General features: G+C 33.9%; 4 protein-coding genes and 1 long non-coding RNA gene across 11 annotated transcripts; 2 read left to right on the forward strand and 3 right to left on the reverse strand.

The window, feature by feature from the left end:
- Window positions 1-22,512: 22,512 nt before the first annotated feature.
- Window positions 22,513-26,041, forward strand: LOC112757974 (uncharacterized). The gene is made up of 8 exons (XM_025806519.3): window positions 22,513-22,833; window positions 23,194-23,279; window positions 23,477-23,672; window positions 24,336-24,490; window positions 24,741-24,884; window positions 24,974-25,077; window positions 25,232-25,385; window positions 25,634-26,041. The coding sequence occupies exons 2-8, from the start codon at window positions 23,205-23,207 to the stop codon at window positions 25,721-25,723; spliced, it is 918 nt and encodes a 305-aa protein (XP_025662304.1). The 5' UTR covers window positions 22,513-22,833; window positions 23,194-23,204; the 3' UTR covers window positions 25,724-26,041.
- Window positions 26,042-27,558: 1,517 nt separating this feature from the next.
- LOC112756734 (uncharacterized) lies at window positions 27,559-30,205 on the reverse strand. Its single transcript, XM_072219877.1, has 4 exons — window positions 29,891-30,205; window positions 28,740-29,331; window positions 28,057-28,658; window positions 27,559-27,978 (listed from the first exon to the last, which is right to left on the reverse strand). Exons 1-4 carry the CDS (start codon window positions 30,200-30,202, stop codon window positions 27,802-27,804), a joined length of 1,683 nt encoding a protein of 560 aa, XP_072075978.1. The 5' UTR covers window positions 30,203-30,205; the 3' UTR covers window positions 27,559-27,801.
- A 2,672-nt stretch (window positions 30,206-32,877) lies between these two features.
- On the reverse strand, window positions 32,878-38,360 carry LOC112757981 (aspartic proteinase). 2 transcript variants are annotated; one of them, XM_025806531.3, is made up of 14 exons: window positions 38,174-38,360; window positions 37,159-37,531; window positions 35,479-35,539; window positions 35,291-35,385; window positions 35,086-35,198; window positions 34,802-34,970; window positions 34,658-34,697; window positions 34,491-34,555; window positions 34,267-34,380; window positions 34,109-34,161; window positions 33,801-33,954; window positions 33,585-33,704; window positions 33,356-33,444; window positions 32,878-33,222 (listed from the first exon to the last, which is right to left on the reverse strand). In XM_025806531.3, the coding sequence occupies exons 2-14, from the start codon at window positions 37,516-37,518 to the stop codon at window positions 33,138-33,140; spliced, it is 1,518 nt and encodes a 505-aa protein (XP_025662316.1). In that variant the 5' UTR covers window positions 37,519-37,531; window positions 38,174-38,360; the 3' UTR covers window positions 32,878-33,137. The 2 variants fall into 2 exon arrangements, with proteins under 2 accessions (XP_025662316.1, XP_025662317.1); XM_025806532.3 differs by having other exon boundaries at window positions 38,048-38,274.
- Window positions 38,361-45,090: 6,730 nt separating this feature from the next.
- LOC140179906 (uncharacterized) lies at window positions 45,091-48,287 on the reverse strand. 2 transcript variants are annotated; one of them, XR_011873924.1, is made up of 6 exons: window positions 48,160-48,287; window positions 47,514-47,612; window positions 47,359-47,418; window positions 46,931-47,052; window positions 45,444-46,273; window positions 45,091-45,307 (listed from the first exon to the last, which is right to left on the reverse strand). It is a non-coding gene; the product is annotated as an uncharacterized lncRNA (long non-coding RNA). The 2 variants fall into 2 exon arrangements; XR_011873925.1 differs by lacking the exon at window positions 45,091-45,307 and having other exon boundaries at window positions 45,528-46,273; window positions 47,359-47,423; window positions 48,160-48,269.
- Window positions 48,288-48,640: 353 nt separating this feature from the next.
- On the forward strand, window positions 48,641-51,491 carry LOC112757983 (uncharacterized). Of its 5 annotated transcripts, none has more exons than XR_011873927.1 (5): window positions 48,641-49,266; window positions 49,355-49,453; window positions 49,544-49,608; window positions 49,915-50,036; window positions 50,693-51,491. XR_011873927.1 is itself a non-coding variant. In XM_072219871.1 (5 exons), the coding sequence occupies exons 2-5, from the start codon at window positions 49,373-49,375 to the stop codon at window positions 50,880-50,882; spliced, it is 453 nt and encodes a 150-aa protein (XP_072075972.1). In that variant the 5' UTR covers window positions 48,641-49,266; window positions 49,355-49,372; the 3' UTR covers window positions 50,883-51,491. The 5 variants fall into 5 exon arrangements, 3 of the variants coding, with proteins under 3 accessions (XP_072075972.1, XP_072075971.1, XP_072075973.1); XR_011873926.1 differs by having other exon boundaries at window positions 48,641-48,997; XM_072219871.1 differs by having other exon boundaries at window positions 49,549-49,608.
- Window positions 51,492-65,504: the final 14,013 nt, after the last annotated feature.

The raw sequence follows: 65,504 nt of genomic DNA on the forward strand, positions 1-65,504 counted from the left end.
GGTGCAATGGGAACATATATCGTACACCCAAATATTCTTAAATGGGAAACATTTGGCTGCTGGCCAAAAGCTAATTGCATAGGAGAGAATTGATGATAACTCGTTGGCCTCAAACGAATAAGTGCTGTAGCATGTAAAATAGCATGCCCCAAACCGAGGTTGGGAGATTTGTTCTCATAAGCAAGGGTCTAGCAATTAATTGGAGGCGCTTAATAAGTGATTCTGCTAACCCATTTTGTGTGTGAACATAAGCTACTGGATGTTCAACACTTATTCCATTAGCCATACAATAAGCATCAAAAGCTTGGGAAGTAAATTCACCAGCATTATCAAGACGAATTGCTTTGATTGGATTTTCTGGAAATTGTGCTTTTAATCGAATAATTTGAGCCAGTAATCTCGCAAACGCCAGGTTGCGAGAAGATAATAAGCACACATGTGACCATCTCGAAGATGCATCTGTTAGGACCATAAAATATCTAAAAGATCCACATGGTGGATGAATAGGTCCACATATATCACCTTGAATTCTTTCTAGAAATTCAGGGGACTCAAATCTAATTTTTACTGATGATGGCCTTAGAATTAACTTCCCTTGAGAACATGCAGCACAACAAAATTCACTAGTTTTAAGAATCTTCTGGTTCTTTAGTGAATGTCCATGAGAGTTTTCAATAATTCTCCTCATCATGGTTGTTCTCGGATGACCCAATCGGTCGTGCCAAGTTATGAATTCATTTGGGCTAATAAACTTCTGGTTTACAGTGGCATGTGATTCAATTGCACTAATCTTGGTATAATACAACCCAGATGAAAGTGAGGGTAATTTTTCTAATATAACTTTCTTATTTGAATCATGAGTTGTGATACATAAATACTCATGATTTTCCTCATTCATAGTCTCAATATGATATCCATTTCGGCGAATATCTTTAAAGCTCTACAAGTTTCTTCGAGACTTGATAGACAACAGTGCATTATTTATTATAAATTTTGTTCCTCCAGGAAACAAAATTATAGCTCTTCCGGAGCCTTCTATCACATTGCCTGAGCCAATAATAGTATTAACATATTCCTCTTTTGGCACAAGATGGGTAAAATATATATCACTTTTGAGAATAGTGTGCGAGTTTGCACTATCCGCAAGGCATACATCTTCATTACATATCCTTGCCATTCTCTTCAAAAACAAATAATAATAAAATGAGTAGTATACACAGTTAAATTGAATACTTGATCAGAATTATTTTTCTAAGAAACACTGTACATAAAATAATGTCACATACTAAAATTTTATTTTAAAATTTGACACATTTAATAATTTCAAAATTCATAAACATTAATATTTCATTATTTATATACATCACATTTGAAACTTAAATACATAGAAAATAAAACCTAACAATAAGTTCTTTACATTATTTATTTACATATATACTGCACAGTCCCACATATTAAACTATTCCATCATTGATCAAATGACCAATATTTCTTTCAGGATCCTCAAAAAAATCAGATACATCATAATGAGTGGTGGAGTTCTCAGCATCATTTGAGACAAAATTTGTTTCCTTTCCTTTGTCGTCCTTTTTCAAAGATGTCTGATAAAGATCGACTAGGTGCCTTGGGGTACGACAGGTACATGACCAATGGCCATTTCCACCACAACAGAAACACTTATCCTCTGTTGATTTATTCTGCCCGATATTCCTTTCTCTATCCCACTTCTGGTGAGATCCTCTCTTTTGAACATAATTCTTTTTCCTTCCATAATTTTTCTTATTATTAAAACCTTGCCATTTACCTCTTCTGGGGTAATTTGCCACATTTACTTCAGAAAATGGGGCAGTGCCAACTGAGCGCGCTTCATGATTTTTCAATAACAACTCATTGTTGCGTTCAGCAACAAGAAGGCAAGAAATTAACTCAGAATATTTTTTAAACACTTTCTCTCGATACTGCTGCTGCAGGAGCACATTCGAGGCATGGAAGGTTGAGAAAGTTTTCTCCAACATATCATGATCAGTTATTTTTTCTCCACACAATTTCATTCGTGAGGTGATTCAAAACATTGTAGAATTATATTCATTTATAGATTTAAAATCTTGTAAACGCAAATGCGTCCATTCATATCGGGCTTGAGGAAGTATCACCGTTTTCTGATGATTATACCTTTCTTCAAGATCTTTCCAAAGATCTGCAGGATCTTTTAATGTAAGATATTCATTTTTCAATCCTTCGTCAAGATGACGACGAAGAAAAATCATTGCTTTAGCTTTATCCTTCTGGGATGCATTATTTTCAGCCTTAATGGTATCTCCAAGATCCATTGAATCAAGATGGATTTCAGCATCTAATATCCATGATAAATAATTGTTTCCAGATATATCAAGAGCATTGAATTCAAGATGAGAGAGTTTTGACATAATGAAAAATTTGTTACCTGAGTCTTCCTAAAAATTTGATCAGAGTCTCGTGCTGATAACGTGTTGTAAAATAAATAAAAGATATATTAAATATAAAATAAAGATGTATTAATATAAGACTCTAGCATTAAAATAATTAGCTCAATAGTGATTTGTATATATATAATAATATTATATGTTGTAATGTGTATATATATATAAAGATAGAAAAGAGTATAAAAAGTAAAGAGCGAGAAAATTGCATAAATATATATATAAAGATAGAAAGAAGTATTAAAAGTAAAAAAGAGAGAGAATTACATTTGTTTATAATAAGAGAAAGAAAGAGAACATTTTTATATTGCTTTAGAGTGTAAGAAAGAAAAGAGAGAGTATTTATTTATTATTGTTGTGTAAAAAGTTTCGTACCATACCCCTATTTATACATGCATGGGGTCTTTATTTTCAGCATGCATTTAATATTTATTCTCTCTTTGAAAATATAAATTTTACATGGAAATGGGCATCTACATTGCTCGTTCTTATCACAACATTAATTGGTTTTTTGATTTTATCAATCGGGCTAGACTTGGTTATACTGTGGTAGTTAGGCAAAGCTTATTAAGACGTTACATGATAACCAATAGTCCAATACTATTCTGCAAGGCCCAACTCAAAGTCCAATAAGAAATTACATCATTTGTGAAGGTCCATACTTCCATTTGATCCACATTCATTTTACCATCTTATTATACACGCGAGCGTAAAACAAAAAAGATGGTCTGACCAAAATAAATTCAGTACAATGTTTTTTTATTAATAATCAGCAAATATTCACTGAAAACAAGTCTTTTGTTTTGGTTTAAAGTTAAGAGGGAATTTAAACTCGCGTATAGAAAGACTATATTATTTAAACTATAGCTCTTTAGCATTGAAAACAAGGTTATTGTTCATAAAAAGTTCTTTTAAACTGAAAAAAAATTAATAAAATTACATTTATATGTTGATTTAAAAGTAATTTAATTTATTTATTTTATCAATTTTTTCACTTTAAATATTTTTAATCTCCTTTGAAAAAAGGGACAGTGTTATTTGTTTGTTAACTATATAATTCTTTTTTTTTAAAAGAGAAGTTCAACACATAAAGTGAAGCATGTTAGAAAATTATTTAATTTCCTAACTTTTAATGGGCAATACATATATTAATTATAATCACAAATTATGCTATTTCAAATTAAATGACTTATATAATGGTGATCTCATTTATTGTTATAAATGCTAAATTGAATAAGTCATTATTACTTTTGATTTGGAATTAAATGAGAATAAAACCGGATATTATCTTTTGTTCCTTAGATAATTATCTTTTTGGATTTTAGATATATTATCTTTTGGGCTTTAGATACTATTTTATTTGGGTTTAAGGGTTTAATGGGTGTCATGCTCAAATATAAATAGACCTTCAGGGTTTCGGTCCCCAATATACCAAAGCCGCCTTCGTTGCTCTTTCCCCATCAAAAGAGTTACAGTACAGCCTCCTAGGAATACAGAAGGCTTTGGTTGAGGAAGATCGAAAGAACCACAAGATCCAAACTCTTCCGATCGTATGATTCATGTTTATGAATTCAGGTACGCTTCCGCATTATGATATATATATTTTTGGTGATTCAATATGAATGATCTGGGATATTGAAAATTAATTTATTCCAACAAGTGGTATCAGAGCCATCCATAATTTGGTCATAAAAAATATTCAGTTTTATTTTTTTTTACTGGATTAATATATATATGTACGTTCTTGTTACATTATGATATTGAGTAACGGAATATACATATATATATGTATCATATACGTGCGACTGGATCCGGTGAATTTATTATTTGTTTTAACGAGCATACAGACTTTATATATATTAATTTATTTGATCATCCAGTAATATATTTCATACATATAAATGTATTGCATTCTTAACACATGATCAAGCTATATATATGTGTATTGTCACTCATCGCCATTCATATAAGTTGTGACTTATAACGCATTTGGTTTTAAAATATATATACATATCGCTGTATCAAAATTTTAATTTGATATATTAATAATTGATTATTCTGAAACATTAATATGGAGTGTTACTATGATTGTTTCAAATTTAATAATGTGTGCCATTAATTTGCTGTAAAGTTAATTAATTATCCTTTTAGGATATAAGGATTAATATGTATATGTTACTTATGCGAATATTAATCGATCTAAAAGGAGATTTTTATTTGGCCAAGTTATGTATGCATATTAATAATATTTGAATAATAGAAAATATTATTTTATTGTTACATAAGGAAATTGGTAATAATTTGGATTAGTATACCCATCTATTTTATAAAGATTTGGTTTTAGAATAAATTGATTGAACATTATGCTGCCAAAGTAGCCTCTTTTGTGAAAATTGATTTATTCAAAACATAAGGAATATGGTGTTATGTAATTCATGCGAATATTGATCGGCCCAAAGGAAGGTCTATATTTGGCCGAATTACATACACATATTGATAGTAAATACATGTTTGGGTAACTAATTAAGAATAAAGTAATGCTTATTATTTATGCGAACAATAATCGGCCCAAAGGAAGTTTATTGTTTGGCCAAATAATAAGCATTGTACACTTTTGTTTATTTTCTATTAATTATGCGATCAATAATCGGCCCAAAGGAAGGTTATTGTTTGGCCAATTAATAGAAAATATATGCGGTAATAAATAGGTTGCGAAGTTTAAGTTTCCATGTGCGCATTAAGTCGGTCCAAAGAAAGGCTTAATGTGTGACAGGAATTTTGACAATATTTGATTACTGCAATGAGAGTATCACTTACAGTTAATTTTTCTATCCAAAGATTGAAAATTAATGTTGTTCTAGATATCTCAATATGGATTTTTTCCCATTATTTAACTAATATTTACTGCATGTTTATTTGTTCTAATCCAGAAACTATGGCTTTAGTTACCAATGTTTCTGCGCAAATTAGCAGTATTCCTATGCTGAATGGTTCAAACTTTAAAGTTTGGAAGGATACCGTGGAGATTGTCCTTGGTTGTATGGATCTAGATATAGCTCTTCGAGAGGAGAAACCCACTTCCACTCCAGAAAACCTCAATGAGGTTAAAATAGAGAAGTGGGAGAGATCCAATCGAATGAGCATTATGATCATGAAACGCTCAATTCCTGAGGCGTTTCGGGGCTCAATTACTGAGGATAAAGATGCCAAACAGTTCCTAAAGGATGTTGAAAAATTCTTTACTAAGAATAAAAAGGCGGAGGCAAGTAGCCTTTTGAGCAAACTTGTCTCCATGAGGTATAAAGGTAAAGGGAACATAAGGGAGTACATTATGAAAATGTCTCATCTTGCTTCAAAATTGAAAGCACTAAAGTTAGAGTTGTCTGAAGATTTACTCGTGCATTTCATTTTGATTTCCCTTCCTGCACACTTTGGGCAATTCAAAGTGAGTTATAACACTCTGAAGGACACTTGGTCCTTAAATGAGCTTATATCTCACTGTGTGCAAGAAGAAGAGAGGCTACAGCAAGATAAGACTGAAAGTGCTCACATGGCTTCATCTTCTCAGTATAAAAGAAAGCGTGATACTACTGCGGATGTGCCTTCTCAGCAGAAAAAGGATAAGAAACAAGATCAAGTTTCAACTTGTTTCTTCTGTAAGAAGGTGGGACACATGAAGAAGGATTGTACCAAATATGCCACATGGCGTGTAAAGAAGGGTATAGTTCTTACTTTCGTTTGTTCTGAGGCTAGTTTAAGTTATGCACCTGTTGATACTTGGTGGGTAGATTCTGTTACTACTACTCATGTAAGTGTTATTATGCAGGGTTGCCTGTGGAGCCGACCGCCAAGTGATGCTGAAAGATACATCTATGTGGCAGACGACAATATAGTTGCAGTCGAAGCTATAGGAACCTTTAGATTATGTTCCACGAGTGTATTTTACTTGAATTTATTAGAGACATTTAATGTACCGTCATTTAGACGAATTTTGGTTTCTGTTTCTCGTTTGGACAAATCAGGTTATTTTGTTCATTCGGAGACAATAAAGTCAGTCTCTTTTACAATTCGAATAATATTTACTCTGGTCATTTGGTGGATAATCTATATAGGCTTAACTTAAATTCCTATAAAAATGAAATACAACAAACGGGTACAAAACGAAAACTAAATGAGAATTCGGCATCATTATGGCACAAACGCCTAGGTCACATCTCTAAACAGAGAATTCAGAGGCTCGTGTCGGATGGAATTCTCGGACCCCTAAATTTGGCGGACTTTGAAGTCTGCATTGAGTGCATAAAGGGGAAAAGGACAAACGAAAGGAAATTAGGTGCCGAGAGAACTAAAGATGTCTTAGAACTAATACATACCGATATATGTGGCCCATTTCCTACTGTCTCTTGGAATGGACAACGGTACTTTATTACGTTCATAGATGATTACTCTCGTTACGAGTATCTATATTTAATTCATGAAAAGTCCCAAGTCTTGGATGTTTTCAAGTCTTTCAAAGCTGAAGTTGAACTTCAACTTGGAAAGAAAATTAAAGCTGTCAAATCTGATCGTGGTGGTGAATACTACGAAAGATATGACGGTTCAGGTGAGCAACGTCCCGGGCCTTTTGCCCTTTTTCTAGAGGAGTGTGGTATTGTTCCGCAATACACCATGCCAGGCAAACCTAGCATGAATGGTGTTGCAGAGTGAAGGAACCGAACTCTTAAAGACATGGTGAGAAGTATGATTAGTCATTCTTTCTTACCTGAATCACTCTGGGGAGAAGCCTTAAAGACCGCAGTGTACATCCTTAATAGGGTGCCAAGCAAAGCAGTTAACAAAACCCCATACGAAATTTGGACTGGAAAAAGGCCCAGTATAAAGCATTTGCATATTTGAGGATGTCCAGCTGAGGCGCGACCTTATAGGCCGCATGAAAGAAAATTGGACTCAAGGACAATCAGTTGCTACTTTGTTGGTTACGCTGAGCGTTCACGGGGGTACAAGTTTTACAATCCTGCATCAAGGTCTATTTTGAGACGGGAAATGCGAGATTTCTTGAGGATGTTGAGTTTGGGGGGAAGGATATATTAGGAATGTTGCTTTTGATGAGGATTCTATAACTGACAATGATCAGGACCTTGTGCCTATTATTGTTCAAGATACAGTTATAGTACAAAAGCACAATGAGAATCCTGTTATAAATCCAGCTACAGTACAAGAGAACAATGAGAATATTGTTGTTGCTCAAGATACTGCTACAGTACAAGAAAATAGTGAGAATCCTCCTCAAACTCAACCCATACAGCAAGCTCAACAACCTCAAGAAGTGTCATTAAGGAGATCCAATAGAAAAAGGAGAAAATCCATCTATGGTATCAAACAAGCTTCCTGTTAATGGTATCACAAGTTTAATTAAGTCATTACCTCATGGTTTTGAGGTAAATTTTATAGATGAATGTGTATACCGCAAGTTCAGTGGGAGTAAATACCTTTTTTGGTCTTACATGTTGATGACATTCTACTTGCCAGCAACGATATAGGCTTGTTGCATGAAACTAAGAAATTTCTATCGAACAAATTCGAAATGAAAGATCTTGATGATGCCTCTTTTGTATTAAGAATCGAGATACTAAGAGATCGTTCTCAAGGTATTCTTGGATTATCACAAAAGAACTATATCGAAAAGATTTTAAGTAGATATGGCATAGAAAGTTGTAGACCAATGGACACACCCGTAGTTAAAGGAGACAAGTTTAGTCTCAAGCAATGCCCCAAAATGATCTTAAAAAGATAACAATGCATGATAAACCTTATGCATCAGCACTAGGGAATTTAATGTATGCTCAAGTCTATATACATCCCGATATATCATTTATAGTGGGAGTATTGAGTATATACTTGAGCAATCCAGGCATGGATCATTGGATAGCTGTTAAACGCGTAATGCGTTATCTAAAGAGAACAAATGATTAGATGCTTATTTATCGGAGATCAGAAAATTTGGAGATCATTAGGAACTCTGATTCCGATTTCGATTTCATGGCATATGGTTGCGAAACTTTGTCACTAAGCTTCATATAGTAGATGACATTGAAAGGCCATTAAAGATATTTTGTGACAATAAGTCAGCAGTACTATACTCCAATAACAATAAGAGCTTGACAAAATCGAAGCATACAGACATCAAGTTCTTAGTTGTCAAGGAGAAAGTTTAAGAAAAAAACATATTTCCATAGGACATATAGGAACAGAGTATATGCTAGCAGACCCATTACCAAGGGATTGACCCCTAAAGTTTTTCATGAGCACACTGCTCGAATGGGTGTCAATATTTGTGATGCTTTGGTTTAGTGGGAGTTTATTTTATGATATATGTCCTATGACAGATATTGAGTTATTTTTCTGCAGAATTAAGTTGATGGTTTATTTCATGTTATGTGAAATGTTCATTTTGCAATATTTGTATTGTGTTTGATCTCAATAAAGTTGGATCAGCTGGAAATAGACATGCATGAGATCATTTGGCATGTAATTTCCATATTACTCATCCAAATTTGATCTATGTCGTTGAGTATATTAGGATGGTGATTGGCGTGGTTTAGTCATGGCATTTAATGTGATAAAAGCTGCGGTAGTTCCATATCTAATGTATGAGACGGACCAGATTGTTAAAGTAATGAGAGAAATAGCATTCAGATGCGCGCATAAAGTTTATAAGATGTGATTATGTCAAGAAAGAATATATGTATAGCCCAAGTGGGAGATTGTTAGAAAATTATTTAATTTCCTAACTTTTAATGGGCAATACATATATTAATTATAATCACAAATTATGCTATTTCAAATTAAATGACTTATATAATGGTGATCTCATTTATTGTTATAAATGCTAAATTGAATAAGTCATTATTACTTTTGATTTGGAATTAAATGAGAATAAAACCGGATATTATCTTTTGTTCCTTAGATAATTATCTTTTTGGATTTTAGATATATTATCTTTTGGGCTTTAGATACTATTTTATTTGGGCTTAAGGGTTTAATGGGTGCCATGCTCAAATATAAATAGACCTTCAGGGTTTCGGTCCCCAATATACCAAAGCCGCCTTCGTTGCTCTTTCCCCATCAAAAGAGTTACAGTACAGCCTCCTAGGAATACAGAAGGCTTTGGTTGAGGAAGATCGAAAGAACCACAAGATCCAAACTTTTCCGATCGTATGATTCATGTTTATGAATTCAGGTACGCTTCCGCATTATGATATATATATTTTTGGTGATTCAATATGGATGATCTGGGATATTGAAATTAATTTATTCTAACAAAGCATAGAGAATACACAATGGTAAGACAACTCAAACAAAGAGACAAACCCTGTAAACATACGGTAATATATATCCCTTTGTTATTTTCGATATTGCCATCAACAACAAAAGGGATCCACACCTAACCATTCCTTGTAACTCATAAAGGACATGTTGATAATCTCCTCAACTCCTTTTCCTTTATTTTGGAAGATTCTCGTGTTCCTTTCCAGCCATAAGTTTCAGGTAATCGCACAAAAGTACACCATCCACTTCTTGTACTCCTAGGGGTGTCCATGGATCAGATCGTATCTGTAGATCCGCGGTAAATATTCGCATCCGATCCGCAGATCCGCACTATAATAATTAAAAAAAAATTAAATATATATATGTTTGATATTATATTTACTTGTTTGTATGTTTTAGTTAGTAATTATTATTCATATATTGTATTATTTTATTTTTTTTATTTAGAGAGAGTTTGATTAAAAATATTTTAAGAATAAATAAGTTTAAAGTATGAAAGAAATATTTTTATCGAATTCTTTTACATAAAAATATGATTAAAAAGAGAAGGTTTAATTATGCGGATATATCCGATCCGATCCGATCCGATCCGCGGACACTCCTATGTACTCCGCCTTCCTTTGTGATATCTCTGTCCAGCTTAAGAAATGCTCCTTCAACGTATCCGGACAAGACCATTGTTTACTATCATATGATATCCATATACACCAAATCTGCCAAGCAAAACTACAGCTAAAAAACAAGTGGTGACCAAGCTCAATACTTTTATTACACAAAACACACAAGGTATCTTGATGGTTAATAGCTCCAAACCAACTCAGTCTCTCCTTTGTACTGATCTTATTAGTCGAAGCAAACCAAACAAACAATTCTACTCGTGACGAGCTAGTCCTTTCTAAATAATTTTAGTAAACTATATAAATTGTCTCGTATATTGCATTTCTTTTTATGCTAGGGTCTTATTCAATAGGTTTTAACTGTTTCTTTTTCTACTTTCCAAATACTTTTAAAATTGATCAAACATTTGAAACTAAAATTATAAACTACTTGCATTAATTACCAATAAGTTTGAATAGGAAACAGAGTATTTTACAGAAAAAAAAAAAAAAAAGAAAAACATCTTCAAGGATGCAAAAACTAAGTTATTAAAGAAGAATATGAGCTAGGTGATAATCGTCAATTGAAGTGAGAAGCATCAGAAGGAACACATGCATTAGTGGTATCTTAGGAAAGTTCACTTTAGAACCTTTACTTATTACCAAAATACTTGGTCGATCACCAATCCATCATTATCAATCATGTATTGCAAAAGTTGTTCATTCAATAACACTATAGATCGAAAATATGTCTTTACCTTTAAGCATGGCATATCACTAACTGATGATTTTGTTTTTTCTGGTTTATGTTACAAGAATCCAGCAATTGGTTCAATAAAGATTAAAGAAAAGGAAGTAGACATGACAAGACCAAACAAGGAAGGAATCTCCAAAATCTCTGGTTAGTACATACGCGTTGTTTGTTTTTTGTTTTCTCTTTTGGGAAATTGCATCGTGTAGTGTTTACTACTTATTGTTATTATTATTATTATCTTTACTTTGTTTACATGAGAGGATACATCAAAGTTGCATAACATGTCGTGCCTTCAATATTTAGAGGCTATGCAAGAAAGAGCTTAAACACCATACACCCAAAGGTGAGGTTGATGGCATAAAGGTAAAGGGGATTCTAAACCTACCAATATCAAGGGACAACTCGTTTAATCAAATTCAATTAGTGTCGCTATGTATTTTCCTTTCCCTTTTTTCTAAATCTCCTTTAACGATAAATTAGTATTTTTTTCTGAGGTATTTACTGGTCTAACAACTTCAAAGATTAATTTGTTGCGAATCTAAATTTTATTTAAAAATTTATTATTGATCGTTAGATTGATACATGTACAAAGTTAGATTTAACCCACCAAACATTTATTTAAGCAGACGAATAAGTTAACAATTCGACCAATTTAAAATAGTTCTGTAAAATTAGTGTTTAACTTTATGACTATGAATAGCAAATGAACCTTAATCCATTGGATCGATCTGTTTAGCCAACCAAAAAAAATAGATTAGATATTAAATTTATGTTGTTTAGAATAGTTTTTAATTATGAGTTATTGAATTTTGTAAAAAAATCACTTTATTTTTTGCAATTCATCTAATTTTTTTAGTTTCGATTTAGGTTAAACTAAAAAAAATCAATTTAAATCCTAAAAAAAAAAAAACTCAAATTTCATTTTATAAATTTTATTTTTTTTGTTTCGTTTGCGAGAGTGTACTTTTGGAACTACATATTAAAATAGGATGGACTAGTCAATTTAAGGAACGGATTTTGGTAGGACTAGAGAGGCATATCAATTGCCACTTCTATTTGTGTCATGTATAATATATATATAATAGAAAATGTTTAATTATTCTGTTGGTGCTATAGTTTTATTAAATTTGTAATTAAATTTTTATAATATTTTTTTAATTGAATTTTTATACTGTTTTTAATTTTATAATTAGGTAATTTTTAGTGTAAAAAATGTTAGAGTTAACTAATATATTTTCACAAATTGAAGATATTCATAATTCAAAACTTAATTAGATTTTTGACCGCATGTATTTTAGAAAAAATATTCTGTTAATTTTAATATTTTTAACATGAAAATGACTTAATTACAAAGTTGAAAGCAGTATATGAGAGTTGTCGCTGCCGCTCCAGCCTTGGTAATGACGGCCCTCCATCGTTTTTTCTTCTCAACCTCCAAACTTTTCCTTCCTCTCCTTTGCTCTTTCTCACTCCACCTACTTTCTTTGTTCTTCTTCTTCTCTCCCAATTTTTTTCTTTGGTTTTTCGTGTTTTCTTTTCAGCCTCTGGTTTGATTAGATCCGGAAAAAAAAAAACTCCTTTTTTTCTTACTATTCCCTTTCCTTTTCTTTCACTTTTTCTTCCTCTCCTTTTTCCTTTTTTTGATTTTAGTCTCTTCCTCTGAATTCTGTTTCTGTTTTTTTTATTATTTTTAGTTTATTTTAGCTTATTTTTTTCTTCGTCTACGTTTTTTACCATAGACTGTTATCAGACCTGAGTAAATTAGCTCTGTGTTTTTAGTTTTAATAATCGCTTCGTGATTTTTTTTTTCTCTTTTATAGGGGTGCTCTTGGTTCCTTTATAGTTGTTAGATAGTGGTGATTTTATATTACAGATCTTTTTAAATTTAGGAAAAAAATTCTATGAAAAAATATTTTTGTTTATCGAAAAACTTTTAAATTTAGAAAATATTCAAATCTATATAAAGAAGAAGATGTATCTTACTGTCTTGCAGCATGCGTGTGTAGATGTAGAAATAAAAGTGATTCAAATTTTTTTTTTGTTTCTACCTTTTAAGATTTTTAGTAATCAAATATTATGTTTTTTATTAGATTATAATTTGATATATATATATATGATATTTATCTTCTTATTATCGATGTAAAATTAATATGTTTATGATATTTGTAAATGTTATTTGGCTTCTCTATGAATGAAAAATGTTTTTTTTTAAAAGAAAAATAGTAATTAAACCAATAGAAAACATAATTTGATTAGAGTGTAGATGAAAGTTCTGATATAAACCTAAGTAAGCAATTATATTATATAACGACAATTTAGGAAACACTGCATCTATCAATTCTAATAATAAATATGTATTCTTTATTATTTAATCGAAATTTAATTGATGTAAAACTTCACGACTCGTACTTGAAAATATTTTAACATTTTCATATATAATAATAGTGTAAAGATTAATGAATATGGAACATTATTATTATTTTATATGATTAGCATTTTAGCGGTTTAGGTAGATCTCACTTCATTATTCATCTGCAAGCACATGAATAAGATGGAAGTTGAAAGGAATAAAGGTGGCTTGGAAATGAAAGAAAGTGGGTTTTAAAGAACATAACATAACATAGAAAGATTGGGTGATAGAAACAGGTAAAACGTGCATCCATGACCGATATGATTATGCATTTGAACCTAAAAATAAAAACATTACAACCCCTCCTCGTGGAAGCAAGAAGGATTATTATATTCCTTGAGCTGGAATCACCTAATTCAGATTTTCTGGAATCACTTCAATATAAAAACAACATGCTATTGTGCGCTTTCACTGTTCAGGTGTCCTTTTGGTGTCTTCTCATTGTAACTAAGCTCCTAATAAGCTCACATCACATGACATGGGAGTAGTCACGTACCCAGAAAAATTTTGTAGCGGGGATAAAAATATAATAAAATTTAGGTATAAATATATTTTTTTTTTGTTTTCTACAATACTCAACAAGTTAAAGACTAATCCGTTATGAATTTGAATTTTATTTAAAAGTCTGCAATTTGCCAATGAATTGTTACACATACGAAATGAAATTCGAACTCCCAACACTTGCTTAAGCGGACAATGCTTAAGCTGATTACTCGACTAATCCAAATTGATTTAGATATATTTAAAATTTTAAATTAGAACTATCTATACATATTAATAAAAACTAAAAATATACACACAATCACTTATAATTAAGTTTTAATTTAACTATCAACTAATTAACTAATATAATAAAATTAATTATCATTATTTTTTGAATTCATTTATTTATTTATTTTTTATTATTATACTAACTCAAATTTAATAATAATAATAATATTATTATTATTATATGTTAAGTTTAATAACAAAATTTTAACATAAAACACAAGAAAATCATTTATATTTTATTTTAAAATAAACATAATATAACAATATATATATATTAAAAATTTTATGGGGGCAAATGCCTCCTCTTCATTGCACGTAGGTCCGTGCCTGCATGGGAGTGGATTCTGTCCAGTAAAAAAAAATTGGATGCTGTCAAGTGTTGAATCTAACCCTTTATTACTTTTTTTTTATTTAATTTTAGTCCCACTTATAAAATTAAAGGTGAGAAATTACACTTTATTCTTTCAAGTATTTTTTCATTGGAAAGAATCTATTTCCCACGTGACATTTATAAATCAGCTTTAATTAACTACCTCAATAACCATACTTATATTTTAATTAATTTTAAAAGGATAAATTACTACTGTTATAGTTCTTCCGGTTTGGGTTAAGTTATAATATTATTTCTAATGTTTGAAACATCTTATTTTTATCTAAAATATTTTATTTCGTCTTATTTTAATTTTTTGGTCAAAATTAAATTATTTTTCTTCAAAAAAATCCTTTCTTTGTTATAACTTTCGTCTAGATAATAATAAAAATCATAATTGCAATGAGTAGTTATAGTAATTTTAGAAAAAAAAATACTTATTTTTTTTAAACAAAAATTTATTTTATATTTGGACAGATTTTTTACTTCTAATATTTTAAAAAATAAAGTATTATTGGCTTTTAAAAAAGATAAATAAAATATTTTTTAAAAGATTTAGTTAAATATGCTTAAAATTTAATAAAAATATTTTATTAAAAAAACTTTTTTTCAATTAAACAAAGGTGAATTTGGATTGATTTTAATTTTTTTAAATATTATTTTTTAATAGACAAAAACTATTTTATATTTGGATAAATTTTTTAAAAAGAATTTTTAAATATTAAAAACGTTTTTTGTTTTTTCTTTTTTTAAAAGTAAAGTATTGTTGGCTTTTAGAAAAATAGTTTATTTTTTTAATATAAGTATTTTCCTTAAAAGATGTATTTAGATGTGTTTAAAACTTAATAAAAGTTTTTATTTTTGATAAAAAAAAAATACTTTTTCCATTCAAATAAGCCAATTCAAATTAATACTAAGTCAATCCAAACTAACACAATAAAAAAACTAAAATATAACAAAATAAATTATTTAGAATAAAAATAAAACGTTCCAAATATTAGAAACAAAATTAGAACTTAACCTACACAATAGAGATGACTAAAGCAGTACTTAACCCAATCGAAAATTAGTCGCTGATTAAGAGCAAATTTAGATTATGCGTATTACATTTTTACATCTCTATCTCAAATAATATGGTCTAGAGCATTTACAAGTAGAGACAGTATAATTTTTAGGAATAAATTAAATCCCTCAATTTTAATAGCGTGAGCATCAATTAACCATGCAGCAGTGAAGAGTAAAGTGTAGCAATAATCTCTTAGATGCATATATAGGTTCAGTCTTAGTCATATATGAATCTAATAATTAAGCATGAGAGGAGAATTGCTAGGATCGTAATCAATAGAAGGAACTCATTGTTCTTAATTGTTCTAATACAATTAATATGCATATGTTACAACTAGAAGAAGCATTTTCTTATGTATATATATATTGATGACCGCACCAACTTCACATCAATAAATAAATAAACAAGATGTAATAAATTGATACAATAATATATAGTTGTATGTAGGGTAGGGTTAGTAGAAGATGAGAGTTGCAAATCAAGTTGATGGTTCACAGAAAGTACGGCTCCTACGGTGAGCAATGAAAGCATCAGCTTTCTTGTCAATGCCGGGTTCTGCAACACCCCAACGACCTTTGTCTTCGTCACTTGGCCACACTTTTCGCCATGAATCGCACACTTCACACTGCCCTACTCCTCTGCTCTTCTTCCATTTGAAGAGCCTCAAAACAAAACCAGACAACTTCCCTTGCCTCTTGTTACCTCCCATCTCAATAAGCTTCCCTTCTTGCTTAAGGATGATCATAAATTCATAGTGCTGCTCAATTTATAGTGCTAATTGGTCGATGCATTGGGGAATAAATACTACATATATAGTACATACCAATAATTACCAAAACGACACTGATTAAAAACATTCAAAAAGGAGAAAAGTTTTTAAAATCTGATCTTTTTCAAAATTGTCTAATTATAAAGAAATTATTTTTGAACAACTACTTTAACTTTTTTTTTATATATTTTTTGATTATTTTTTTTGTATAACAACAAAAGAAAGAGAAATAAAAAGAACAAAGACTAATCATTCTTAAGACTGCCTTTGATTCTGAAAACAAGACAAGACAAAACAAGATATCAAGAATAAGACACAAAAGAAAAAGACAAAAAAATTAGTATTTTATATTTTATTTGATGATAAGTTAAAATTTAATTTACTTTTATTTTGATTGAGTAAAATAGTAAATAGTGAATTGTATCTAGCTAGGGAAGAATCTAACACATCGCTTGGGTAACGAGCTCAATGGAGTTCAATGGTTGGTACCACATTTTGGTAAAAGCTAAGGCACATTTTGTGTGGTCCGCTAGTTTTAGTTTGTACTTGACACACAAACACTTTTGGTGAAGAGTACTGTCAATAATGCACGATTGTTGGCTATGCTTTGAATTTTGTACTTGCTTCTACTCCTATGAAGATTCACGTTATTACTTAATTATTGCTTCTTTCTCATTCATGCACTTTATGCAATTCACTTTTCTACATCTATGTATTAATTATGGAATCAATTCTTTATTTTCATGGCTTCACGCCATTTGTGTATAAAACTTAGTAGTGCTCGCGTTTAACATAATTCACACAACTTTCAATCTAACCTAACACTTGGCTACTGCATATTTGAATTTCTCCATTTAATCAGCTTCGATCTTACTGTTAATATTGCAAGTGTGAGAAGTGTATGAAGTTAGTCCCACATCAAAGAAAACAAGAAAGAGTGAGGAGTTTATAAGATAAGAGATCAATTAACTTAATACTTTAAAGTTTTGAGTTGGATATAGTGTCTTCTCATTTTTTGTTATCTCACTTGATTCCTCTTCAAAATCTCTCAGAAGTTTTTTACCTAACACCCTAATCTTATTCTATGTTACTAGTTAATTAGCTTCATATTATTGATGAGTGAGTATATTATATAAAGTCTCCTATTGTCTAAAAAAATTACGATTATTTTAAAAAGAAAAGAGAAAGTTTGAAAATTAAAATTTTTTAAATAACATTTCTTTAATTTTTGTCTTTTATTTTTATCTTTTGTTGATTAAAAAAATTGTATATTTTTTTACAACTATGTTATGTATACACAAAAAATCAATCATTCATATAAAATTCATATTGACAAAATAAACATTAAAAATAATTCAATAATCAATACCATATATTTATACACAAACATATATTAACTGATTTGTAAGTTAGGTTTTTCTGTGCACATGACAAATCTTTTTTTTTTTAACTAACAGATTATCGGGCCTAAATTTATTAATTATGTGACGTTACTATTGTACCACTTAATTTAAGGTAAATAAAGCTATGCGTTCATTTGGATATAATGAACTTCTTCAGAAATGATGAATTAAAATAATGGTTAAATTTATCTGAATAATCAAAATTAACATAAATTATGATTTCTTCCTTGGTGGAAAGTCCCTGCAGGCTTGATTTGCATGTAATTTGGCAAAAAGGAATAAAGGAAACTCGACCACAACAGTGGCTGACATGAATCCAAATGTTATATGTAGAGACTAGAGAGTAGAGTACGGTTAACTCAAACTCTTCTCTCTGCTCCTTAAACACTTCTTTGACCAACAATTCCAACACCTATCATTCACATTCACTTCATTCTTTATTCATATCACATTTATAAGTTTTCACCAAACTTCGGATAAGTGTAAATATCATTTGTTAGTATTCTGGATATTGGCAGAGTAATAATTATTAGTTTATTACAAATTTCGTATCAATAGAGACCTTTTTTTTTAATATTAAATTAAGCATGTTCAATTGTAAAATCAGTGATCATGATCACTAGTTATGCGCCACCTAGGTGTAAGAAGAGTATATTATAAATAACAAGTTAATTAAGAATATGATTTCAGCAATTATTATAGATGCTAAATAACTTACCTTTTAAATTAATTTTGAGTGATGAATTAAGCTATCATCTACCTATTTTATTGTAGCAGTTGAAATAGAGAAAATTAATACCAAATAAATTAAGAAGAAAAGTCACAAGAAGAAAAAAAATCCACCTGATGGGATTTAAAATATTTTATTTAAGTAAAAAGTATTAGTAATGATATATTTTTCAAATTTTTTAAATATTATTACTTACTTTTTAGATATTAGAAATCATTAATATTTAGATTGGACTAGACTTTTATTTATCTTAGACTAAATATTAAATAACTTTTTTAAAAAATTAATTCATACTTAATAACTTATTACTATTAACTTTTTTAAAAAAAATTGGGAGAGTCCGAGCCCTTCACTCGCCCCTAGGTATGTCCGTCCTTGATTTTATGTATTATCCCGTATAGGATACAGGAATATACACTAGTAATTTATAATTATCAGCGTTACAAACTTTTTCAGTATACCTCAACTCAATTAAGGTATAGATATCAAGACACTTCGATATTTAAGTAAGTATTTATTCAAACCGTGAAGAGTTTTGTAAAATGATTCAATTTAAGTTATTTTTCTCATGTGATTTTACAACAATTGGGACAATGTGTCCGTTTTTACATTTATTGATAGATCAATTATAAGAGAAGCTTTGAAATGAGAAAGTTATTGTTGTTTATTGATGTTAACATTTATTTATTTGTTTGTAGTTGAGAGAAGAGTACATGATGTAACTGTAATGAATAATATATAGTACCTAAGTACAAGAGATGGATGAGAGTTACAATGAAATGAAAAATAATAAAAAACGATATATTACAAAATAAAAGAAACAAAATTGTTACTTCTGGACATGATGAGCTGCATGGCAGTGAACTTCAGAGTCAGAAATGCGTTTCTTGTATTTGGCAATGAAAGCCGTGGCCTTCATGTCAATGACAGGATCAGCCACACCCCACCTTCCTCTGTCTTCATCACTAGGCCACACTTTTGTAACTGCCTTTGCCCCTTCTTCATAATAATAATTACCTCTCTGCCTGTTGTTTGATTTGAAAATGCTGAATACAGACATGAATGATGAAGATTTCCTTTGCCTGTTGTTGCCCCCCATGGTTAGATATGAATGAAAAACACACACTAAGACTAGTGTGTTGTAGTGTGTTGAGTTAAGTAGAAGTTGGAGGCTAGGTGTGTCTCAATTTATAGGACTAGGCTAGCTTTGTGAAACTGAGAAAAGGGTAGGGTGTGGAGAATCTGATTCAATTGTGAAACCATGCAATGACCAACATTCATGGTTCAAATGAAAACTGACAGTGGAACAGTGAACAATGTTCCCACTTTAATAAAAAGGCACATTTTCTGTGGTCCAGTGGTTCCTATTTCATAGCTTGACAAGTCTTAGCTTCAATTTTCACTGCATTATTGCTTCACCCTTTTCTTTATTTGTTTTATTATTGGATCTTCATGCATGACTTTTGTGTACATTTGTACGTACGTACTAGAGTAGAGTAGAGTATAGTATAGTAGACTTATACCTACCTACCAAATTTCCTTTTTATGCACTCACTCTTATTATTGCTGGGGGCAATAGGATTTATCCTTTCTCTCTTGGCTATACTAACATGCATTATTCACTCTATTGCAACTTTACAGCTGCAAATTTCTTCACTGGGCAACAATTTTTATTCTAATCTTAGAAGCATAATAACTAAACTTTTAGCATTCATTTCACAAAACTTGGAATATAATGGTCTTTCAGATATACTAATTTCTTAATCTAAAGTTAATTAGCTCAAAATTCCAACAAATTTTCCATCAGCTTGTATAAAAAATAATTTGTGATCAGGTTAAGATCTCCATTAAGGGGAAAAGCAAAATTGAATATGGATGAGATATTTTTGTGTGTTTACAATGACAGTGCCTAAACATAAAATGAAGACAACAAATGCATAACTTTAGCATAAAGAATAAGAGGAATTGGGAATTGAGTGAGTGAAGTGGTCAAAAAATGCTTTCATGTTTTTGTATTTTGGGGCATATAGTGATGAGTGTAAGGTTTAGGTGTTTCTCAAATATTTTAAGACAAAAAGAGAGTTCTGTTTAGGCGCTTTTTGAAACAAAGTTCATTATTCTTTTAAGCTATTCTCTACCAACCGTAGAAAAGTACTTAGTGCCTTTGAGATGGTGACCAGCTAAGAGATCAGAAGAAAAGGTTCACAAAAAACAGTATTACATTACAAGTTTAATTTCAACATGCACATAACAGAACTAATCCAATTGCTGTTCTTGGAAGGAAAATGAACTTTGCTTCTTTAATTTCCATCATTATCTTATTGCCTTCAAGCTGTCATGAGGAATCTGCAAAAAATCTTAATTATATTAAATTAAAATACCTTTTAAGGGCCAAGGTTTGGCATACCAACATGTACTTTTAGGCACACGGAACTCTATATATTATATGTCTATTCCCTTTTCTATATTTATATATAAAATATAATTAGCCCCTACAATAATATATTCCTTCTTGCTATTTTAAGCCATTGTGATGTGATGGTGCTTCTCTTTGCTGTAATCACATTTAAGAATAATGAGGTTTTTTGTTAAACGAGTTTAGCTTCCTTCTTCCATTCATATACATATCAAATGGTAAGTTCACTGAATTGAGTATGTTATAAAAATTAAAGCAGGATTCTGTGAAAGCGATATCTATCTCATAACATCTTCTGAGAAGGTTAACTTCATCGCCTTTTAATTTCATTCCTAGGATTTTCAGCATAATGCTATCTATGTATATAGAGCTATCTGAAAAGCAAAAGCTGCAACATACATATGAATGATCTTTTGGTTTGGATAGACAAGTTTCTCGATGCTGATGCTGTATGCACAATTTATTCTCTTCCTTTTTCAAATTCTAAAACTTTATATATCTATCTAGTACAAATTTGTAGCTATTGTGTGATTTATCTTGAGAGATATTCGCATCTACTGCGAATAAAATAAAATGGTAATTAATTATGTTAAAGGGTCCTTAATTAGATATATAATTAGCATGCTTATTGCGCTTTGATTTTGGTGATATGGTCTCCATAGCAGATACAAGAAGTTGATATAAAATTAAATAAACTGGTGCTTGTTACTAGTAGTAATCAATTGCATAATAATATTCGTAATTTTCTTTTCTTATATTTTCTTGTATTTTTTAATTAATAAATTTCTCTTCTTTAGTCACTAAACATAAATTTTTGGATATTCATTGGCCAATAATCAATAAGTAATTTCTAATCTCGTTGAAATACATCTTTTGATAAATAAAAATTATTTATAAAATATATTGTTTAAATAATCATTATTACTAATTTATGATAGATTACTAATTTACGGTAGATCTAAGTTCTATTTAAAAATTTGCTATAGATCTTCAAATTCAATAAACAACTATTATTTATACTTAGACCTTATTTTTTTAAAAAAATTCTCACTCTTTAAGGGTGAATCATTCCGCCACTGAGTTATAGTTCAAATGGCATAATCTTCCCATACTCAATTAAGAGATTGCGAGTTCGAGTCTCATATCTTTGGTAAAAAAAAAAAGTGAATCATTCCTTAGTGTTAAAAATAAATAAATAATATAAAATTATTGGGTTCAAATTATAAAAAATAAATTCTACTAATTAAAAACCGTTGAATTATATTGTCTTCATCTAACCATTAATCTATTTATGCACTAATATTAGTGCAAAACGATGTAGCATCAAGCCAATGAGTTATACCTCAAATGACATAGTCTTCCCATACTCAATTAAAAGGTTACGGATTCGAGTTTCCTATCTTTTGATATAAAAAAAAAAAAACGATGTAGCATCAAGAAATCATTCACCCTCTTTTATAGTTTGGGTTTTAGGCTTCTTTCATTTTTATGAAAGATTAGTTTAGAATTTTTTGTAGCAACAGAAACGGCCCAAACCCATATTTTCAAGTCAATAGTCAACACGGTCCATTCTTAATTAGTTAATTAATTCTCTTTTTCTTTTTCTTTTTTTATTACAAAAATAACTCGGTGTGATCCGTTTATTTTCGTGATCAAATCTGAAATATCAATAAATCTGAATGCTGAAGACTATGCATTGAAATCCGAAAACATCATCCAACGCAAGCACCGTATCTTTGCCATAACAACTTTGAATTAAGGTATCCTCTTTCCGATACCATACACTCTTCTGAGCTAGGGTTTTCTACTTTTCTCAATCCATACTCTCTATTTATTTCACAGCTGGGTTTTGGTTGAATTTCAAAAGGGTTGTGCAAAATCCTAGCTTTTCAACCTGGGTTGGGTACTTTGAATTTTATGTAACTTGAACTACATGGATATATGTACTATATAGGCCTGCTTTTCAATTGGGTAGTCTGATTATATTACCTGGAGCTTGTAATTTCATATGTATGTTCAAAAGCTTGTGTTTTGAGTAAGGGTTTTTCATGTGCTGGTTTATCCTTGTCAATAAATATCTTTGCATCTTATTGTTATGTTTGTTTCTTGTGACTTTGCAGCTACATGCATAATGGACTATCGTTGGACCAATGGGAGACAGGACACTGGCAGTGGCCGAGACAGGAGACAACATAAAAGAGACCAGGTACTAGATTTGATTTCTTTGTTTTGTTTGTTGAAGAAGCTGTTTGAGTTTCATATATGTATTTTTATCAGCTACAAGTTGCTGATTTAAGAAAATTAACATTTGATACTGGTAAGTGGTAAAACAATTATGTCAGCTTGCACAACTATTGTTGTTATTCCATTTCTATATGTGTTGAGATGAAGTGCTTGTTACAGGCATATCAGGACTCCTCTGTTGAGAATTCGTTGGAGGATTTTCGTTTGCCGATCAACCACAGGCCAACAGAGAATGTTGACCTGGAAAATGTAGAACAAGCATCCCTTGATACGCAGTTAACGTCATCTAATATTGGCTTCAAGCTTCTCCAAAAGATGGGTTGGAAAGGAAAAGGTCTTGGGAAGGATGAGCAAGGTCTGTTATTGTATTATTTTCATCAATAGTTATCAATCTCTTCCTCTCTTTAATCTACTTAATAGGAATGCATTTAGCCATTGTCTATCCTTGTATGCTGTGTGACTTTCATTAAGTCCTTTATCATCAATTCTTAGTGGTGTTGATGAGCTCACAAGTTTTTCTTCCCGCTAAATCACTTATTGCAGTGGTATATAATACCCTATGAACATTCAAAACTTAAGAATGTACATCTCACTGTTTCTTCTTTCTTGTCCATACATCTGCATGTAGTTGTTTTCATAGACTATTGCAGCAATTATTGTAATTCTATCTGTTATATTTTTTCTTTTCGTAAATTTTGTATCCATTAAGAATAAGAATAGTTCCCTATGTGGCATTTAGAAACTCCATTTAGTGTTCTGCAAAGTAAAAACACTTTTGGAGAAGAGTTGCGATACTTCTCTTGTGCTGCTTCATTGTTTAATTTGTTAATGGTGGGCTTGCACTTTACTCTCCTGGTAGATAGTCATTTTGGTAACAAAGATAATTTTATTTTCTTCCTTTTAAATATTAATTGTGTATGTTCCTAACTATGGGATGCTTTGGCAAAATACAATTTGGTTTTGCCATACACTTGGATCAAATGATTTCTTTGTTGAATTGTCCATCTAATTCGTGTAGGAATCATTGAGCCAATAAAGTCGGGGATGAGAGATCCAAGACTTGGGGTTGGTAAACAAGAGGAGGATGATTTTTTCACCGCAGAGGAAAATATCCAGCGAAGAAAACTAGATATTGAGTTGGAGGAGACAGAGGAAAATGTGAGAAAGCGGGAGGTATGCCTCATAATTTCCTTTGTAGTTGTTCTTAGTGCATGAACCATGTAGTAGTATTGAGGTTGATGTATCCATTTTCTTAAACCTGAACCTAGTAGCAGAAGGCAGCATATACCATATATGCATGTCTTTTGACCGGATTGGTATGTCATAAGGAACCATCAACTTTGGAAGATCTTGAGAATTTCCTGCAGTTTTTATTACCTGGTGGCTTCTTCTGCCCTGCTTCGTGCACATTATGAAAATTCAGGTGTTAGCAGAACGCGAACAAAAAATTCAAACCGAAGTGAAAGAAATTCGAAAGGTGTTCTATTGTGAACTCTGCAACAAGCAATACAAATTGGCAATGGAATTTGAAGCACACTTGAGCTCTTATGATCACAATCACAGAAAGGTAGTCAATTTACTTAAATACTAACTTGGTTCCCAAATTGGCACAAAATTTTATTTTTCTTCTAATGCAAATTCCTTGTGTGATTACAGCGTTTCAAACAAATGAAGGAAATGCATGGTGGTAGTAGCCGAGATGATAGGCAAAAACGAGAACAACAGCGTCAAGAGAAAGAGATGGCGAAGTTTGCTCAAATGTATCGCTCTTATACCTGTTCTACCTTTTGTGTGTTGATCTTTCTGTAGAGTTCTTTTAGTCCCTCTTGCCCCCCTTATGTTTCTTCCATGGGTGGGTTTTAACTTCCTTCTTCCCATGTCATCTTTTACTCTGAATCCCTTAACACTAATCAGGGCTGATGCACAAAAGCAACAACGACTTCAACTGCAGCAAGAGTCTGGATCAGCATCAGCTTCGTCTGGATCAAAAACTGCTACTGCACTAACAGATCAAGAGCAGCGGAACACGTTGAAATTTGGGTTTTCTTCTAAAGGCACTGCTTCGAAGGTATATATAGATCAAAGTTTTGTAAAGAAATCAGGATTTGGTCTCGTGGTGGTTGGGTATATGCTTGACATCTTTCATGGAATTGCATCATTGACTACTTGATGTTCTGTTCAAACTCAAGTCTTTACAGTTCCGACTGAGATTTTTTTAACTATTCAATATTGCGATATTTTTTTTGTCTAAAACTCAAGGTTTTCTGTCTAAAATATTTGTATGGTAGCACTGATTCTTCCCCCTAATTCATGCAGGTCTCGGTTGGTATCAAGAAGCCAAATATTGCAAAGAAAAAAAATGTTCCCATTTCATCGATTTTTGGCAATGATTCTGATGAAGAATAGTGGAACCTTACTCTTGCTGCTCTGACTCAGCATGATACTACCTGATATATCCTCCAAGTGGATTGGTTTATGTGAAATGTTGTATTTGATATTTGTCAGAATTGTCAGATCAAGAACATAATATTTGGGATCTATTGATTTGGAGTTGGAAGTTGGGAGTTGGGCGAAAACAATATACCTGAAAGAAATATTATTCATGGGGCTGAATTCTGTGTCAAAGGATTATATATGTGCCTGAAAGAAATATTATTGATGTGACGGTATTCTGTCTTTGAAGGGATTATTTAGAGATAATACTCAATTTGGTCCCTGAACTTACACGCGAGTCTCAATTTAGTCTATGAAATTTCAATTGCCTCTATTTAGTTCCTAAACTTTGTGAACATAACTCATGTTAGTTCTTGAAACAATTTTCAACGTACAAACGTTAATGGAAAGCTGTCGTGACAGTCAGATGCTACACTAAATTTTGTAAAATGATGTTTGTTTGGTTTTGGCACTCAAATAACCTAAAAACATCCTAAATGGTGTTTATTAAAATTTTACCTAACAAAATAAGTAATACGATGTCGTTTTTGAGTTATTTAAATGTCAAAACTAAAACTGCATTATTTTACAAGTTTTAACGTGACATGTGATAGTCTACAACAGTGCTCTATTAACGTTTTTATACTAAAAATGGTCTCAGGGACTAATATAAGACACGTTTATAAACTTCGGGGGCTAAATAGAGACAATTAAAATCTTAGGGACTAAATTAAGATTCGCATGTAAGTTTAGGAGTAAATACCCATAGTAGTCCCTGGGATTCAAGCAATTACTCATAGTAATCCCTAAGATTTCGAATTCCCTATTGTAGTCCTCCAGATAGAGCTCCGAGCACTCAAACTAGTCCCTGGCCATATTTCAGGTGATGACTCATCACCGGAACGCTGACGTGGCCTAGAATTGCCACGCTGGACTGCTGCCAACGGCTAGCTGAGCTGGCTAAGTTCCAATTTTTACCCAAATTGGTCCCTCGTAGTATAATTAACCCTAAATCCCCAAATTCTCATACACCTCCCCTCTTCGTCTTGTTCACCTCTTCTTCTTCCTCTTCCATACACTTGTTCCTGTTCATGCACTCTCATCCGGGGCTGCTACTGATGTCGATGATTGGTGGAGGTAGCACTGGAGGTGGAAGCTCTGTTCGTTCCCCATCTAGCTGGAATCGGAGTAGAACGCAAACAAAGAGCAGAAGATCGGCGCCGCCAGAATGGTGCGGCTGTGGCTGTAGGCCAGTTCTCAGATGGTCTGGCACAGATTCGAATCCGAACAAACCGTTCTATGGATGCCCCAATTATAATGTAGGTTAGAGTAATCACTTTTGTTGCTGTTATTCTCCTCCCCTGACTGTTCTTGTGTTGTTATGCCTCCCCTGACTGTTCTTGTGCTGTTCCTTTCCAAACTTTGATCCTTTATTGGTTGCAGACAAGTGGGAAGAGATGGTGCGGGCTTTTTGTGTGGGCAGATTCTGTGAATGAGGAACAGGTTGAAAAGTCAGAATCGTGTGGTGATGAAGTGAAGATCAACGTTAATTGGAGGCTTCGAAGGTTGGAGGAGGATGTGCAGATGCAAAAAGTGATGACCCAGTTGTTAGTGTTAGGTGTGTGTGTATTGACAGTGTTGTTGGTGATCCTGTATTGTAAATGATGAATGAATTGGTGGTTTTGGGTTCCTTGTTATCAACATTTGTAAAAATCTGCTTCTTGATGGAATGAAAAGTGTTATTAACTATGAAATTGTTGTTAATTTAAATTCCATTGTGTATGAAAAAAATAAAGAAACTGCTTCTTGAATGGTAAAGCACATAGCATAGCATATTAACTTAAATTCCATTGTCTATCAAGAAACAACAAAAGTTGACTGTAAAAGGCAGCCTAGAAACCATGTTGCTGCTATCAGTAGTTTCATCAAAAGCAAGGCCAAGGCATACCAAAAAGGCCTTTGCATCACAGTTTACCATCTAGTCATTATACGATGGAAAATACTAATAACAAAACACAAAACAGAAACTCCTAAGTACATATATCTAGTATTCAATTCTTCTTTCTTGGAGGCCTAAATCCTGGCGTTGGGATGAACTGCATCAAGTTGGCAAACTTTGAAGATGTTACTGAAGATGCACCCTGCAAGGGATTCACTGTTGGTGCGGTTGGCTGATTAGAGGATCGTCTTCGTGGTGACAGCTTGGAAGGTCTTTTCGGTGCAGGATCCTATAGGAGAAATAAGTGGCATTAACTACTGTTTATGCATGGAAATAACAACATACTCAAATGTAAAATTTTAGTTACCTTTTCAGAATCCTCTTGCTCAGAAGCAGAAGGCTGAGTTAATTCGATCTCCTGGGGATTGCTTCCCAAATCTGCTTGGCCAGACACGTCTTGGGGTTGATGAACCGGCTTCTCTGGCACAGTATGAACTTCATCATTTTTCTTCTTCTCAGCTGCCTTGGCGGCAGTGGCAGCGGCTGCTGCTGCAGCAGCAGCAGTAGCAGCATCAGCATCTTTTTTCTTTTTGCAGCTTCTCTTTGTATGCCCCTTATCACCACAGTAACTGCATGTAAATGCACCCAGCTGTCTCTTTAGGTGTACACCATCTGCAGTGTTGCCTGAGAGTTTTGGGTCAACTTTAGGCTTCTTAGATCCAGAAGCACTCTTCTCGTCCGCATCCATCCTCCGCTTCATCTTTAGTTTTCCAGGTTTTGTCTTGATTTTAGGGGCATGTGGCCTGTTACAGTCCTCTGCTTTTTCCCACAGTGGTTGACCCGGAATTGGATTAATGTGGTGGTTATAAGTTTCCTTGTATGACTCCATGGTCAGCCATCTGTGACAGAAGTCTTCTGGCTGTTTGTTCACACGAGACAGAGCAGCACAAGCGTGCACACACGGGATACCTGCAGGTGCCAAACAGTGAGAGGAACCATGATAATAGTTATGGCTGAAGAAAGTAAAATGCATAAACACAATTAACTTACCCGTTAGCATCCAAAATTGGCATGTGCACAGTCTCTTTCCTATGTCCACAACATGGTTGGTTGGATGTCCGTGCACCTCAAATTTTTCGTATCCGTTATCCCCAGTCCAAATAGGCTTCCAATGCTTGGATTCTTTCCTCACCTTCTCCAGCCTGCTCTTTATAACAGGTGTGAGCTTCCCAGTGTGATTCTGCAGCTTCACCTTGTTTTTCGCTATGGTTCGCATAACAAACATCCTTACCTCCTCCAGCAATGTTATGATGGGTTTGGCTCGTGCATCCTTGATTTTAGCGTTGAACACTTCGCAGGCATTGTTACAGATGCTATCCAATTTCGGCTTATGGCTGAATAAGCTTCTGGTCCAAGCATCCATAGGCCACTTCTCTAAGTATGCCCAGGCATCCTCATTTAACCTTTTGATCTTCTCCATTCCATCCCTGAATTCTTGGTATGTTGTTGCCCTTGCACATTCCCACAGAAGTCCCCTTAGCTGTAAGTCCTTCCAGTTCTTGTTGAAATTTTTCCATAAATGCCAGACGCAGAAACGGTGATGCACATCAGGCATCACCGCTTTCACTGCTGATATCAGTCCCTGCCAGATTCAGTAAATGTTAGACACATAATAGTCCCTGACATTATAATCGTTACACATAATAGTCCCTAACATTTGATTAACATCCCCATAATAGTCCCTATAATTGAGGGTCGTGACCCATAAAGGTCCCTAACGTTTAGTAAAATAGCTCGATTAATGACAAAACCAGTAATTACAAGTTCTCTATAAGATGCACTACAAGCATAATGAAAGCACAATTCTTCAAGCAAGCATAACAGCACACCTAATAAGTAACCATGAAGATCCAATCATCTCACAGTCTATGCAGATAAGCAAAACAGCAAAATTCTTAACAAAATAAATAACCATCATACTCGAATGGAAGCTACAATTATTCAAGTAAGCATAACAGTAGAAATATGAATTCCCTTATAACTAACCACCAAAATCCAATAATCCAATGATCAAAGGTCTTACACTAAAAGCTAACCAGCCAAATCTAATGAAAACACAATCATTCACAGAAAGCATAACGAAACAATTCTTAATATAAGATCACATAAAATCAAATAGAGACATTCAAATTAAGTCACACCTTTTGCATATCCGATATGAAGCACCAGTCATGCTCTTTATAATGACCCAAGTCCTGATGAAGTAGCTCGAGAAACCATCTCCATGTCTCTGTATTCTCCACTCTGACAATAGCCCATGCTATGACATAGATATGATGATTAGCATCTAACCCCACGGCTGACAAAATCTGTCCACCAAACTGGGTCTTCAGGAAAGCACCATCCAAACCTATCAAAGGACGGCAACCAGCCTTGAACCCATTTTTGCAGCCACTTAAGCATATATACATTCTATCAAAGGTAACTTCACCATCTGGTTGGGGGTGGTGCATATTTGTACAGTGGAACCGGGATTAGTCTTCAACAGCGTCATACCATAATCCCTAACCATCCTATATTGTTCTTTTTCATCCCCATACACTACACTTCTTGCATCCATTAATGCCCTGGATATTGAGTTTTTATTCAGAGTCAAGTCAAACCGTGTCTTGAAGTAAGTTGTAGCCTCGCAGTGTCTAAAATTTGGATACTTTCTCACCTTCTTCACAAGCTTGCTGCATACCCAATTCCTGTTGGCAGCCCTATTCTTGTCCTCTCTTGGGCAAGTGTGGTCATCATTGAATGTCTTAATTTGCCAACATGTGTCTTCATGGTCTCTTGATGCATAAGCCACCCATGGGCACTCTTTCACCTTACACACCGCCCTGCACCTAATGTTATCATTTTTCACTATCTTTATGCTCCTTCCCTCTTGGATTGTATATTCTCTCACAGCTTCTCTAAATTCCCATTTAGTTCCGAACTTCATCCCTACCTCAAGGTGCAGCTCTCCAAACCTTGCACCCTCCCTAAACAGCGGACTTGCCTCTTCAGATTCATTTCCTTCCTCCAGCTCATCTTCTGAGTTTGGAGGCGTCTTCATCTCCTCCGAGTGCCAAGAATTGGTGCCATCTGAGTCAACACCTGGGTCTAGGCCATCCTCTACCCCTTCATGAACACAACCCACAAACCCAAGGTCAACCTCAGCATCGCTCACCTCCTCCACCAAACCATCGTCTTCATGTAATATCTTCTCCTTCCCTTTACCTAGTGGACTAATATTTCTCTTACCCACCGTAGCATGTATCATGTTTCTCCTAATCCTACTCCCAGTTTTAGGATCATTCCCTGTAGCCTCAGATTCAGAGGAACTACCCTCATCCGGACCTGGCTTGAACATGCTATCCTCTTCACTATCAGAGGAATCAGAAGATACATCAAAGGGAACTTCATTGTTAAACACTTTGCTAGTAAATCCTCTAGCAGCAGACCGTGTGCAGGGTCTCTTGGAAATACTTGGTCTCTTGGACAGTTTCTGCTTCTTGCTCCTATCTGATTTGGTGTTCTAACTGGATTTCGTGGGCTGGCTGATTTTGGTGGGCTTGGTGAGCTGGGTGGGCTTCGTGAGCTTGGTGGGCTTGGTGGCTTTTGGGGAGTTGTTCTTCTTCACAGGTTTGGTTGTCTTGGAAGGATTGGCAGTTTTGGAGTGTGATGGTTGTGATTGCCGTAGAGATGTTCTGTTTTTTTTGGGACTGGATTTGCAAGAAGTGTTGAGTACAACCTTAGGGATAGGAGGAGCAACTATGATTGCATGAGTCTCTGTAACTGGGGGACTCACATCAGTATCTGTACCTGCATTACATCCCTCTCCACCATGATCATCCAAGTACACAACTGTGTTATCTCCCTCTAACACCTCCGGCACTGAAACTGTATGCTCGAAATATATATCAATCAATCCCTCATTTGTCCTAGCACAATTCACCATCTCTCTTATCTCTTTGTCATTGTTTACATTTCTCAACCCCTTCTCCAAACATTTTCCAGGAACATGCCACCAGCACTGTTTAATGTCATTGTACCCAAGCTCCCTATGGTAGTTCCTTATGTAGAACACATCCAGAGTATCAGTGTCTAGATCACCTAAACAGGCCTTATTGTCCGGAGAATATATCATAATTCCTTCTGCATTTTTTTTGAAGTCACCCCCATGATGAAACATGATGTCCAACTTCTCCTCCATCTGCAAGAAATTTAAAATTTTTACAATACATAGGGAGAATTTGAAAGCCTACTCATGCATTATCAGAGGAAAAATAATCACCACAAGAAAACTTTTTTTTCCAAACTTCCATACTAATCCATGTTTCTTCCCTGTTTCATTGGTATTACAGCAACCCCACAAACCCCAACCAACATTCAAACCCTAGACACTACAATGACACCAAAACTCCAGAACCTCAACAACACTGACCAATGCTATCATCAAACAACACTGTATTCAAAATGCAAACTAAAAAAAAAAAGGTTACCTTGAGTCCGATCACAACGTCAGAACCTCGTCTTTGTGGTGAACGAAGGGAAGGGAAGAGCAACAACAACTTCTGATCAGATGACTTCTTCTCTCAAATTTTTGTTAACCCAGCACATACAACCCTATGGCTACGCCATTGTTGGGGAGATGAAGAAGAACTCAGAAGGTGGAAGAAGAAGAGACGAAGTGTTTGTGTTGGTGGAGAAAACTGTTTTTCATATTAAGTAACAACTATACGGCGTCGTTTTTGGCTTTCAAGGGCGCCAAACCCAAAACGACGTCGTTTTGGACATGTCCCACGTGGCAATCTTAGGCCACGTCAGCGTTCCGGTGATGAGTCATCACCTGAAATATGGCCAGGGACTAGTTTGAGTGCTCGGAGCTCTATCTGGAGGACTACAATAGGGAATTCGAAATCTTAGGGATTACTATGAGTAATTGCGTGAATCTCAGGGACTACTATGGGTATTTACTCGTAAGTTTAGGGACCAAATTGAGTATTATCTCGAATTATTTATGTGAATCACTATCCCTGACACTTGACTTACGATATTGAATATGTTGTTTCAAATATGCATGTCTTATAAGCCATTTGATTTTAAAAATGAACATCAAACCATAATACTCAATACCAATTTATTCATAAATTAACAGTTTCTTTTTGGTAAAAAAAATGGAGATATATATATATACACACACTGGAAATCCTGAACAGTGTTAAACATGGAATGAAATGAAACTCTCTTAATGTAAAAAGCACAGTATTTTACTATTTTATCCTACATTCATAAATACATTTGTGGAATCACAAAGTGAACCTGAAATATAGTAGTAACTAGTTTTAAGAGCTGCTTTACAAATTACAACACGAGCAATATTATTACAACATCATGGATAATCCTCCATAAATCTGGTTAAGCAGATTTAGCAAAACCAACTTGGAGATTCCCGTAGTCAAAGACAGTGTGATAGACCCTCATGAAAACATCCCCAAGAATCCTGCACACAAAGAAAGTAGTACCACAGAAAAAGGACAAAGCTCAGTATCGTGTAGTTAATCCCATACCAAAGCAAGTTTAAGCATAAATGCCTTTAAATTGATTGATAAATTAATATAAACAAGGTTATATACCAGAGAGGTCCCCTTGGAGCAGGAACATCAAGAGCAATAAACCCACTAAGGCAGACCTCTGTAATGCCTTCTCCAGTTCTCAAGATATACTGAAAATACCAAAAGCAGTTTTGGAATTAACACAGCAAACTCAAGTGTTAGTGTTAGCTGCAATTCATAGAAATTAGAAATAACAGCATAATTAGTAGTGGAAGTAATTTTCCAGTTCACTGAAAGCCCAGGGCCTAACCTGGTCTGGTGTAAGAACGAAAGGTTTATCGCCAATAGTAAAGGTAATGTTTGGCATCCGAGAAAGACTATCGCAGCTTATCACTGACTCTCCAGATGGGCTTGGCAGGCTCTCACAAAGCTGCCAATTATCAAAACAAACACTCAATATATGCTTATAACATACAAGTACGAACTACGGCTCAAGCTTGTTAGCAGGATGATTCAGAAGGCTTACTTGATTTACATAGTTGAATACTCTATCCTTGGTATTCTTTTGACTTAGTTGATTTTGGATCCAAATCACAAGCATCTGACAAGAAGAACACAAAGGAGTATCTTTGGCAGACACCTCACTCTGAACCTTTTCGGTCACCATCTCAATCCCAACACTGCACAGTAAAGGGAATGCAAGTAAATCTAGAAGCCTTAAGTAGGCCGGAATATTGCAGAACAAGCAAGGTAGGTTAAAACCTCAAAAACAATGGAAGCAGAAAAGAATACATCAACAGGTAAAAAGGCTTATCAAATAAAGGATTTCCAGACCTCTTTTTGCTAGAGCATAACCCAACTTGCGAGCATATTTCTCCTGGTTGTACCTGCAGACCCAGATAAAATTTATGTTCAATGAGTGGAGATGCATCTGGACAAATGTCGGCCACAAATCATGTTCAAATGTTCACAGGGAAGGCAGGAAAACATACCCCTGACACTAAAAGATCCCAGATCATCTCTCCATATTGAGACACAACTTCCTTACACTCTACACTCAGAACTCCTTCAGCACCAATAGCATGGTTGATTTCAGCCACAACAGGCTAAAATCGATCACGAGTCAGTGTATATCATAGAACAGAACTCCGTGTGAGGGGGAAAAAAGGAAAGAAAAAGAAAACCAAAAAAGAAGAGAAAAGATGCAAGCACATACAGTTGGACCAGCAAGCAAGGATGTTCCAGAGTCCACAATTGCAGCGCAGCCACCCCCACAAACACCTAGAAATAACAATGATATTTGATATACATAAATATTACAGAATTTGGCACACTTCGAAACAAAAAATGAAGTTGCAAATTGTTAGAGAACAATAAATTCACCTGTTGAAACACCTCCAACATAAAAATCTCCCATCTCAATCTGATAGAGAAAATTTTCACGTTAAAATTTTTCTGGTGTAAAGGATTATATTATACATATATAAAAGGAATTCCTAGATAAACTAAATCTTAAATTTTGCTAACCTGCCAGTAACCTTTTGTAGTAACTGGAACATAAATGTGTTCTCCTTTGAAGTGCTTAGGGTCAACCCCACCAAAAACTAGTTCACCACCCTTTTTCGCATTTGGATCCCCACTGAGCCAGAAAGAGAATACCTTCTCGTTGACAAGATTTTGATCCATCATCTTGTACCTATGGTTGTAAAATAATGAACCATAAATTAAAAGGCACAGTAAATATTCATCATACTTAATCTAGCATGTAAACCAGACACATACAAAGACAAGAAAAGGGTCAAAATATATACCATACTGGCACCGATTTCTCGACTGAGATCTCTTGAAATCCAAGCCCAAGTATGCCGTCAAACTTCGCTGCCAGAAAGGTAAGACTTCCTTCACGAGTAGCTTCAATGAAATCCTGCAGATTATAATAGTGACACGTGTAAATTTGCTACAAAACCAAGCAATTTATGTTGGGAAGGAAGCTCATGAATAGAGTCAGTCTCTCACCTGATTCTTGACAACAACATCACCGACTTTAACACTATCTTGACTGAAGAAACCAGATATTGATCCAGTACCATAGGTTATTTTACATGATGTTCCTGATTAAGAAGTTGGCAGTAATACTATAATTCAGTGTTTTCATCAATCAAAGTTCAACATAGTGAACATGAATACTTCAAAGATAACATTACCATTTTTTATGTATGTTTTAGATTTCTTTGGCTTGTACCAATTGTGTGTATAGCAAGCAAGCTGGAAAAGAACATTAGTCAATAGGATAAACTTGTATTTACAGGGTTGCAAAAGCACAAAAGTTAAGCAGTGTGATAAAATTGTGAAAGAATAGGAAAAGCAAAGAAAAGAACTTTTATTGATTGTTAATTGATTGAATTGTACTGAAGTGTATTATAAACTATGAAGGTAAAACTAAATATATATAGAGCATTGTCCTATGAAAGATAAAAACAAATAAAGATAAGATAAGAACAATTAAAGATAAGATAAAGATAAGATAATAAAGACTAAAATTAAAATTGAATTTTTTGTATTCTGTTGGGCTGAATTTGTGGGCCACGATACTTCTTTATTGTTGTCATGGGCTAAAGTAGAAGAGTAGTTTAATACGCCCCCCGCAAGCTGGTGGATGGAAGATGTCAATAATCCACAGCTTGGATAAGTTCCTGATGAAATTGTTGAGAAAAGCGCGTCTGACGTGGTGACGCGGAGGAAGATGCGTGCGGCAGAGCTTGAGCTGCCTACTGCAAAAATATAAAAGGAGATGCTGTGCTTGAGCTGCGATCTTCAAAAACTGCGTGCGGCGGAGCTTGAGCTGCCGGCGGCAAAAATATAAAAGGAGATGCTGTGCTTGAGCAGCGATCTTTAAACAATTGCGTGCGGCGGAGCTTGAGCTGCCGACGACAAAAATACATAAAAGGAGATGCTGTGCTTGAGCAGCGATCTTTAAACAATTGCGTGCGGCGGAGCTTGAGCTGTCGACGGCAAAAATACATAAAAGGAGATGCTGTGCTTGAGGGAGAGAGAGCAAGCAGCGATCTTCATAAAAAAAAGAATGAAAAAAAATAAAAAATAAAAAAAATAAAAAAATAAAAAATAAGCGTGTAAAACGCAACAAGATTGATCTTTAGAGGGCGCGTATGACGCAATAAGAGTGGTCTTCAAATGGCGCGTAGAGCGCAATAAGAGTGCAGATGGAACTGCTAGAACAGATGCAGATTGAACTGCTTCAGATGCTTCAAATGGCGCGTAGAGCGCAATAAGAGTGCAGATGGAACTGCTAGAACAGATGCAGATTGAACTGCTGAAACAGAATACTGACGAAACTCCCGGAAGAAGTTGCAGATGAAATGATAGAAGAAGGCGCAGACGGAATTGCTGGTAAAGAACCGGGATAATTGGTAGAATTTTCACTTGGATGCATGTAACTAAATCTATGATTATTTATTGTGGGAGGAAGTTGAAAAAGAAGCATGGTGATTTCTCACCGAAGAGATGATAATTTATATATCCTCCTCAAGGAGGATACCATGGCTCTGATACCATGATAAAATTGTGAAAGAATAGGAAAAGCAAAGAAAAGAACTTTTATTGATTGTTAATTGATTGAATTGTACTGAAGTGTATTATAAACTATGAAGGTAAAACTAAATATATATAGAGCATTGTCCTATGAAAGATAAAAACAAATAAAGATAAGATAAGAACAATTAAAGATAAGATAAAGATAAGATAATAAAGACTAAAATTAAAATTGAATTTTTTTGTATTCTGTTGGGCTGAATTTGTGGGCCACGATACTTCTTTATTGTTGTCATGGGCTAAAGTAGAAGAGTAGTTTAATACAGTGAACTCACAGAAAAATAGCACTTGGAGGATGGAACCCAAAGGTTGGAACTGCCAGTATCAAATATGACAGTAAAGGGCTGTGGAGGTGTGCCGATTCCGATCTCGCCAAAATACTGAGCATCCATGTAATTCTTCAAAGGTACTATATCTTCACCATTTGACCCAACAAAATACTTCTCATATGCACCCATGATTGGCCTTCCAGACATTAAGACTTCTCTCGCCTTTTTAGCGGCATTAATACTTTGAAGATCAAGAGGCCTTTTGCTCAGACCAACTCTCAGAAGTCCAAATGAGAAAGAAGGAAGAAGTGAACAACATGTTACAGCCCATAAACAGAAAACCAGTGCCAAATGCTTGGCCCCCATATTCAGGGAAAATCTGTCACCAAAAAGAGAAAAGAAACTTCAAGTAAGTTGCGCTGAATACAATCCTAATTTTACACAGTATAACAATAAGGACACTATGAAAATTTAGTCTATTTTTCTACACTAAATAATAAGACATAAAATCAGATAAACTGATAAACAGAAAGTTAGATATTATTAGGCAACTGCTGGCTTCATTTTCTTACTAAGCACTCAATGCTAAACGTGAAAATAGTTGACTTTCTAATATCTAAGCTACCACAGTGAGTTTTGAATTTGATCAAAAACGATTTTTTGTTTTTCCAGGTATGGTCAATAAGGCAGTGACAGAAAAAAGTCAAAGTTTAAAACGGGACCAAATCCTTTAACTAATGCTACAATTTCATACAGATCTCGAAAATACGAATAAGAATAGAAACATCAAATTCAAGACCAAAGAAAAAAACAAGAGAGAAAAAGGGAGAGCAAAACAAGATCGTATTCAGATAAAACATGTTTACAGAGATAACCGGGGATGAAGGATTATTACAGCAGAAGAAGTAAAGGAGAAGTCAAATCGGAGCAGAAATTAGAAGGAAAAGTTTGAGGGGGAGTGGGGTTAAAGTGAGTAAGCTAAGTATGATGATTAAAGACGGAATGAAAAGAAAAATGAAACCTTTGTTGGTGGATTGAAGCTTCAAGCGAGGTGGGTGTTGGCAAAGATAGAGAAGCGCAGAGGTGAATGGAAATTGAAAAAGGAGTGAGTGAGGTGCACACAAAAGTTGGAAGGTCGCTACCCAATATTAATAATCAATGTATCCTGGACGTTGGCGAAACCAGTTACTGTTAGACGATAATTGCAGGGATAATATTCAATTTTTTCCATCAATTTATACGCGAATTTTAATTTAATTTTTAAAATTTTAATTATTTTTATTTAATTTTTAAATTTTATAAATATAATTCACGTTAGTTTGTATGTCATTTTTATTTTTACATTTAAATAATTCAAAAAAAAACATAATAAATAACATTTATTGAAAATTTTTCACTTAAAATAAGTGATTTAATATTATTTTTAAAATATTTGAACGTGAAAACTAAAATAATGTTATTTTATAAGTTTTAGTATGACATTTGATTGTTTATATCAACATTTTATTAAATTTTTTATGCCAAAAATTATTCTAAAAACTAATATGAATCATGTTTGTAAATTTTAAAGACTAAAAAAAAGTAATTAAAATTTTAAGGACTAAACGAGGATTTAGGTATAAGTCTACGAACTAAATTGAATATTAACTTGTAATTACATTTTTAAAAAATTAATTTTTTTTAAAGAATAAAGTATAATTTTTATTTTTATTTTTTTAATATTTATAAGGTTTAATTTTATTTAGTTTTATTTTTAATATTTTTATTCATTTAATTTCATCTTTTAATATTTTTTATTTGTATCAAAATTATTTTTAAAAATTTATTATTTTGTTTATAAAGTTTTACATTAAATTAAAGTCTAGAAATAATTTTGATATAAATAAAAAATAATAAAAACAAAATTAAACGTAAATATTTAAAAGAAAAATTATAAATATTAAGAAAAAAATATAATTTATTCTTTTTAAAAAAAGTGAAATTGTACTTAAAAAAAACAATTCGCTTTTTATGAAATTGATTTTATAAAATTAAAAAAAAGATTACAACTCATGTTGTTAATTTTAAAACCGTAGCGATTCATGTTTTTCCAAGTAAATTTCCCATAATTTTTACTTTTGACAATTATTTATCATCAACCAATGATATTAAAATATTTTATCCCATGATAGTCACCTTGTAATTATTTCTGAAAATTTGTATTTTTCATCAACTAAATTGATTCAATTTATTCGTATTTAATTTGATCAAATTTAATAACAATAATAATATACAAGTATAGATATAAAAAAATAATAAATAATTCAAAATATAAACGAGAACTAATTATTTTTGAATTTTAAATTATAGTTCGTAAATTTTAAATCGTAAATTTTAAAATTTAAATCCTCATTTTAAATCATAAGTTCATAACACTTAAAAAATAAATTTATAATAAAAAAAATAATATCAATTAATTAAAAATTAATTTCTTATATATATATATATATATATATATATTCTATCCATTTGATGACATTTTCAATTATTTTATATACATATTCTGTTTCATTTTGCGTGTCCATGTTATAATCAGTAATTATCATCTCTTCAGGTCCAGCTCTAGCTTCTTCTTCATTTATTTATTCATTTATTTTTGGATGATGGTATTACCTTTGAATTATTTCATTTATTTACAGTACTTATTTGTTACGTGGAACTTATTCTGTCGTAAAATGCTAAGTAGATTCGTTGGTTACTATCGGATTCATCGTCAGTATAAAAAAGAGAAATTAAGTATAAAAATTTCTGGGATAACAACGAAGCAACGATGAGTACATTACGTTTACAAATTTCCACATGACGTCAACTATTTTTAATAGGCTAATAATAGATTATTATTTTTATTTATTTTTTGATAAATATATAAGCAGAAAGCTTGAACTGGAAAAAAAAACTAAGCAAATACATAGAACAATGTTATCTAAGCATTAAATATTATTATTTTTAATTAATATTTGACCAACAATAATTTACATCTATCTATATTTATAAATATTTTATACATAAAACCATATAATTTGTATCTGTATTTATTAAAATTTTATACACATAAATTAATACAATTTATATTTATATTTTTTAAAATTTATACACATAATTAATAAAATTTATTTATTAAAAATAATTTAATATTTATATTAATTAAATAATAATAAAAAATACTAAAAATTACTGGCCTCCAGAAATTTCTTAAATACATAACATCAACGTATCTCTGATACCAATACTAATTAAGAATTAGATTCTTCGTTTTAGCAAGTTGTGGTGTCTCATTCCAAAAATATGCAGATAATATCTTCTTAAATGTTCCGTAAGGTTGAGAAATGGCATTTTAATAATTCATGTACGCAACCAACGTCTACTATATTTTTTCTTTTTATAAAACTTCAGTTGTGGTTGCTTGGCATGTATGCCAGCCCTAATATAATACTCCATTATGACAACGATATATACCATATGCTTCTTCTTTTTTTTTTTTCTTTTAATTTTATCCATTGCTATTAATGATGAGAGTCACTCAGATAAATATGTTTAAAATTTTTTTTAAAGATATTTTTTAATAATTAAAATTTAATACATATAATTGATTAAATCGTATTATTTTTGTCAAAATTAGATCAAATAAATTGATTTTGTTAAAAAATTGGTAAACTATATTTTGAACCAATCTAAATTAATATTTTTTTATATAAATTTTGAGAACTCTAAATTCTAACAATTTTCTTCTCTTCTCTCTATATTGTTACAGAATTGAGATTTAAAATTCTCAAAATTTAAAAAAAAAATATATATATATATAATAAAAATATTTCAGTCATTTTTTATAATAGAATTATTATAATTATTTTTTATAAAAAAAATATTAATTTAAACCGGTTTAAGATTTGATTTATCGATTTTTCGACCAAATTAATTTATCTGATCTAATTTTGATAAAAATAACATAATTTAATTGATATATGTATTGAATTTTAATTACTAAAAAATATCTTAAAAAAATGTTTTAAACGTTTTTATTTGAGACTCCCATTAATTATTATTTAAAACTTTTTTAACAAGTGCACACACAAACACAATGGTCTTATTTTATTGTGTTACATTAAATGTTTTCATTGTAATATATGCGGAGTTTAAAAAGGATACTGAGATGAATTGTTATATTAAAGGTTGTCTTTTGCACCTCCGGGTGGGAGTAGCAACACTAGAGTTGAATCTTTGCACTATCGTGTGTAAGGAAGGTACCTGGAACTTTCGTAGGATAGTTCAATGGTACCATTTGTTTTGTTTTAATTATTTTTTGGCTTTTTTTGTTTATGAAAAGCCGATAGGAATAATGACTTAAATAATGTCTTATTTTGTATTTAACAATTTGTATATACATGCATTCTATTTTCTTTATTGCTCCGCCAAACACCCTACATACATAGCATTATTAATCATTAATCATTATTATTGATAGCGAACGGGACCAAACACTGACGTACAGTCGCAAATTCTGCTTAACTTGAATTTTTGTTCTTAACATCCCACTTTGCATTAACCACTTTGTGGATTACGTCCTTTTCCGAATGCTCCATTTGTTTCTTCTTCTTTTTTTTTTTATACTTTTATAGGATTAATATATCCTATTATTATTGGCCTTTGCCCTACCCTATTTTTTTTTTCTTTTTTTTTCAACATGCATGTCACGTGCAACTATTGAAAGCTAAGGTCACGAATGCTCTAATGTTCGTTTTTTAATCTCTCATAGCTCTATGATTTGGAATATCTCCACCTTATGTATTGTTTATTATTTGCAGGTGTACATGTTAGAAGAACGAAGAGCATGCAATTCAACAAATTACAATTTCACGGATGGTTACTTTTCTGGTGTTTTAGTTGTCAACTGTCAAGTGTATGGAATAGGCAATCATCTCATAAGTTTTACCACTCGGCCATAATAATCGCTTGGTAATTTGTTAGATCCTGGATGTGCGTCCCACGATAGGGATTTTTCACTTTAGTCCATTACAATCTAGAATAGACTCACTCTTACGAAAATAATTTTTTTCCTGATACAAGCCCAGCCCAATTATAGTAATTTTTTTCCGATGAACATGTGTACCTATCGAAAAAATATGAGGCCTAAGCCTAAAAAACTCTTGACCAAAAAAAATAAAGGATGTATTGCATTTAGCAGATAACTTGGTGTTGGTGGACTAGTTTGCGAAATAGTAAATCTATCAACTATCTACAATGGTATTTGCTTCGGTAAAATGATAAATTCATACGTACCAATACATTTAAAATATAGACAAATAATAATAAGTCATATAAAATTTATTTTTCATGTCAGCATCATATTTTTTAAAAAAAAAAATATATATATATATATATATATATATATATATATATCATATCACTAATTTTATTAAAATATTTTTATAATTTAATAAAAATAAAAATTATTTTTTATTTAATTTTATAAAAAGACTTAAATAACTTTTTTTATATATTAAAAAAATTACTCTTTTAGATTAATTATTTAATTTTACTGTTTTAAAATTTAAATAATCTAAAAAATAAAAACAAAAACACATTTAATAAAATTATTTATCTTTCTATAAATCCTAATAATCATTCATACCAAAAAAATTAAACAAATCTAAAAAATACTAAAAAAATATATATTCTTTAGTTTGCTGGTTTCTCACATGAATTTGGATCCTCTAAATTTTAAATTTGTACTTTAGAGGATAAAGTGTGATCTTCTACCCTTAAATAGTTTCTCTCTCATATTTATTTTTGGTTCCACCTATAAAATAAATGGTGAGAGATCACACTTTCCTCTCTAAAGTGAAATTCAAACTTTAGAGAATCTAAATCCTTCTCACATATCCCTTCCCTTCATATCCCTTCATATCACTTTGTATTTCCTTCTCTTCTCTTCAATCTCGCCTCTCCTCCCCGGTAAAGAAGACAAAGAAGCTTCCTCCACAGCGCCCTGCCAAGGTTACTGCAGCTTTCGCGTGTGCCTCATCCAGCCGAGGAGAAGCGTCAAAGAGCGTTGCCATCTTGTGCGTTCCAGAGAGCCTTGCCATCTTGTGCGTTCCAGAGAGCGTCCCTGTCTTGTGCGTTCTAGAGAGCATTACCGTCTTCCTCGTTCTTTATCACCGTCGTCAGCCTCTCCCTTTTAGTGATTCCCTCCCTATGATTTTTGTGATTTTAATTATTATAGCATTGTTGTGATTTTTGTAATTAATGTAATTTGGTTTGATTTCTGTGATTTTATATTAGTTGTTGTTAATTTTGACAAAATAAAAAACTTAAGCATCAATGTGACAGATTGTTGCTGGAGCTTATGGGGTTGCTATTTTGCTTGAAATTGGGGTCTCATTAAGGGAAGTATTAATTGATTGTGTATTGGCTCCTATTCTAGCGATTTCAATGATAACTGAATATTTGGATGAACTTATTTTATTTTCTTGAAAAGAAAAAGGAAAAAGAAAAAAGAAAAAAAGGAAAAGAAAAAAGAATCATGTTTTTTAATTAACAGATATGATGAAAAGAAACTTTGATTAAAAAAGAAAAAAAGAACTGATTGTAGGAGTTCTTTAAGCTATCTAAAGTCTATAGCTTACTTGAGCATATTTGAAGAATCATGTTAGTTTATTCATTTATTTTTTTAATTAACTCTATTCGGCATCTTTGATCCGAGAAGAGCAAGCAAATACAGCATTAAAATTTACATTACATGAACAAGCTTTCATCAAATCAACCATTTATATATTGAAACAGTGTATGGTTTTGATTGAAATTGAGTCTCACTGATGTGATAGTGGAAACTACGTCTTATATGAACAATAAAAGGTAGAAAATAAATTAAATGATATATTGATCTGCATAAAGCCATAAACTCGAGTCTCTAGTTTTCCTAAATCATTTGGGAAGTTTAAGTTTTGGTTTGCTTTGCTTTGCTTTGGTTTATGAAAACATCCCTTTCTATGATCCATTTTTGAATGTCCATATCAACTCCACTCTGCACTTGACAAAGGAGTTTGTACCACTAGGGCATGATGCCATTGTGTTCATGTTAAAAACTCAAAATGAATATTTAATCTCAATATTATTTGTTATTTCATGTTGTTTCTGTTGATGAACAGTGGTCTTGACAATCAAGATCTAAAGGACTTCTTGCTAGATGACATATCCAGACTACACAATCTACAAACCCTGTGAGATAAGTAGATTATTTTGCGTTTAAGGCAAAGTTATTGTGTACCCGTATTTCAGATTTGTTGAGTTGATCCTATTTTCATAGTTCATAAAACACATGGTACAATTCTAATGTGTGATTCTCATGTTCAACACTGTTGAGTTGGAAATCAGTAACAGCTCTAATCCTTGTGAATTGAGCAGCAGTTGTTGAGCAATAAAAATGTATAAAATCCATGGGAAAATATATTCTTTATATGATATATTCATGATGCTGTTTTTTTTTTCCAATGGTAGTGGATAATCTTTGTCAAGAAATTACTCCCATTTGTAAAAGCTAACCAAGGTTGAAACTAGCCTAAGAGGGTATTAGGAAAGTTGAGGCCATCACTTGAGTAAATTGAAACTTTGGAATTAGGGAGATCAAGGGGATCTTTGAAACATCCCATGAACATTCTATTCTCATTGGCAGTAATACATGCATTATTTTAATTCTTGTTAGAATTCTGGTCTAGTTAAATCATGTTGAAAGGTGGAATGGTTGCTTCATATATATATATATATCTTGCTATTCAAGCTGGCAGAAAAGTCAACCAACCTGAACCATAATTGATGTAAAATCCAAATAGGGTTCCCCATCTAGTATTGTAGAAAGTTCATGATAGACTCTCTCAGCATTCAAGAGAACACAAAGTTGGCGAATTATCAAAGCACCTCATCTAGAGCATTAAAAAAATAGAATTTAATAACTAAAGGTAAAAATATAAGCAAATACAATATTTTAGTGAAACTGCATAAATAAAGATAAAATTTTGGAACAAGAAAAAAACATAGTTCTCCAACAGAGAATTGTCTATCCGAAATTTGTCCACCAGAAAAACAACAATATGTCGGAAGTGCTGAGAATCTTTTGCAATAACTGCATGAACATCGAGAACTAGTATTACAACCTGTTTGATTTTTTTTAATTAAAAAAAAGGAAGATGAATCATTGATAATTCCAGTAAATTGCCTATTCCAAAAAGCGAAATTTTGGTGTATTAAAATGAATTTACCTTTAGTATGAATGTAATCTATATCCTGCAATATGAACATAGTAGTGTCACCATGCGCTATCTGGTGACTAGAAGAACGTGCGATCCTAAACTCCTGTTAAAAAATAGAAACCAAACAAATTTTTCAGTACATCTTTCAAAGAACAAACAGAGACTAACCTTAAGGGAATGATGAATATCAACACCATTTCTTGACAAGAATCTAAAGCAGCAACATTCATTGCAGAGACTGCGAGTTTAAGTGGTGGTGTTTTATTTAAGAGTATGTAGTATTAACTCTTGACAAGAATCTTTTCAGTATTTTGACAGTTAAAATAACTAAAATATATTTTAACTCTTATCTTCTTCAGTAGAGGTGTCATCTTCCTCATTCGGTCTAGCTTTGTAATGGGATCCTCAGTACCGCCAGCGCCTCCATCCATCATAGCTGTTGTGCCAGCACCATCAATATCAGAACCAAAGCCACCTCTTACATCATGGTCATGATCTGCACTGGTGAACTCTTGTGTATTTTGGCATTCTTGACTTCTCACCACACAATCATGCTTCTCAGTGACACTAGCTTCATTGCTTTAGGTTTTTACTTGATCTCTGTTGTGCTTCAGTGTAGATGCAGTTCATCCTGCCTTTGTAGCATTTTTGCTATAGTATCCTGCAACTTCTCTCTTCCAGGGGTTCCACCGATCACTCCATCCATATCTACAAAAGTATTCTTGTAATTCTCTTCGTTTTCAAGAGTTCTCTGCATAGCCTTTAATTGCACCTGTTGCTTAGCAAAGAGTACTTGCATTTCCTCAGTAGTGGAATAAAATGCCCGTAGTTGTGTGTCCCTGCATGACATCAATGAGCTTCAGTGGCAAAATCAAAGCATAATGCAGGTGTAGATGTTGCCTCATAAAGTTAAAGTGCCAATCAGCATTTAATACAAACAGTGCAATGCTGCAGCATGTTAACCAACAGGGACTCATAAACAAAGCTGACTAACTTAGCATGAATGACATATCCAACAGATGAATACTAGGATCTGCAATTTTTACTGCAATGACATTGTTGAGTAGTCCATTCTAATAAATACAACAAAAACTATTCAGCCGTGGTCCTACTTTTATTTAGGCTCAATTGTTCTGCTAATTGCTTCCATATTCTTTTAGATGTTTACACATCCTTTATTCTTCATATTTTCAGGATAGCTAAAATCCATTCAGAATCTATGATAGTAATATTCACATAACCATAATATACACACTAGTGATAATTCTAATTAAGAAGTCATAGAATTCCCACTCCTGTCTATTTTAATCACCAATTTAAGAAAAAAATGCTACATGTAAACTGTAAAGCAAGCCAAAGAATTACAATATTCAAGTAAAGTAGCCCATGCTACGATGTCCTCTAATATTCTTTTCTACATACAGATTCATTCTTACATAACTTTCAAACTACAGTTGTCCGGTGATCATATTAAACAGAAACAACTTGTTCCTTACCAAAGCATAAGTCTTTCCTTGGCACCTTTTAATCTCCTCCTCTCAAAATCTAGATCCCGCATTGTGGCATTTATCTCAAGCTCAAGAATAGAAACTTTATCCCATGCTTCTTCTCGAGCTTCCTGCTAACAACAGCAACAAATATTTTCAGTTTCACACAAAGAAACTTCACCACCAAAAAGAAAAATAAGTGCTAAAAAAATAAATAAAAATATAGAAGAGAATAGGGGGGATATTGAATTAGAAAGCTGAAGCAACTTATTAATTAGAATTTCTCAGTCTAGCAACATATAAATAAGATACTGTCATACTCTAAAGTCTCATGGAAATAAGTCATTAATAGTAACATCAATCGGTGGAAAAGCAGACATCATTAACAAACACCTTTATACAAAAACATTCTTGGAACATGAAATTCCGATATCTACCTTTTCACTGTCAAGCTCTTTGCTTAATCTTCTTGTTTCCTCTTCAAGTTCTTCTATTTTCTGCTCTATGAATTTGCATTTTCGATCAGCGAGATAGTAACCAAATCCAAAATATGAAAAGGGGACATAATACACACACAAAACCATATGATTACCTTTGTTTGATTTGCAGTGGTCAGCTTCTCCTCATACAATTCAGTTTTCAACTGGCGAACCTCATTATCAGACACAACCGTCTTTTGCCTAGTATCCTCCTACAACAAAATGGAACGAAGGCACAAACCTATTTATGAAATACACAAGTTATCGGCCATTGTAGGCTAAACATAAGCAAAACCATATCAGTTTGGACCTCAAGGTTTCAACTAACAAACACCTTTTCTCTTTCTAACTCCTACAACATACAGAAAGAATGACAACTTATAAGCTTCAAAAGCAAAGGGAGTACAGTTTTTTACTTTAGCGACAAAACCTTCAAATAGTAAAAAGTTTTTCATACTACTTAGACAAAGATTTAAAGGCATGCATAACAAGATAATAAGACAAACAACTTTGACCAAGCGCGTATCTAAAACTAGTTAAGGAGATGGATAGGCTAAACTTATTAATCACCTAAGCAGAGCAATGATATTGGAATATTTAACAGCACAATAGATTTATCAGAAGCAACACCATTTTTCCAAGGAAGTACAATGTGGACGTGATTAGATACAATAACAGATTCAGAAAAGAAGGTGAAAAAAGAAACAACCATTCTCTGCATACAAACACAAGAAAGTCAAATTACTACAGAAAAATTACATGAAAATCCAACACACAATTACTTAACCAGCACACAATAACCTCGGAAAATCCAGCTAATCAGCAAATCAATTTGAAACAAATAATAGGTATTATCAGAAATCAATTGCTAAACCCTAAACCAGCAAGCAGACGCCAAGGAGATGGCTGTGAAGTGCGAAACTGCGAACAGAGTATTAGTTACCGGCGGCGAGGTGGAAGGCGAGCGACGGCGATGAGAGAGGACGCGACACCGGCGAACAGAGAGAAGGCGAGTTCGGCGAACAGTGTAGATGCAGTTGATCCACATTTTTGCTATGGTATCCTGCAACTTCTCTCTTCCAGGGGTTCGCGCAGCCCCCGCAGCGACGGGTTTGACCACTGTAGCCCCCACCGCGTCGTTGTCATCGCCGAACACGCCTTCTCTCTGTTCGCCGGTGTCGCGTCCTCTCTCGTCGCCGTCGCTCGCCTTCCACCTCGCCGCCGGTAAGTAATACTCTGTTCGCAGTTTCGCACTTCACAGCCATCTCCTTGGCGTCTGCTTGCTGGTTTAGGGTTTAGCAATTGATTTATGATAATACCTGTTATTTGTTTCAAATTGATTTGCTGATTAGCTGGATTTTCCGAGGTTATTGTGTGCTGGTTAAGTAATTGTGTGCTGGATTTTCATGTAATTTTTCTGTAGTAATTTGACTTTCTTGTGTTTGTATGCAGAGAATGGTTGTTTCTTTTTTCACCTTCTTTTCTGAATCTGTTATTGTATCTAATCATGTCCACATTGTACTTCCTTGGAAAAATGGTGTTGCTTCTGATAAATCTATTGTGCTGTTAAATATTCCAATATCATTGCTCTGCTTAGGTGATTAATAAGTTTAGCCTATCCATCTCCTTAACTAGTTTTAGATACGCGCTTGGTCAAAGTTGTTTGTCTTATTATCTTGTTATGCATGCCTTTAAATCTTTGTCTAAGTAGTATGAAAAACTTTTTACTATTTGAAGGTTTTGTCGCTAAAGTAAAAAACTGTACTCCCTTTGCTTTTGAAGCTTATAAGCTGTCATTCTTTCTGTATGTTGTAGGAGTTAGAGAGAGAAAGGTGTTTGTTAGTTGAAACCTTAAGGTCCAAACTGGTATGGTTTTGCTTATGTTTAGCCTACAATGGCCGATAACTTGTGTATTTCATAAATAGGTTTGTGCCTTCGTTCCATTTTGTTGTAGGAGGATACTAGGCAAAAGATGGTTGTGTTTGATAATGAGGTTCGCCAGTTGAAAACTGAATTGCATGAGGAGAAGCTGACCACTGCAAATCAAACAAAGGTAATCATATGGTTTTGTGTGTGTATTATGTCCCATTTTCATATTTTGGATTTGGTTACTATCTCGCTGATCGAAAATGCAAATTCATAGAGCAGAAAATAGAAGAACTTGAAGAGGAAACAAGAAGATTAAGCAAAGAGCTTGACAGTGAAAAGGTAGAAATCGGAATTTCATGTTCCAAGAATGTTTTTGTATAAAGGTGTTTGTTTAATGATGTCTGCTTTCCACCGATTGCTGTTACTGTTAATGACTTATTTCCGTGAGACTTCAGAGTGACAGTATCTTATTTATATGTTGCTAGACTGAGAAATTCTAATTAATAAGTTGCTTCATCTTTCTAATTCAATATCCCCCCTATTCTCTTCTATCTTTTTATTTATTTATTTTTAGCTCTTATTTTTCTTTTTGGTGGTGAAGTTTCTTTATGTGAAACTGAAAATATTTGTTGCTGTTGTTAGCAGGAAGCTCGAGAAGAAGCATGGGATAAAGTTTCTATTCTTAAGCTTGAGATAAATGCCACAATGCAGGATCTAGATTTTGAGAGGAGGAGATTAAAAGGTGCCAAGGAAAGACTTATGCTTTGGTAAGGAACAAGTTGTTTCTGTTTAATATGATCACCGAACAACTGTAGTTTGAAAGTTATGTAAGAATGAATCTGTATGTAGAAAAAAATATTAGAGGACATCGAAGCATGGGCTACTTTACTTGAATATTGTAATTCTTTGGCTTGCTTTACAGTTTACATATAACATTTTTTCTTAAATTGGTGATTAAAATAGACAGGAGCGGGAATTCTATGACTTCTTAATTAGAATTATCACTAGTGTGTATATTATGGTTATGTGAACATTACTATCATAGATTCTGAATGGATTTTAGCTATCCTGAAAATATGAAGAATAAAGGATGTATAAACATCTAAAAGAATATGAAAGCAATTAGCAAAGCAATTGAGCCTAAATAAAAGTAGGACCACGGCTGAATAGTTTTTGTTGTATTTATTAGAATGGACTACTCAACAATGTCATTGCAGTAAAAATTGCAGATCCTAGTATTCATCTGTTGGATATGTCATTCATGCTAAGTTAATCAGCTTTGTTTAGGAGTCCATGTTGGTTAACATGCTGCAGCGATGCACTGTTTGTATTAAATGCTGATTGGCACTTTAACTTTATGAGGCAACATCTACACCTGCATTATGCTTTGATTTTGCCACTGAAGCTCATTGATGTCATGCAGGGAAATACAACTACATGCATTTTATTCCACTACTGAGGAGATGCAAGTACTCTTTGCTAAGCAACAGGAGCAATTAAAGGCTATGCAGAGAACTCTTGAAAACGAAGAGAATTACGAGAATACTTCTGTAGATATGGATGGAGTGATCGGTGGAACCCCTGGAAGAGAGAGAAGAGTCAGGATACTATAGCAAAAATGCTACAAAGGCAGGATGAACTGCATCTACACTGAAGCATAACAGAGATCAAGTAAAAACCTCAAGCAATGAAGCTAGTGTCACTGAGAAGCACGACTGTGAGGTGAGAAGTCAAGAATGCCAAAATACACAAGAGTTCACCAGTGCAGATCATGACCATGATGTAAGAGGTGGCTTTAGTTCTGATATTGATGGTGCTGGCACAACAGCTATGATGGATGGAGGCACTGGCGGTACTGAGGATCCCATTACAAAGCTAGACCGAATGAGGAAGATGACACCTCTACTGAAGAAGATAAGAGTTAAAATATATTTTTAGTTATTTTAACTGTCAAAATACTGAAAAGATTCTTGTCAAGAGTTAATACTACATACTCTTAAACAAAACACCACCACTTAAACTCGCAGTCTATACAATGAATGTTGCTGCTTTAAATTCTTGTCAAGAGATGTGTTGGTATTCATCATTCCCTTAAGGTTAGTCTCTATTTGTTCTTTGAAAGGTGTACTGAAAAATTTGTTTGGTTTCTATTTTTTAACAGGAGTTTAGGATCGCACGATCTTCTAGTCACCAGATAGCGCATGGTAACACTACTATGTTCATACTGCAGGATATAGATTGCATTCATACTAAAGGTAAATTCATTTTAATACACCAAAATTTTGCTTTCTGGAATAGGAAATTTACTGGAATTATCAGTGATTCATCTTCCTTTTTTTAATTAAAAAAATCAAACAGGTTGTAATACTAGTTCTCGATGTTCATGCAGCTATTGCAAAAGATCCTCAGCACTTCCGACAGATTGTTGTTTTTCTGGTGGACAAATTTCGGATAGACAATTCTCTGTTGGAGAACTATGCTTTTTCCTTGTTCCAAAATTTTATCTTTATTTATGCAGTTTCACTAAAATATTGTATTTGCTTATATTTTTACCTTTAGTTATTAAATTCTATTTTTTAATGCTCTAGATGAGGTGCTTTGATAATTCGCTGACTTTGTGTTCTCTTGAATGCTGAGAGAGCCTATCATGAACTTTCTACAATACTAGAAGCAACCATTCCACCTTTCAACATGATTTAACTAGACCAGAATTCTAACAAGAATTAATACAATGCATGTATTACTGCCAATGAGAATAGAATGTTCATGGGATGTTTCAAAGATCCCCTTGATCTCCCTAATTCCAAAGTTTCAATTTACTCAAGTGATGGCCTCAACTTCCCTAATACCTTCTTAGGCTAGTTTCAACCTTGGTTAGCTTTTACAAATGGGAGTAATTTCTTGACAAAGATTATCCACTACCATTGGAAAAAAAAAACAGCATCATGAATATATCATATAAAGAATATCTTTCCCCATGGATTTTATACATTTTTACTGATTTCCAACTCAACAGTGTTGAACATGAGAATTACACATTGGAATTATACCATGTGTTTTATGAACTATGAAAATAGGATCAACTCAACAAATCTGAAATACGGGTACACAATAACTTTGCCTTAAACGCAAAATAATCTACTTATCTCACAGGGTTTGTAGATTGTGTAGTCTGGATATGTCATCTAGCAAGAAGCCCTTTAGATCTTGATTGTCAAGACCACTGTTCATCAACAGAAACAACATGAAATAACAAATAATATTGAGATTAAATATTCATTTTGAGTTTTCAACATGAACATAATGGCATCATGCCCTAGTGGTACAAACTTCTTTGTCAAGTGCAGAGTGGAGTTGATATGGACGTTCAAAAATGGAACATAGAAAGGGATGTTTTCATAAACCAAAGCAAAGCAAAGCAAACCAAAACTTAAACTTCCCAAATGATTTAGGAAAACATTGTCTGAAAACCAAAATAAATTAACAGGATCTGATTGTAAGTTTTGTGTGGGCAGAGACACCTATAACCATTGGCTTCTAATTTGTTACTTAAGGAGCTATGTGGTAAAGGGGAAAAAAAGAAATGATATTTGGTTTTGTAACAAAAAAGAAAAGACTGCATGGAATAAGCAGGTAACCATTAAGCTAAGATGCCACTAAATGGTCTGTACAACAAAATGTATAATAAAAACCTAAGAATAAGGATAATAAGAAATTACAGTCCATCAATGAGCCATTTGCTGCTACTCTTGTTTAGCTGGCAGTCTGCTCCAATCCATGGATGTTGTTGAGGAACACAAGGATCACCATTCCACCCATACCTGGAAGGAAGCCCCAAAGCCTTCTTTAATGTTTGTAAAGCCTTAACTAGAATAAAAGAACAATGATCAACTAGCAAAACTTTAAAAGACTTGATTCACCATAAACTAAATTCACGATTATTATTTATTAATAGTGCATAAAATTGGAGAAAAATGAATGAAATAGCATCATAAAGAAATACTAAGCTTGAACATTTCCTGACAAGCAGATACCCAAAGAATGACAATAGCAATATAGGAACACTAGGATGAGAAAGATACTAAAATAAATTATTGACAATGTGTCTTATATTAGGAAGTACCAGTACGTAGGACCTAAACCAATTCCATGCTGCAATCTGAATTAGTAAAACACCCAAAAAATTGAATGACTTCAGATTTATTGATTAATTAGACCAAAAAGAAATAAAGAAAGAAACCAGGGAACTGTATAATTCTGCATCACTAAAAAATACAGGTCCTAGCTATGTGTTATGTTATTGCTAACTTGCCAAAGAAGAACCTAAGACAAATCCTGAATGCATATAAGAGGCCATACAGAGACATTCATAAGGAAAGCTATATGCAATTATGTATTAACGAAGTAAATTTTAAAAAGAGTTATCTGAAAATTTTATCACAAGAAGAGATGTACCTGCTCACTATGTTCCTGGGGAAAGTAATGAACAAGACTTCCCACTTGAGGCAAAGAGACAAGAGGGCCAGCACAAGCATGCCACAGTTCTGAATTCAAAGTCTTTCTCACAGAAAAGCAACGTGTTGACCTCGGAGCTCTTCTGCATTTTCTATAAAAGTATTTGGAAATCCATCAGCAAAAGACCTGGAGAACCATAAAATTAGTCAGCTTTTAAATTTTCTTTTCCTAAACGACACATGAAGAAACATCAAAACATAATAAACTATGTTAAGGGGAAGACAAGTAAAGACTAATACACATTGTTAATAAGCCAAAATCTGAAATAAAATGAATGTTCATTCTGTTAAGTTCAGAGCATAGCCAAATGAGAACTGGGGTGAAGTGATGAGCATAGATGGGAAAATGAGAGGGAATAATACACAAGCAGTTCATTGTTTTGCAAGAATTCAGAGAAATTGGGAATGAATTTGTATTTGAACTATAGACTCTTGAGTTTATGGCTTTATGCAGATCAATATATCATTTAATTTATTTTCTATCTTTTATTGTTCATATAAGACATAGTTTCCACTATCACATCAGTGAGACTCAATTCCAATCAAAACCATATACTGTTTCAATATATAAATGGTTGATTTGATGAAAGCTTGTTCATATAATGTAAATTTTAATGTTGTATTTGCTTGCTCTTCTCGGATCAAAGATGCCGAATAGAGTTCATTAAAAAAATAAATGAATAAACTAACATGATTCTTCTAATATGCTAAAGTAAGCTATAGACTTTAGATAGCTTAAAGAACTCCTACAATCAGTTCCTTTTTTCTTTTTTTAATCAAAGCTTCTTTTCATCATATCTGTTAATTAAAAAATATGATTCTTTTTTCTTTTTCTTTTTTTCTTTTTCTTTTTCCTTTTTCTTTTCAAGAAAGCAAAATAAGCTCATCCAAATATTCAATTACCATTGAAATCGCTTGAATAGGAGTCAATACACAATTAATTAATACTTCCCTTAATGAGACCCCAATTCCAGGCAAAATAGCAACCCCAGAAGCTCCAGCAACAATCTTTCACATTGATACTTAAGTTTTTCATTTTGTCAAAATTAACAACAACTAATATAAAATCACAGAAATTAAATCAAATTACATTAATTACAAAAATCACAACAATGCTATAATAATTAAAATCACAAAAATCACAGGGATGGAATTACTAGAAGGGAGAGGCTTATGACGGTGATGAAGAACGAGAAAGACGGTGACGCTCTCTGGAACGCACAAGATGGTGACGCTCTCTGATGCTTCTCCTCGGCTGGATGAGGCGCGCGCGAAAGCTGCAGTGACCTTGGCAAGGCGCCGTGAAGGAAGCTTCTTTGTCTTCTTTACCGAGAAAGCTTCTTTGTCTCCTACTGGGAGTACACCTGCAGCTGAAGCAAGCAACACTGCCAATGAAGCACCCCAAGTGGTTAAAGCTCCTCCTAGTGCAGGTATCTAAAATCCTCCTCATGTGGCTGTTACAGACAACTTTTCACCACCAGTGGCTGCACCCCAAGCTACCGAGATTGACTTATCCCAACCAAACTATGGTGGAACACAAGACGAGGTAAAAATTCTTCCTACCATTTGTTTTTTACTTTTTTGTCATTGCTCCTTGTTCACACTAATTCAAACTAGTTTCCTAACTTTACTCAGGCACCACCACCAACAACAAAAAGGCTACATAAATTACCAACTAAAAGGAGGAACTCACCACTACCAGTAACTGCTTCTGTTGATCCCATGCAAGGAACAAGTGCAGCAACATCTTTTAGATTAGCAAATTTTCTGAAGTTTGTTCCAACTATAGGATTCAAAGCACCAAGGAAGAAAACCACTAAATAATTGGATGTACTAGTTGCTGATGTTTGATTACATATGGAATTTGAGAATTAGTTTTTTTTTTGGGTTATTTCCGTTCAAGAATAGTACATAACCAGACTGTATGGTTCTTTACTTTTGGTAGTAAATACTTTAGAATCCTTTAAACTTGGAGATCTTCTTGTGTTTCTTTCTGGTGGCTGTATTATAGTGTTTATCATTATGTGGTCTATTGACAGTGTGTTACATTGACAATGTATTAATTATAATTAAAATCTGCTATCAGTTTACTTGTTCTATTCATTCAGTTTGGTTATTATTTTTGTAATCTATCTACACAAACCACACCAATAATCCAAGGAGTGCCCGTAAATTCATAAACAAATACTTTCAAACACAATTGTTGCATTTTTACCATCACAATTCACAACTAAGACAACAACTAACAAAGAAAAAAAAGCAGCAATCCTAACATTTGTATTATATATTTTATGGGTCCTTAATTCAGCCTCCAAATTGCCGATCCTCAAAGCAAAACTGACGCTCACTTCTTCATTGTTATATGCTGTAGCGCTTTTCAATTTCCCATTATCATCTTCTACAACGCCTGCCCATCGAAAAAATTTACACCATCTTTTTTCATTACTCTGTTAGCAGCAAATTTAACAGTTAGCATAAAAAAACTCGACAACAATTCTTAAAGACGCACTCACGTTGTAATTCGAGCATCCGAAGAAGGATTTATTTGGGTGGGTATCCGTTCCAGACCATCGGAGCACAGGACGTTTCCTACACCCACACCGCTCTGGCACTCGCGAGGCTCTACTCCGACTTGACGTCCTTGTCGTTGATCGAATAAAACTCCAGTCTCCTTCATTTGCACGTCCAACCATCATTCTAACCAGCATAGCAACTTGGGTGCGCTACTTCTGTAGTTAGGGTTAAAAGGGGATCGGGACCACATTGGGTTAAACACTTTCAATTTCCATGTCATGTAACCGTTAGCCACTCCAGCCTAGCAATCATTTGCCAGGACACTCTCGCCGAAAAGCAGCTTAGACGGAAAAATGGAAAAGGACCAACTTGGTGTATTTTTTTTCAATCTCGATAACATAAGTAGTGCAATTAGGAAGTCAGGACCAAATCGGTACATTTCGTGAATCTCAGGGATCAATTTGGGATTTAACTCCATATTTTATATAGGATTTAGCTAATATGTGTCTTTAGAGCACATGATAAACTTACCATTTTTTTTTTCAAAGGTAAAAGTCATTCATTAAAAGGCAAATGAATAGAGTGTTCAAACAGGAACGAACTAAAGAATTGGGAATCTCCCATTAACATTCAACATTAGGAATAAAGAAAATGCTAACAACTTGAAGAGTACACTTGAGACGCGATCCAATTACAACCAAGTTATCACTCCGTTGGTCAAGGGTCTCCAAAATTTGCATTTCTCCATCCAATTCATGCGCTAATTTTGCTGCAACTGTCCAAATCTTCACCGTCGGTGTCTGCATTTTCTCAAAAGTGATGAGGTTTTTGGATTTCCAGCATCCCCAGCAAATAATCGCCGCTATGTCAAGCTTCTTCCTTCTCTCTGCATCTCTATTTAGCGCAACCATTAATCTGAACCACCAATCAAAGAAGGTGCCAGGTACAGTCGGAAGAGGCACGACGGTGCTCAAGGCGTGCTACAGTTTGACATTCCACGAGGCAATGGCAGACCGATTCAACTTGTTTGCAGCACGGGCAAATAGTAGTTGTGGTTGGGAATCGTTGGTGTAGCTTCTCCATCATGAACAGACTCTCATGTAGTGCTTTTTGGATAAAATTTTTTATTTTATTTTGAATTTTCAGCCTCCAAAGTCCATTTCAAACTGAGTTCTGTTGCATATATGGAGAGGGCGTAGATTAACACTAACATGAAGAAATTAGTAAGCAATTTTATACATGATAAACATATCATTAATAGAAGGTTTTAATTTTTTTATTTAATAGATATAAAACAAATGCATTGAAAATCTAAGTTTTTTGTATTTTTAATAAAAAAAATTTCAATTTGTAATCTTAACCTATGTTCTTAGAGCACATGATAAATAAAACTAATTTATACATTATAAATTGTTATTATAGTTGAACTACAATTAAATTAATTAAATTATTTTTTTTGGTGGAAAGAGAGGGCAAAGTCCCAAAACAAAAAACACAAACTAACAGAAAGATCTTGTCCTTTCTTAGCAAGTAAATCTGCTACCATATTTCCTTCACGAAGAGTATGATTCCACACTACATTTTGAAGACGTCGGGCAAGAATCCTAATATCATCAATGAGCATGTTGCACGGGTGGACAGAAGAACAACCTTCTTTTATGAAGTTAATTGCCGTCCAAGAGTCTGACTCCACTACAATTTTTTGAAACCCATTTGCATTTGCAATTTGAAGTCCTTTAATAACAGCCCATAACTCAACATGAGTTATAGAGAAATTTCTAATATTGCAAGAGAAACCCATCACAAATATGCCTAGGTGGTCTCTAAACACACCTCCACAAGTTGCATTGCTATTTTGGGCATACAAAGACCCATCAACATTTAGTTTGAGGTAATGTTCTGGAGGGGGTTCCACCGAATTAGACGCTCGGATCTCACCTGCTGATTCTTGTGGTGAGACCATTGAGTCTCAAGATTTATGATCTCTTCACTTCTAGCTTTTATTGACAGGGAGACAGTGGCTAGTTGAATATGCTTTCCTTCAAAGATTAACTTATTACGCGAGAACCAAAGAGCTGAGATGGCTACTCCAAACAAGCAAATACCACTCATCCTTCTCTGAAATGTTGCTGCAAATTCAATCCCTAGTATTCAGGTTGAAGAAATCATGTATTCCTCTTTGTCTTAGAAGCCGATACCAAACATCCTTAGCAAAGGGACAATCTCTCAATACATGTAAAGTTGTTTCTTTGGCATTGTTGCATCTTGGACAATCAGCTGTGTTAGTTAAATGTCTTCTTGCTCTCTCTGTATTCATTAGGATTGCTTGGTGAGCAACTAACCAGAGAAAGGTGCGGATATGTTCTGGACCTTTCCAATTCCAGATAAGTTTGAAAACTCGATCTGGAGGAGACTGAACCTCAGTGATAGACTTGTAGGTCGATTTCAGGCTGAAACACCCGTCATGTGTGTTTGCCCAAGCAATGCAATCCGCTTCTTTCCACGGAGATGGGGGTGCCATGGCCATGATCCTTGTAACCATTGACTCTGGAAGCCATTCCTTTAGCTTATCTTCATCCCATGCCCCTGACACATTAAGGAAGTCTATTAGAGATGATTCTAATTCACCAAGAAAAATTACCTGAGTGGTGTGTTGTTGCAAGCTGTCCAAATTAGGCACCCAATTGTGCTCCCAAAATTTAATTTGAGATCCATCTCCGATATGCCAAATAGAGTTCTTTTCGACATCATGCCAAGCGGATACAATCCCTTTCCACAGATTTGACATGCTACTCTTCCTATTGACTCTCGAGAGGATGTCACTACCGCACTTGTACTTGGATCTTAGCACTCTGGCCCAAAGGGAGTCTTTATTTGCAACAAGACCCCATCCTAATTTCATCATAAAGGAGTGATTAACATCCTTAGCATGTTTCAATCCTAGGCCCCCGAGACCTTTGGTTTGTTGATCCTATCCCAACTTAGGAGATGAACTTTCTTGGTCTGCTCTGTGTCGCTCCAAAGAAAATTCCTGCATTTACGATCAATCAAATTACAAGTATATGTGGGTAAAATAGCAGTTTGCATAGTATAACTAAGAAGAGAAAAAAGAACAGATTTCACCAAAGTTGTTCTTCCTGCTAGAGACAGGACAGAGGCTTTCCAGTTGTTGAGTCAAGAATTCATCTTGTTAATGACATTCTTGTATGTATCCTTAGAAACTTTGGAATGTAATATAGGAACCCCAAGATATTTACCCAAATCATCAGTCCTAGAAAAATTTAAAGTGTTGCTAATCTCCTCTCTTATAGTATGACCCACATTATTAGAGAAGAAAATTCGTGTCTTTTCGTTGTCAACTTTTTACCAGAACTTTTACAAAATTCTTCCAGCACTTTATTAATAATTTCTGCTTGTCGCACATCCGCCTCCGCGAACAAAATCAAGTCATCAGCAAAACATAGATGAGATAAGGCCGGCCCGTCTTTATTTAGCTTGATAGGTTTCCAAAATTGATGATCACAAGTTGCGCTAATAAGTTGGGATAACCTTTCTATACAGAGCACAAAAATATAGGGGAAAAGGAGGTCACCTTGCCGGATCCTTCTAGAGGGGATGAACTCCTCTAAGGCCTCTCCATTCCATAGAACCCTCATTTTTGCAGTTGTGATACAATTGCAGACCAAGTTAATAAAGAGCAGAGGTAAGCCAATGTCCGAAAGAGTGTCCCTGATGAAACTCCATTTAATTCTGTCATATGCTTTTTCCAGATCAATTTTAATAGCCATCCATCCTTTCATGCCTTTTTTGCCTCGCATGGAGTGGATAACTTCCTGGGTGATGATAATATTGTCTGAGGTGTGTCTTCCAGGGACAAAGCTTGCCTGAGTAGGCTTTACCAATTTTTCCATAACCTGTCGAAGCCTATTTGTCAGGATTTTGGTAATAATTTTATACGACACATTGCATAAACTGATGGGTCTCATCTACTTGAGGTTCGTGACCGGCTCAACCATAGTGATTAGCGTTATCAAGGTCTCATTGAGCTTGCCAATGTCCTGAGGGTTCCTGAATATATTTTCAACTAGCCTGCATAGATCTAGTCCCACTATGTTCCATTTACTTTGGTAGAAGATTGCTTGAATGCCATCTCTCCCGGGGGCTTTGAGGCTGCTCATGCTAAAGACAACATTTTTAATTTCTTGAGGCATCACAAAGCTACCAATACGCTACATATCATCATTAGACAAGGTAGGAAAACCATTATTAAGAATAAAAGGATAATCTAGTAAGTTATAAAAAAAAGGCAAGAATATAAGGATGTAGCCATATTTTCAAGAATGGATAAATCAGAAATCCAAACACCATCATCATTTTGTAAGGATACAATTTTATTTCTTCTTCTTCGAGCCATGGTTGATCCGTGAAAAATATTTAGTATTTCTATCTCCCATGTCAATCCATTTGCATCTTGCTTTTTGGTACCAAAGTATCTCTTCTTGATTGAGAATATTCTCATATTCTTTCCAAAGTCTCTCTTGAAGTTCTTCAAGGAAACGGTTGCTGTTAGAATTGAGGTTCGAAGTTATGCCTTGAAGCCGCCTAAGAATCTTACTTTTACTTCTTTGGATATTTCCAAAGACATTATGATTCCAAGTCTTGAGGGTCTCCTGAAAATCATTAACTCCATTAGCCCAAAAGTTTTGAATCTTCCAATTTGTACGCACCATATTCTCAAAGTCAGGATGTGTTAGCCACGCCGCCAAGAATCTAAAAGGCCTCCTCCTTCTATTTGGAGGAGTAGTAGGAGCAGCTGGAGGAGAAGGAGGCAGTGGTCAAATTTAAACATAGGGAGATGCTTAATTCTGGCATCTGGAAACAGAATATGCCAATCAAGATTGCTCAAACTCTGATCTAACCTTTCTACTAGACTTCCTCTTTTCCAAGTAAAAGGCTACCCAGAATACCCGAGATCAATCAGGCCACATTCAGAAAGGCAGTTTCGGAAGTCAGGGCATGCTCTTCGATTATTATCAGTGGAACCCCCTTTCCTCTCAAAATCATGGAGTATAGCATTGAAGTCCCCTAACAAACACCAAGGCATACTATTACATGTATTTAGAGCGCATAAATAATTCCAGAGCTCCTTGCGAAAATTTCTATTTGGACTACCATACACAGCAGTAAAAGTCCAAGGCGCAATGTCTCTCCCAGTTATCTTCATGTGTATAAATTGCATATGGTGGTGTAGAATATCAACCTTCCAGGCTCCAGTATCCCATAGGCACCATATACCACCCGAAAAGCCTCTCGCCTCTTTAATAAAACACCTGTCAAACCCAATTTTTTCTAATTTTATGTTCTCTGTCACCACTGACATGGGTCTCTAAAAGAACAATAAAAGTTGCTTCATACTCTTTTTTAATCTCTCTAATAAGGGTAGGAAAGGATTTACAGCCCACACCTCTACAATTCCAGACAATCAAATTCATTATAAACAAGGATGAGAAAAAAAAAAAGAAGTTATTAGAGACCCACCTTACTCCTGGGTGTTAACCCTTCCGGTAGCATTGATCCTTTCCGGATTAATCCGAACTCCTTCCATATGGTGCATGCTGGATTCACCTATGTGGATATTTGGTGGCTTATCTAGCAGCATCTTACTTTTCTGGCCCCCTTCCCCATCTCTGACGTCTCCTCATCTTGCCGAAAAAAGGGGTTTTGATTGAGAAAATTGTTTCTAACCACAAAGGTTTCTAGAAAGTTTTTTGCCATCTTTGAAGTTTCGAAGCCTCCCTTTGCTCCTTTTGGATTCTCCTCAAATCTTTCAACATCTCTCTTTCCATGGCCTCTTTTTCGTTATTTCTGGAAGCAAAACGTGGCACCATAGCAAGCTCCTTTGACTTATCATTCAAACTAGTTGATGGATCTCCTACCTTATTTTTATTTTTGGCAATCTTATTTGAAGGGTTAGGCCCATTTTTTGAAGAAGGCCCTTTTTTGTTAGCTTGTGAATTTTTTCCTGCTCCTGGCCTGAGGATTTTTCTTTGAATATGGTTCACCACAATTTGATTCTTGTGGGCTTTTTGGATATCTTTTTCTTTTAGCCCAATATGCATGTCTTCACAATGGGAAGGCTCTTCATGCATCACGTTATTATGCTCCACATTAATGTCTTCAAAATCTTCCTCATTTAAAGCATCAAATCTGGAACCATTCTCCATGGGTTGGCTGTTATTAGTATTCTTCCTTTCCATACTAGTGTGAGTTTCCTTATTTAAGGATGATCCCTTAATTCTCGCCGCACTATTTTCATGTTTCCTTCTTACTTGCCTTCTTACCAACATCCACGGGCCAAATTCTGGCGGGTTTTGGTTATTTTTTTTGAAAGATTTAATTCCGAAACTACTCCTTGATTGTTGCTTGGTTCATGATCAACACCGGAAACCTGAGTTGTTTCAGTACCTTTCATCTCAGCGACGGTGTTAACTTCTATTCCTCCCATCTCTTCCGCGGTGTTATTTTCATGGTGATTGTTGTCATTACTAACAGGGGATTCAAGGCAATGTTCTGCCCTATGACCATATCTTCCACAAGAGAAACAGATGAGGTGTAAACCTTCATACTCAATATTGAGAGTAGTTTCTGGGACAGAGATTTTGGGCACCAGCTTTTTTGATCGATTTCCACGCATATTCTAGCAAATTTTCCGCGAGAGTGAATAGACGTTGTACGATCAATCTTTAACATGGTTTCGATAGCAGAACCAACTCTTGATAGAAAACGATGATTATAATTCAATAGGTAGATTAGGAATACGGATCCATGCTGCAATTTTTTGACTACATTTTCGGATGAGAGGAAGAAAGGTCTCCATCTTTGGACAATAAGGTAGTGGCCCACGATCATCCATGGTCCTCCAGTAAGTGCATGTGAATAGTCTTCCTCCTCTGAAAAATGAACAAGATAATAATCACGATCCATATCAATAACATTGATCTTACCTTTTCTGACCTAATCTCTATTGAGACGTTGTTCCAGAATTTCAAGATGGACTCTCTTCCCCATGACTTTAACGATCAACGCCGCGTGCCAAGGTTTGTACCATTCGTCAAATTCTTCTTTAGAAACATGGATCACCGGACATGGATTAAAGGGCTTATCTCCTTTCGGCACCTCCTCTTCATACTTGTACCACCGGTCTTCGGGGTCCGATGCATCTTCATCAACATCATCAAGAGCCTCAACCATGGGACCAGCTGGAGTCAATAATGAGTCCTTGTAGGATGCCTTAAGAGTAGGTATGATCTCAGGGATATTTTCTACACTCATATCCATACTTTTTCTGGGTTGATTTAGATCAACTTCATCACGGCTTTTGACCTTTTCAGTACTTCTTTGCATAAGATCCTCCACTTGTGGAGGAATCCTAAGAGAGCGTTCTAGATTTTCCATTTACTTCCTATAGTAGGATATTGTAAAAGAGTTGAATAAATCGTCTCTTGTTAAATTAATTAAATTATTAAACTAATAAATTAGTAGTTAGAGTAGTTTGGTGAATAGTTTGATTTTAAAACCTTAATTAATGCTAATTGAGTACAAAAATTTTAAGCTTTATGAATTTATTTTCTCAATAAACGACGTTTTAATAAAAGATTGAGAATATTTAGTTTGCATTTTTATGTTTTAGTATTTTTTTAAAATTTTTATAAAAAAATAATAAATAAAAATAAAAATAAAATTTAAATTTTTTATAAAATTAAAAGAATTAAAAAATAAAATAAAATATATACAAAATTATATTTATTTTTTTATATATTTTAATAAAATTTTAGGATAATATTCAATTATTAAATTTTATAGTGTTTTTTAAAATTTTGGAAGCAGACTATAAGCATGGCCCAGAATTAATACGCCGTTTTTTTAATTAAAGAAACACAAAATGTAAAAGCCTTAGAATAGCCTCGGACTCCATCTCTTCACGTCTCTACAGTTAGTCCGTTATTCTTCTTCGTTTTGCAGAGTCATAGCGTCGCCACCGCTGTTGCAAGAGCCTCTTTTGTTCTCGCTGTGAAAGGTGCACAATGTGTCCCTATCTGTTATGTTCAATATTTTGAAATTGGTTTGAACCGATCGAAACAAAACTGGCAAACACGGTTGGACAGAGACAAAACATCAAATTAAAAATTGAAGTTGGATCGCCAAACCGCCAGAAACTAGACTGTGAATCGAACCGTGACCCAGTCGTTTTGAAATTGGCAAAAAACCTGCGTTTCCTTCAGCAGCTGAAAAACCTAGCATGAGTCACCCACAGACCCACTCACCCCTCTGACCCACTATCGATCCTCCAGCCCTCCACTCTCACCTCTCGCTCTCAGTAGTCAGTTCTCACGTCTCCAGTCTCCACCTCGAGCTTCCGGCAGAGAAGAGAACTCGAACGCAGCTTGGAGGAAGCACCGAAGCAGCCCTCCATCTCGTCGCCGTTCTTCAACGTCCAGCCACCGCCGCCGTCCGCATTGCTACAGCTTCGGCTCAACGTCGCCCTTGTTCGCCGCGCGGCAGCCTCGTTTTTGTTCAAGCTTCTGCCTCTGTTTTTGGCCAACCCTTGTTCTGCCCTTTTTGGCCAACTCTTGCTCTGCCCTTGTTCGAGCTGCTTAGCCCTCTGCTCAGCCCTCTACGCCGCGTGTTCGAGCCTCTGTTCCGCCGCCTTTCAGCCACCGTTCCGCCGTTGTTCAGCCTCCGTTCAGCCATTTCTGTCGCGTTTTAAAGCCCCTCCCTCTCCCTGTACTGTTTGAATTCCAGGACTGCTCCATCCTAGGTGATTTTTTTCCTTCTTCTTATTCTTTCTGTATTAATTATTCAGTTATTGTTTTATTTTATTGTTGTTTTCATTATTAGTATGTTTTTCTAGTTCTTATTTTGTTGTTGGTTTGCTGTAGTTTAAAATTTTAATTGTTCTTGTTATTTTGATTCAGTTTTAATTGATCTTTTTCTTAATTTGTTAATTTGATAAATTATTATTTTGGTGTTGTTCTTGACCTTTTGATTGTTATATTGTGTTTTGCTGTTGTTGATTTAATAAATTGTTCATTGAGTGGAAGATGAAACCTGCCATGCTAAAACTGCTCCTGCCATGTTAAACCTACCATGTTAAAACTGCTCCTATTGGTTTAGTATGGCTCAATCCCTGCTTCCAAAGAGATTCTA

Source organism: Arachis hypogaea, chromosome 16 (genome assembly GCF_003086295.3).
Source record: "Arachis hypogaea cultivar Tifrunner chromosome 16, arahy.Tifrunner.gnm2.J5K5, whole genome shotgun sequence".
NCBI lineage: Eukaryota > Viridiplantae > Streptophyta > Magnoliopsida > Fabales > Fabaceae > Arachis > Arachis hypogaea.

What these genes read in the sequence shown, in the direction of transcription:
- LOC112757974 (XM_025806519.3), top strand. Translation starts at nt 23,205, where the DNA reads ATGGACTATCGTTGGACCAATGGGAGACAGGACACTGGCAGTGGCCGA. An exon ending in ATGGCGAAGTTTGCTCAAAT is followed by an intron (nt 25,078 to 25,231) that starts GTATCGCTCTTA and finishes AACACTAATCAG; the next exon opens with GGCTGATGCACAAAAGCAAC. An exon ending in CTAAAGGCACTGCTTCGAAG is followed by an intron (nt 25,386 to 25,633) that starts GTATATATAGAT and finishes TAATTCATGCAG; the next exon opens with GTCTCGGTTGGTATCAAGAA.
- LOC112757983 (XM_072219871.1), top strand. Translation starts at nt 49,373, where the DNA reads ATGGTTGTGTTTGATAATGAGGTTCGCCAGTTGAAAACTGAATTGCAT. An exon ending in AAGAGCTTGACAGTGAAAAG is followed by an intron (nt 49,609 to 49,914) that starts GTAGAAATCGGA and finishes TGTTGTTAGCAG; the next exon opens with GAAGCTCGAGAAGAAGCATG. An exon ending in AAGGAAAGACTTATGCTTTG is followed by an intron (nt 50,037 to 50,692) that starts GTAAGGAACAAG and finishes GATGTCATGCAG; the next exon opens with GGAAATACAACTACATGCAT.
- LOC112757981 (XM_025806531.3), bottom strand. Translation starts at nt 37,518, where the DNA reads ATGGGGGCCAAGCATTTGGCACTGGTTTTCTGTTTATGGGCTGTAACA. An exon ending in CCTCCAAGTGCTATTTTTCT is followed by an intron (nt 35,540 to 37,158) that starts GTGAGTTCACTG and finishes GTTCTTTTCCAG; the next exon opens with CTTGCTTGCTATACACACAA. An exon ending in CCTTGCTTGCTGGTCCAACT is followed by an intron (nt 34,381 to 34,490) that starts GTATGTGCTTGC and finishes GATCGATTTTAG; the next exon opens with CCTGTTGTGGCTGAAATCAA.
- LOC112756734 (XM_072219877.1), bottom strand. Translation starts at nt 30,202, where the DNA reads ATGCACCACCCCCAACCAGATGGTGAAGTTACCTTTGATAGAATGTAT. An exon ending in TCATATCGGATATGCAAAAG is followed by an intron (nt 29,332 to 29,890) that starts GTGTGACTTAAT and finishes TGAATCTGGCAG; the next exon opens with GGACTGATATCAGCAGTGAA. An exon ending in CCAATTTTGGATGCTAACGG is followed by an intron (nt 28,659 to 28,739) that starts GTAAGTTAATTG and finishes TGGCACCTGCAG; the next exon opens with GTATCCCGTGTGTGCACGCT.